Source organism: Lycium barbarum, chromosome 5 (assembly GCF_019175385.1).
Source record: "Lycium barbarum isolate Lr01 chromosome 5, ASM1917538v2, whole genome shotgun sequence".
NCBI classification, from domain to species: domain Eukaryota; kingdom Viridiplantae; phylum Streptophyta; class Magnoliopsida; order Solanales; family Solanaceae; genus Lycium; species Lycium barbarum.
Genome location: NC_083341.1, coordinates 127,873,781 through 127,945,869, shown reverse-complemented (window position 1 = coordinate 127,945,869; position 72,089 = coordinate 127,873,781). Strand labels below are relative to the sequence as shown.

The following is a 72,089-nucleotide window of genomic DNA, read 5'->3' as shown; positions in this document are numbered from 1 at the left end:
TAAAATTAAAGATAGAGTTTTGAAATAAAGCCGTTTGGCTTTTGAGGCGAGGCCATATTGAGCCAGATGATGCTTTTCGGTCGTGATAGACTTGACTGTTGATCTCGCGGTCTTTTAATTCCTGCACTCAAAGAAAAATTCTTAGTTTGGGAGGGGGGAAGTTGATTCGTGTTGACTCGAAGCTTGACGTGGTTGGCGCTCCATTCGTCTTGTTTGTTTGGATCTTGTGATCTCCGTTCAAGCCTCGGTAGGTGAACAGTAGTGAATCAATTGCAAGAAAGTATTTGATTTAAAAGGTAGATATGTAGGTATATGTATAAGGAAATGTGACTATATGTATATAGGTTGTGAAATATGTATATGTAAATGTATGTATGTAAGGAAAGATATATATGTAAACGTATACATATGTAAGTTGTAAAATATTCTGCCAACTTTAGATTGTGACGCTTCTAAAGTAATTGGTCTATAATACTTCCTGTCTGATAGCCTTAATCTTGTCGATGTCCAACCGTTCTTTCGTCTATATCTTTTCCAAAATATGCCCCAGTTTTGGGTTCAGAAGGGTGTGCTAAATTTATGTTGTGGTGTGACCGAACCTTATATAGGTTGCCTACGTATCCGCCAAGGAATCAGGTCAGAACGTAGTTCGTAAAATACATAAAGTGGTCTGAGTTTTCTAATAAAGGGACCGAACCCGATGTGGATTGCCTACGTATCCCCCCCCCCCCCAAGGGAATCAGGTTTGCGTAGTTCTGTTATATAAACGGTAAAGGGTTTGTTGAATTTTATCTAGGTGTGGCGGATCTGCATGTTGATAGTCTATGAATCCCACCGAAGGAATCAGGCCCTGTGTGGTTTTATTTGTGTAAGGATTTTTGGATTTTTTGTTGTTGTAAAGCAACCGAACCCTATGTGGGCTGCCTACGTATCCCACCACGGGAATCAGGTCGGAACGTAGTTCGTACCCTTTTTTTATTTTCTTTTCTTTTTTGATTTTTTTTAAATGCAACCGAACCCTATGTGGGCTGCCTACGTATCCCCCATGGGAATCAGGTCAGCGTAGTTCGTACGCATGCAAATGGGAAAATTCTAACCTAGTATGACCGAGTCCCTGTGTGGGCTGCCTACGTATCCTTCCACAGGAATCAGGTCAAGCGTAGTTCGTACCTGGTTGTTAAAGGAGAGGTTGCAAACTAGGTTGTCTTACCTAATGTCGTCCTTTGATGTCTTCTTGGATTGTTAGCTTTCAGGCTTATGTCATCACCTATCGGCTATTTCAATTATTTTCGAGTGGAATATTGTCTTGTCCTCTAGTTTCTTTGTTACTCTCTCGGGATGTATGTTGTCTATTCGTACATTTCATGTCACAATCGTAGAGTTGACAGTTTTGATAGATAAAGTAGAAAATAGATGATTAAGGAAAATCAGAAATGCATTCATAGTTTTTGCAATTCAAGCTTCCACAAGATGAAGCAAAACAAACAAAATTTTGGGTACGGTTCAAGCATCAATAAAAGAAAACAAGTTCACTACATGTTCATACTACCAAGGCTCCTGACGGATCGAGGACGGAGTACAAGTCCAATTCTTCGGAGTCTTTCCTGGTTAGGCGCCCCATATTGTCAATGCCTTGGTGTTGCGAGTAGTTGTATTGGATTGTTCCCACGAGAGCGAAAAAGTTGTTGATCTGAATCTTTCCGCACTGGACTCCTCTAAATCTTGGCATTTCCGTGAGCAGGCAAAGGACTATTGACCACATTGGGCTTAGCTTCAGCGAGCTGAATTACTCCTTCCTTAATCAGGGCTTCGATTTTGTTTTTAAGCCCATAGCAATCTTCAGTGGCGTGCCCAACAACTCCAGAGTGGTATGCGCAGCTTTTGGAACCATCAAACCATTTTGGGATAGGCTCGGGAATTTTTCCTTCAATCGGTTGTATTATGCCTGCTGCTTTCATTCTTTCGAACAATTGAGCCAAGGGTTCAGCGATCTGAGTGTAATTACGGGTGTTTTTGGTGTCAGGGTTTGGACGGGCTCTAGGCATAGTATGTGGTCGATTTTGGTAAGTTGGAGCTTGGTTGGGTTGATACGGGCGTGGGTTTTGATGCGGAGGCGCTCGGGGTTGGTAGTAGTTTGCTTGGGTGTTGTAAACGGGGTAAGGAGGTAGTGGAGCTTGGTAGGGTTCAGGGTAGTGGTAAGGGTGGAAAGTTTGTTGTGGGTGGTTAAAGTATGGAATGGCTTGGCTCGGCTCATGTCCTTGAGCGTTCATGACTGCAGCGACATCTTCCTTCTTCTTTTTAATCCCGTTGATAGAACCAGATTGTATAGCTTTGTTCATTGCTTGTAAAGCATTAAGATCCTGAATTTTCCCCGATTTGATTCCTTCTTCCAAGGCTTCTCCCATTCGAACAACTTCTGTGAATTTTTGTCCCATCATACCTATCATTTTCTCGTAAAATATGCCAGCCTGGCATTCAATGAAGGTAGCAGTCATTTCCCTATTATTCATCGGAGGTTGAACCCTGGCCGCTTCTGACCTCCAACGTAACGCATATTCGCGGAACGTCTCAGTTGACTTCCTGGTTAACTTAGTCATGTAAACTCTATCTGGTGTGATATCGGTGTTAAAACTGAACCTGTCCATAAAGTCTTGCGCCATGTCACTCCAACCACGCCATTTACGGACATCTTGTTGTGTATACCAAGTAAGTGCTTCGCCAGATAAGCTTCTTATGAAGAGCTTCATCCTTATGCTCTGGTCTCTGCCCACTCCAACCAGTTTGTCACAATAAGCCCTTAAGTGTGTATGAGGGTCGCCTGTTCCATTGAATGTATCAAATTTTGGCGGTTTGTAGCCTACGGGTAAATCGACGTCAGGTTGGACACAGAGATCCTCATATTCTACACTCTTAGTTCCTCTAGCGACTTGAAGGTTCCTCATTGCTTCTTTGAGACTGTGGATTTCTTTTAGCAGTATGTTATCTGCCCCTGCCTTTGCATCCCTTTCCATTTCTTCGTATTGATCTACCTCGGGTTGGAACCTGACCGTTACTGGGTTGGTAAAGGTTTGTGTTTCTGCGGCATATACCGGAGGAACATATTGTGCATTAGGGGTGACAAAGTGTGCCCCGTGTATATGCTGGGTCGGATAAGTTTGGACGACGGGGGTGTTTTGGACAAGAGGTGGTGCGTTATAATTGGTGTTTATAGGTGGTTGATTTGGTGGGTTTAGAGGAGTGGTTATGGGTAGTGGATTAGTGTTGGTGGGCAAAGGAACATAGGGAGTGTGAACTAGCGATTGATTTGGTGGGTTGACGGGTGGTGGATTATGAGTAGCATAGGTAGTGTAGGTGGGTGGTTGATTTTGTGGAGGAGTATAGCTAGTGTAAGTGGTTGGTTGACTTTGTGGGGGAGTATAGACGGATGTTGGATTTGGTGGATTTGCGGGGGTGATCGGAGGCAAGTTGTTGTTAGTAGGTGCATTGTTTTGGGGAGGAAAATGCTCAGGAACTGGGGATTCGAGTGATGGGAAACGAGGTGGTTCTGGTGCAGTATTGCTAGGTTCAGAAGGTGAATTTTGGAGTGTGATGGATAAATTGGTCAAGTCCCTAACCCGATTTAGTTCTCCACGTAGATTCTCAATTTCTTGAGTCAGGCGGGCGATATGTTCATCCCGTTGAATAGCAGTTCCATGTTCGGAAGTTTCAGGCGGATCGCTAGCGATCACGAGGTTTTCTACACCAGTTGGAACAGATGCGGCCGGATCAGACATAGTAATTTCATTTCCTTGGACAGCCCAACTACGTTCAGGTAACGATGACGTCTTTGACCTCGTGATGTAAGGATGGTCGGCCATCGAGCGTCAACACGAATCAACTCTCTGTTCGGGAATAAGATAAAATAGACATACAGTATAAACGATGTTAATCTCATGAACATATCTAGGTAAAGTCATGGTCACGTAAAGTCGAGTAAGGCATGTAGCGAATAATTTATCAAGTAGAGTCAAATAAGTTATCAAACAAATGTAAACGATTATATCAAAACAACTAGCACGTCCTAATATGCATGTGACCTCTTTGCGCCAGAGGTGGGCCTAACGTTGTTTAAAGGATAAAATGTGCCATAATATGTCATCCCGTTGCTTTGATTATTTAAACAAATTCTATTTCCCCAACAATAAAGTACAAAAGTAATGTAACGTTTATTACATGTCAAATGAATACAACATAAAGTGTTTCCTAATCTAAATGAAGTGAATACAATTTCCTATGTCTAAATCTCAGCCCCGTTTTTGTGATGTCATTGATCTTCGTCATTCATTGTACTCCAATGCAAATCCATACCTGTCATAGAAACGTTAATCATCCTTCCCTCCTAAAGTTTAATTAATTAAAGCAAATAGTCAATATTTAGGCACAGTTATCCTTCAAACATGCACATAAAGTATGATTGGTGTCACTTGGGGTTGTGAACCCGCTTGGACGTTTGGGTAAAGTCATCTAATGGATTTAATGCACCAAGGGTATTAAACCTCCTAGGTCATGAAATGTATGCTCTTAATAAAGGGTGTTGGTTTAGCTCTATCTTAGGCTGACTAAGAGTTGGCTTCCTATGACACAAGGTTCTCCCAAGCGGACAACTTGAGAGTGGAAAGTCCGTGGCCGTCGACTGCACCGCTGATCGACTAAATCCACAAGATCAATCCAACTAAAGGGGTAATTTAGTAGTGAACGGGCGCGAACCGCGAAGCCGTTTTAAGTGTGTGAATATGTGTGAGTTTTCCAGAAGTGGAGGAAATATGAACGGAATGACAGTTTATCAAAGCAGTAACACATAAACAGTTTATATCAAACAAACAGTTTATATCAAGCAAACAATTAATAGCATGTAAAAACAGTTAACAAACAAATAAAGTAATCAAAATAAGCACACAAAACCTATTTAAACTAAGTCCGTTATGGTTAGAACCTAAGTGATTCCCCAGCAGAGTCGCCAAGCTGTCACACCCTTTTTTTTAACCCGGTAGAGTTAAATTAGAAGTATGACGTATTGGAGATTCCCGTTTTTGTTGTTTTGTTTTAAGGAGTCGCCACCTAATTATTTATGGTGAATTAGGACACCTAAAGTTTATTAAAGTCATTTTCTAAAGTTAGCTCTGTTTAAGGTCTGCGAAATTTAAGATTCTAGGTAAGGGTTCAATTAGTCTAAAGGGAAGGTATTAGGCACCCTTTAAGACCCATTAACAATGGTTAACCGACCGGACTAAAATTTAATTAGGCTAAGCGTAAATGTGGTGTTTAAATGTTTAAGAGAATATCTTATAAGTATTCCTAAAGTTATTTAAAGTAAAAAACTTGTAGAAAATAATAGTTGCATAAAGAGTTTAGTTAAAATAAACTAAAAGTAATAAGATACATGATGTTTTATAGGTATTTGAAGAAAAAAGTGAGTTATGCCGACTCACAAATTAAAAGAGTTATTGTAAGACTAATGTTAAATAAATTTTAAAGGTTTCATATAAAGACTAATAGTTTAATATATATATATATATATATATATATATATATATATATATATATATATATTGTGCTAAAATTGTTTCGAACAAATATGTATTTCAAGTGTTGGAGAGGAATTAGAGTGAAAGGAGAAGCTATCCGTTAAAACTAATTAGCTTTTATTTCTTAGAATAGGCTAACGTTAGTGCAAGATTTATGACGTTTTAGACTTCTAAAATAGTAAGCATAAATTATGATTCCCTTAGCCGAAAGATGTAATTATGCTATTTTGAAAATTAATCATTCTAAAAAGTATATATATTATAGATATTATAAATAATTTTAAAAATAGAAGTGAATGTGATTTGTGGAATTAACTACCCATAACTAAACTCAAACCCTTAATGTTACTAAAGTTATCTAAATTAACAAACAAAATGTTAGTCATACAATACAAGTTAAATGTACGGAAGAAATAAAATGGAGAAGCGAGATGATTTAAATGGGCTCAGCCGTTTTAGGACTATCGATGTATGCTACTGTTGGGCTTCGGCCCAGTAGCCTTAATGGGTCGCTGCGAACTGTTCATCGCTTATTGGACTTCGGCCCAGATTTTGTTCTCTAATCTGGCTGCGAACAGGGCTGACTCGATAAAAATGTTTCGTTGGGCCTCAGCCCAACATCGAATGTGGAAGGACGACGAGTCCCAAATTGGGACTCCATTTGCTCCCCAAAATGTACCTTTTTTGTGCGCAATGAACTGAGGCGTCGAAGTCGTCGAATCTATGTTTTGAACAGGATGAACTCAAATTCTTTTGAGTTCTAAAACTCAACAAATCCGCAGAATAAAGTTTAAAAAAAAAAAGAAAATCAAATCGAATTTGTTGGAAACCCCTTTGTCGCGGCTAAAGTTCACCGGAAAAGGGAAAAATCAAGTGTGGAAGATGGTCCCGGTCTGTCAAAACAAAGAATCCCCATCATATTTATAGGGTTTCATTTGTGTTAAAATAAAGAGTGGAGCGTATGAGAGAGAGGAGCGGGGGGACAGGGGAGAGTGGAGACGACAGGGAATATGGAAGAGATAGGCGTGGGGGGACAAGGGAGAGTGGGAGAGAGCGTGAGACGAAGAAAGAGAGAGAGGTGGACGTGGAGGGGCGGCGGTTTTGAAGGAGAAAGAGAGGACGAAGGAGGCGGGTGAGGGAAAAAAGGGAAAAGGATAGGGTTTAGGTTAAAAGGGAAAGTTGGACCGGGTCGGGTCGGGTAATGGGCTGGTCCGTTTGGGCTGGCCTATTAATTTAAATATGGGCTGATAATGTGGGTTGAGTATTAAAATGTGGGCTAATTATTTGGGTATGAAAAAAATAATATTGTATTTGTATTTTGGGCCATTAATTTGGCTGAAAAATATTAGTCCTTCCTCTGTTATTTAATTATTTTTGGGCTTCTAATTTAATAACTGATACAACATGTACTATGTAAAGACAATAAATGATTAATATGTAAAAGAATAAATATTTTACAAAGTGTTGTCTTGTAATTAATTTAACGATTCCAAACCCGAAAACGAGACGATGACTAACCGTTTGAAATTTGTGATAAAGTAATGCTTATAATGTTTAAAAATAAAAGTTGTGATATTAATAGTAGTAGCAATAAAACATTGTGAAAAATAAAGTATTTAGCTCGTCAGTAAATTTAAAACCCAGGTAAATTAAATAAAAAAAAGGGACAAAATTGGGTGTCAACAATCGCCCTTAAAATTTTGTCCCAGTTTCTGGCATAGGAGGACATTGAGCTTTTACAAATGACGAAACCGAGCCTGACATAGGCTTATGCAGAACATCAAGAAGGCGGTGCTCAGCCTTTTGCGGAAATTACAAAGGGGCGGTGCACAGCCCATGCAACATATAAAAGGCGGTCAAGCCCAAAATGTCCTATTAAAGGCGGACGAGCCTAAAATGTCCTATTAAAGGCGGACGAGCCTAAATGTAGTGCTTGATTTATGTTTAATAAAATTAGTGCAGTGAGATGAGTTTGACGCAGTACGTAATTTGCAGCAGTAAATATTCATGATGTAGTGCCGAAGATTTGGGGACCTTCTACCCTGCCAAGATTTACATCTAAAAAGTTCCTGCACTCAAAGAAAATTTGTGAGTTTAATTAGTATTAAGTTGACTTTGCCCTTTGCTTTATCTGAATCTTGCAACTGCCGACTTGATACTGTGCGATATCCTTCAAGAATAGCTAAAATATGTCCCTGCGTTACTCAAAGAAAACTTGTTAGTGTAAAATAAAATGGTTGCCTTGCATTGAACACTAAAGCTTTGGCATTGAATCTGCATTTCTCGTGGTGCTGGCATTGTAACAATCTTGTGACGCTAATATATTGCTCGAGATTTCGATTCATGCTTTTGTTGAATAATGATAGGCCATTTGCAAGCTGCCCTAGTGTTGCTTTGTAGGAAAATGGAATTTTTAACTATATTAAGACCGAACCCCACATGGGCGCCTACGTATCCCGCTACTAACAGGAATCAGGTCGAACGTAGTTCGTACAAAGTTTTAGCAAAAATTACAAGAAGGAAAGATTATCATGAAGCAAGTGGGTGAAGAATCTTAGTGACAGTAGATCCTTTCAATCATCTTACTTAGTTCCGCGCTTCCTTTTCAAATGTCTCGGTGCCAATTTTGATGAATCACCGGTAACAATAATTGCATTTTCAACTGGAGGGCCATCATTGTTGCACAATTTATTTTGTTGCACGCTTATCTTATACCTTTCGATCATGTTCTGGATCTTATGCTTAAGTGCTGGGCAATTTTCTGTGTCATGACCTGGAATATTAGAGTGGTAAGCACAACTCTTGGACCAATCAAAATCTGGCGGTAGGCTTTTAGGGATCCATCCTTTCTTTGGCTTCAGGAGTCCCTTGGCTTCCATTCTCTCAAATATGCTAGTGAATGACTCTTCAAGAGGAGTAAAAGTGCGTAATTTTACGTGCTCTGACTGTCGTAAGCTAGACTGCGCTTGATCGGGTTGATATTGAAAGCCTTTTTGGTGAAGAGGTATATGATCACGCGAAACTTGATGGTTCTGTCGTGATTGCGGCTGATATGTAGACCTGGCAGCTGAGTCGGTTTCTCTTTTTTTTGCCTTGAAAGTTGTTGAATGTCTCAGCTTGAAAAGTTGTTTGTACTGATGAAGTGTCAACAATTCTTCCTGTTCGAACGCCAACTTCTATTTGCTTTCCAACTTGAATTAGATCGGAAAAATCACGTAACCGCGCACATAACAACTTTTCATAATATAAGCCCTTTTGCATTTGGATGAAAGTTGAAATCAACTCATTCTCGGGCAATGGAGGGCGTATTTTTGAAGCTTCCAATCTCCATCGGATGGCATATTCCTGAAAAGACTCATGTGGCATTCTTTCTATCTCACGCATATCATAAAGATTTGGACTAACCCCGATGTTAAACTTGAATTGTTCTACAAAGTCGCGGGCCATGTCATCCCATGTGTACCATTTGCGAAAATTTTGTTCTGTGTACCAATCTAATGCTAACCCTGATAGGCTCTGAATGAACAATTTCATTCGTATGGCTTCATTTTGTCCAATTCCCATTAATCTGCTACAATAGTCCTTCAAGTGCGTAACAGGATTTCCTCTGCCATTGAAGGTGTTGAATTTTGGCACTTTGAATCCTGGCGGCAACTCAACATTTGGAAGCATGCACAAGCTTTCATATCTTAAACTTTGGACATTTCTTGCCCGCATCTCTTCTTCGACAATTTTCCTTAAATTGTGAAGCTCTTTATCCGAGTCATCCCAATTGATTGCATTCGTTTCATTTCTCAATCTCTTGTATGGGCATACCGCTAGCTGATTTTGCTGGTTTTCTGTGAAGGGTGCTGCAAGTGCAGGCTTTTGGACATTAGGCATCAACGTGACTTGCAAAGCTTCTGGTTTAATAGAGTATCTTGGCGGTATATATGTAGGAGCTGGGTGAGGAGAAATAGTGACGGAAATGTTTTGGGTTGAGCTGGAAGCTAAACTTGTGTTAGGAAGAAGGCTGAAGGTATTTCCCAAATTGACCAACAAGCTTCTTTGTACTACATTCTTCTCGCTGTCCTCATTTTGCGCTTGCACCAATCCCACACCGATGTTGAATGATTCATATCTTTTTGTCATTGTATCTCGTCCTTAATGCAGATTCGCAGCCAATGCAGTGTTCAATGCTAGGCAACCTCTAAAGAATTAAAACTAAACAAGTAGAAAATAAATTCAAATAATTCCCTTAGCATCAAGTAATCGCAAATAAATTCAAGAGCGAGCATATCACAAATAAATTCAAATAAATCACTTAGCAAGTAAGCGAGCAAACAACTTACAAAGTTTATAACACAGACATTAATAACACGTCCTAAGATGCAGGGACCTCTTTATGCCAGAGGTAGGCCTAACGCCACATATTCGAAATTATGATAGAGGGATCCAAGCCATTTAATTGGGACACTTGAGTTTGGGAATAAAAAAGGCCAAGTTTCATAAAAATAACAAAAGCGAGTGCATTGATGAGACGGTAAAACTAAAAATACAAAAAAAAAAAGATGCTATAGTGTAAAACAATATTGGCCTAAATCTTTGCGCTTAGATCACGTTGACGGCGGAACTAAAGATGATGCTTCGTCATTACTAGGCCCTGCTCCCGTACTTCCCAAATATTGAATTATGTTCGCCATTTGATCTCACCTCTCGGGAGTGACAACCATGGTCCCAAAGCGAGAATGTCTTATCCGAATTGTCTTTCCATGACGACGTCCAAACGCAATAAACACTCTCAACCCAGGCGAAACTTAATTAAATTAGAATCCTAATAGAAAAATTCCACCCGTAAACCAAAAGAAGAAAAGATCGTGAGATCAACTCTTATATAAATTTGCCCCTCCTGCTACTACATGTACCAATATCAAAGAAAACTAGATGGTTTAAGGTATCATTTGATCCCCAGGTTAACACCAACACGACTTTAGCCTTAAGGAAACCAGTTGGTATCCTTTTCCTCCTTAGTTTTACAAAATACAGCCTTTAGCAATTGCAACTTAAATTAAACAAGTCTTTAGCCTTTAGCAATTAGCTTTAATTAAATTAAACAACTTAAATTATTGGTAGAAAGCAGGCCTAAACTCTACTATTGAAGACTTTGTCAAGTCTTTAGCTGTGATAAAGTACCAAAAATTGAAGTACAGCCTCTCCCGCAATATATAAAATAATGTTAATCTTCTTTGTAAAACAATACAAAGTGACAAAGTGGTAAATGCTGCAATGGGTTACACTTTAAATATTCCTTTAGCTAGTACTACTACTAGACAAGTTGAGTCATCTATTGTACCTTTACTTGTAATTGTTGTATATATGACTTCAGTTTTCCATTATTTTAACTCAAATAACGATTTTTTTTTATATTTTTTTATTTTTAATTTTTTTAATTTTTTGCGGTTGATAAGCAAGTTGGAGTTGAAAGCAACTCTACTTGAATTTGGGATACTGAAGGTTTCATTTGGACAATTTCGCATGGGAAAAGTATCTGAAAACGTTGCAGCAATATGAACCACTCTTAAAATACAAATTAATGTACTTGGATTTTCATAGATGAAAGAAAATTTGTTCAACATTTGCTTCTGCAGGATCTATACCAGATAATCAGAAAACACAAAAACCTAGAACCAATGATGAAACTTAGCGTGATAGCTATGTTAAACCACTTCTGTGACCCCTCCAAACCGTATCGCGCTAGCAACTGTTCACCATACTGATAAGTTGGTATTTTACCAACTTATTTCTTCTTTAATCTTAGATTGTTGCTATGTTTTGATTGAAAAAATAGTGCATTTAATGTCGTTTACTTCCATTTTATAGGTTTATGTGATTTAGAAGTGATCGGAAGAAACCAAGTCAAAAAGAGGCCAAATTGGACAAAAACTGCACAGTTTTGCAAAACTGTCAAAAGTGGACAGTTTTGCAAAAACGGGACAGAACTGCAAAAAACGGGCAGAACTGCAAAAACTGAAATTTGGGGCATATTTTGTCATTTTTGGAACTTGAAAAAATGAGGTAATTACAAAAGAAAGAGAAGGGAGCAATTTTATGCATCTTTTGCCATTTTGCAAGCTTGGAGGCTAGGGTTCATCTACACCACACTTTGGGGTTGAAGATTTGAAGATTTGGTTGAGCATTTCTTAAACCTTTAATTCATTTCTTCAATCTCTTGTTTTGTATTGTATATCTAAGTGTGTAGTATTTCATTTCAATACTTGAATCTTGTTTATGAAAATATTCTTGATTAAAGTTTGGATTGAACCTCTTGTTATGCTTATGTATTGAATGATTTTTATTTCTAATGAAGTGGGTTTATTGTTTTTCTATTAACTCTTCATGCTTAAATATCTCCTAATGGTTGCAAACATTATTTGTGCCTAAGTACTTTTACTTTGCTTGAGAAAGAAAGTGAAAGTTAGGAAAAGAGTTTGATAGCAAGGATTTGGGTCATTAAACCCATCTAATAACTTGAGCTAGAGATAGGATAGTTAACTTGAGGTTGAATTGATTGTGTTTAACATCACACTCTAAGGCTTGAGAAAGCTTAGAGTGAAATTCATTGATTTGGTTGAGAAACTTTCAATGAGATTTTAGAAATCATTATCTATTAACATAGACCCGCTCTTAGTTGTAATATCATAAAATATATTGGATCGTTACTTGAGTGTAATTTCCTTTGTATCCATGCTTGTGGCCATTGATCAATTTACTTGCTTTCTAGGTTAGTTTATATATTTTCGCATTAGTCATAAATTTCTCAAAAACCCAAAATATCATTTATCGTTTGGCAGAGCTTAGTTAGTAAAAATTCCTTACTTTCTTAATCGCCTAGCACATTGTTCCCTGTGGGATCGACCCCGACTCATAGTTGGGTAAATATATTGCATACGACCGTGTACACTTTCTCTTTGAGGAGTGTATTTGGACGTTATCAAAAATGGCGCCGTTGCCGGGGAACAATTTGGCGTATTTGAGTTAGTTTGGGATTTAAGCTAACTTGCTTTGGTTCAAACTTTCATTGCTTTAAAAAAAAAAAAAAAAAAAAAAAAAAAAAAAAACTGACCAGTTTTGCAGAATTGCAAAACTGTCCAGTTCTGAAAAACTGTCCAGTTTTTGCTTCTGCAGAAACTGTCCAGTTCTGAAAAACTGTCCAGTTTTTTATTTTTTTGCAAAAACTGTTCAGTTTAAAAAAAAAATGGCATCATATAATGATAATTGGTCGGATGGTAGTTATGCATACTTTGATGACCCTTGTCTTTATTGCGGAGGACCACACTCATGGCAAAATTGTTTGAATTCTTCCGGGGGCGGGTTGTGCGCACAATCCCAAACCTATGAGTGGAGTATATGTGATAGATGTGGTGGTCAAAATGGTCATTGGGATAATTGTGATTATTTGTCCTTCCCTTCCCCGAACCCCCACTATGACTATTCTAGTTGTGATTTTGATGATAGTAGGGATAAGGAAATGGAAGAAGCCTCAAATGCTCAAAATGAGAGGATAATGCTCATGTTAGAGACCATCCTTGAAAAAGTTGAAAAACAGGACTTAGCGGTTAAGGACTTGAGGCAACCACTTGATGACTTGAGGCAAGCAATTAATTGCAATGACAAAGCTATTCACATCTTGGAGGATCAAATGAAATTATTGGTTCAGATTCATAATGCTCAACAACTTGAGGATGTTGAAAGTAGGCAAGAAAGTGACCAAAACATGAATGTCTCCAAGAGTGAATTTCTACAAGCTTTGAATGACTCTCAACTTGAAGAAAGCCTTGACAAAGTGGAAATAGTGAGCCAAGATTGGCTTATGTCTCAAGCTCAACAACTTAGAGCCTATGGGGATCATCGAGAAGACATTTCGAGGATGGTGGAAGAATTTGTAAAAATCCATGTTGAGCAAAGGCAAGAGTTGAAGGAACTTGAAATTGCTATCCGTGACTTGAAAGCCGAATTGAATGCAAAAGTTGAGGTATGCAATACTCAACATCAAATAGTCATGGATAGTAGTTTTAAGTTAGTTTCCAATGAAAAAGTGGTCAACATTGATTTTCAAGAGCTAATGATAAATTGCCAACCGACCAATCCAAATATAATGCAAGATGCCGAAATTGAAGAAATGATACTAGAGTTGCATAAAAAAGTTCATATAATGGTTTTTGAAGACTCTAGTTCATTTTTGGGTGAGGATGTCAAAAATGAAGTGAATTTGAAAATGGAGCGCCTTAGACCACATTCCAACCATTTTTCAACATTGTGCTTGGTTGATGATATGGAAGTTGAACTAACCGAGCCTATGGAGAATTGTGAAAATGAAGAAGAAAGCGTTTTCATTTTGAAGTTTGCTATGCCAAGAAGACAAAATGGCATGCCTCACTTAAGGGCCAAGAAGTGCAAAATGCGATACCCGAAAGTTGGCCTCGTTTTTCTGCCACCGCCCCATGAGCGCCATCATGATCTTGATTCAAAGTTGGGGCGCAAATTCATATCTTCCAAATGGAAGGAAAAGTGGTAAAGGTAACCGTCGTGCCGCGACGTTAAATCAAGCGCTTGGTGGGAGGTAACCCATCGTTTTAAAAGTTTTAAATCGTTTTTGAAATTTTATTTTTTAGAATAGTTTAGTTTATGGTTTTTGACTAATCTACAAAGTTTCAGAATTTTTGGAGTTGTTTTGAGCATGTTGGATATCCGGACAGCCCCTAAAATCAGTTAAAAAAAAAAAAAAAAAAAAAAAAAAAAAAATCTGGTGGCATAACCTGCGAAACGTAGGTAATACCTGCGAAACGCAGGTCATACCTGCGAAATCGCAGGTCTGGTCGCATAGTGTGACAGAGACAAAAAAAAACAAAAAAAAAAAAAAAAAAAAAAAAATCTTTCGCAGGTCGTACCTGCGACTCGCAGGTCATACCTGCGAAATCGCAGGACGGGTCGCAGGTCGTGCCAGTGAGCAAAAAAAAGAAAAAAAAAAAAAAAAAAAAATTTTTTTTTTTTTTTTCTCTTTCCTTACTGTTTTATGTTTTGTCTGATTATGTGCAGTGAGGACACTACATTGTTTGTAGTTGGGGGTGACATGTGATAGCTAGCACATTATATTTTGGTTATGCTTTATTTGTAACCTTGTCGGGCTTGTTTTGTGACTGTCGTTGTGGCTGTGGATAGACGTTGTTACAAATGGAACTTGCTCAAATTTCTGAAAATGTCGTTCTTTTGGCATGTTGTGGATTAGTCACTTTACTTAATTTATTTTCATTCTTAGTTAGGTAGTTTAGGAGTAAAAATGGTATTGGGATGTGATTTTTTTTGCCTCTTGACTAACTTTTGGCTTACTTGGTACCAACATATTTAAATCTTGGCATATGAATTCTTGATTTTTGAAAAAGAAAAAAATGATTGAAGTAAGGGTTGTTGTTGTGACTTTTAGATTCAATTTTTGGCTCTTACTTTCACTAATTAGTCTCTTTTGGCTATGAGTGACTTTTTGAGTTCATTTGTTTCAATTTGTTCTTGGATACATATTCTACTTGAGTTTTCATGTGCCATGTGTGATGAGGTTTATTTGTGAGTTCTGTTGCATTATTTGTGGTCTAGAACTTGCCCGGAATGAGTTTCAAGGTGAAATCCTAGACTACACTTGGTTTGAAAAATGATGTTAGGCCTTCATTGAACCGCTTTTGTGCCTTAAATATCCTACCCTTGCATATTCTCCCTAGTCAACCCCTTTTGAGCCTTTAACCTTTTCTTTGGCAACCATGTTACAAACTTTAACCTTTTGTTCTTCATTGATCCATCTTTTGGTACCCTACCTCCTTAAGTGCGTTGAAAGTGCAAATATAGGCTAAAAGCCTAAGTTTGGGGGTGATGGTTGGAAAAAGTTGTTATGTGGGAGTTACTTTTAAGGCGAAGAGGTAAAAAAAAAAAAAAAAAAAAAAAAAAAAAAAAAAAAAAAAAAAAAAAAAAAGGGTGGAAAAATTTCAAAGGAAGTGTACTTTGATTGTTGAAAATTGTAGTGCTTAGGGAGGTTTTTGAGTCACCATTTCCAAATTATATCCCTACCTTAACCAAAAGCCTACATTACAACCCTTTAAGTCCTAATTGATTTTGAACCAAGTGTGTCTATATTAGCGGAGAAATACATGAAGGGCAAGCTTATGGTACTACTTGTGCAATTGAACATCTTTGTGAGAGAAGAGAGTTAATTCTTTCCATTTGATATCCCATTTGTGTTTCAAATTGCATTTTTTTGTGAGTTTGGGATTCTCTCTTGATTGTGAGGGCACATGAGAATTTATGTTGTGAATTTGTTCCATTTTCCAATTAAGATGAATGAACAAAAGAAAATTGTTTTGTGATAATGAGGCAAATTTTGAAGCTTTAGTGTCATGACGTGATTGCTACTTTGATTAACTTGGTGTTTGAGCACTTGAAATGAAAATTTAGTTTTTGAGAAGAAGTTGGTGATTCATATGTTTTGGATTAATTGTTGGTACCAATCAAAGTCATGTGTTTGTGCTTAAAGTAGACCTTTTTGACTTGGTATGATGTTGGTGCACTTTTGAATGGAGTCCTTTGAAGGAAATTATAATTTGATTTGCTTGAGGACAAGCAATAGTTTAAGTTTGGGGGTTTGATAAGTTGGTATTTTACCAACTTATTTCTTCTTTAATCTTAGATTGTTGCTATGTTTTGATTGAAAAAATAGTGCATTTAATGTCGTTTACTTCCATTTTATAGGTTTATGTGATTTAGAAGTGATCGGAAGAAACCAAGTCAAAAAGAGGCCAAATTGGACAAAAACTGCACAGTTTTGCAAAACTGTCAAAAGTGGACAGTTTTGCAAAAACGGGACAGAACTGCAAAAAACGGGCAGAACTGCAAAAACTGAAATTTGGGGCATATTTTGTCATTTTTGGAACTTGAAAAAATGAGGTAATTACAAAAGAAAGAGAAGGGAGCAATTTTATGCATCTTTTGCCATTTTGCAAGCTTGGAGGCTAGGGTTCATCTACACCACACTTTGGGGTTGAAGATTTGAAGATTTGGTTGAGCATTTCTTAAACCTTTAATTCATTTCTTCAATCTCTTGTTTTGTATTGTATATCTAAGTGTGTAGTATTTCATTTCAATACTTGAATCTTGTTTATGAAAATATTCTTGATTAAAGTTTGGATTGAACCTCTTGTTATGCTTATGTATTGAATGATTTTTATTTCTAATGAAGTGGGTTTATTGTTTTTCTATTAACTCTTCATGCTTAAATATCTCCTAATGGTTGCAAACATTATTTGTGCCTAAGCACTTTTACTTTGCTTGAGAAAGAAAGTGAAAGTTAGGAAAAGAGTTTGATAGCAAGGATTTGGGTCATTAAACCCATCTAATAACTTGAGCTAGAGATAGGATAGTTAACTTGAGGTTGAATTGATTGTGTTTAACATCACACTCTAAGGCTTGAGAAAGCTTAGAGTGAAATTCATTGATTTGGTTGAGAAACTTTCAATGAGATTTTAGAAATCATTATCTATTAACATAGACCCGCTCTTAGTTGTAATATCATAAAATATATTGGATCGTTACTTGAGTGTAATTTCCTTTGTATCCATGCTTGTGGCCATTGATCAATTTACTTGCTTTCTAGGTTAGTTTATATATTTTCGCATTAGTCATAAATTTCTCAAAAACCCAAAATATCATTTATCGTTTGGCAGAGCTTAGTTAGTAAAAATTCCTTACTTTCTTAATCGCCTAGCACATTGTTCCCTGTGGGATCGACCCCGACTCATAGTTGGGTAAATATATTGCATACGACCGTGTACACTTTCTCTTTGAGGAGTGTATTTGGACGTTATCACATACCTTAAGCATATTCCATCAACTTTTGTATGCACTTCGTTTTCCCAGTGTCTCCTCCATACTCATTAATCAAGAACATTCAAACGGATACTTAAACACACTCAGATAGTGCGCGAATAACCAGAACAAAGGGGGGATCGACTCCTTTGATATAAAGTACCCTGAACCTCAACAAAGCAGTAAAATGTAGTGACACTAGCAAACCAAAAACATGCGGTAGTTGCTGCATCTTAAACTGCAGCATTGGCAGCAACTTTTAGAACTCAAAAGCAATAACAGCTTCCTCTTGAAAGCAGTAACCATTCAGCCAAACAAGAAGCAAACAACCAGAGTTTGAGAGCAGTGGTAGTGTGCCTTTGAGGGCAGGAATAAGTAACCACAACAAGCCAGAAACATAGCAGCAAAGCAGTGTAATAAATGGCAGCAGTTTGTCCTTCTAAAAGGCATCGAGAGGTTTCGAAGACAGTACAACATTGTCCAAATAAAACAACCCAGATGGCAAATAGGCAGTAATGAGAATATTTCTATGTCAAAGGTGCCCTAGAATACAGATTTACACAATAGACCAAACCCTCAAAGGCATTAGCTATTCACAGCAATGTCTTGCTTCAAAAGGGTAATAATTTGTAGCAAAGTGCAGCCCAATTTATTTTCGTATTAAAGTAACCAGCAGCCACCACAAACAGCCTCCAAAAACAAACTTAATAACAGCCTTGAAAAGACAGATATCAGCCGCCCCAAAGGATAAGCATAACAGCATCACAATGCAGTGAGCAGGATAGCACATCAAGGTGTAAGTTGTGACAATGCTAAGCCAGATATAGCATCAGCTTTCAAAGTGTGGTCAACTATGTTCGTCAAGGAATAAGGAATAAGGAAACTTAGGGGGTTACTACCTTCATATTTTCGATGCCGCGCAAGATCAAAAGGTTTCTAGAACCCCAAGCATGGCAGGCTATCGAAAAAGGCTTAACCAATCCCATAAGTGTTCCCCGACTTTCATTTATGCTCTCAGATATAACACAACAGCAATTCTGAATAGCAACAGAATGTTTAGCTGCAATTTTCATATTCAGCCAGTAGCTTATCAAACAGTAACCAAGGGTATTGAGATGGAGCAGACTTTAAGAGCATTTGAGCATAACAACCACCATTTTCACTCAGTTTGCAGCAAAGCAACAAGTTCATCAAGTATAGCAATAACTCAAGTGTGCAGCAATGGTTTTGTCCAGAAGGCAACAAATGGTTAGTTTAAGTGCAACAGTAGAGACTTTAGAGGCAAAACAATGATGGCTTGATTTCACCAGTTTGTCTTAAGTTTAGCATTTCAAATCAGCAGTAAAATTTCAGCAAAACTCAGCTAAAAAGCTATAGCAGAGATCTCCTCAAATTGTAGAAAAAGCAGCAGCAGTTTTGTCAAGGCATCAGTAGCACAACTGAGTAAACATAGCAGCAACTTCTCAAGGTGTGGTCAAGCATACCAGCAGCCCACGCAGCTCAAGAACAATTAGGAGTTAAAACTCCACAAGTCATGCAAAGAGAAAGATGGGTGAAGGAGGAGTAACCAGAAACAATCTCCAACAAAACAATACTCAAATAGGTTGAAAGGGGATCTTCACTTGATTATACGACTATAAAAACTTAGTCTTAAGCTAGACAATGGTTAAGGTGACAGAACAGTCAAGTTCACAACTTTAGGGTTAGATTATACCATCAAACAGGTTTGCAATATGACCAAAGTCTGCAGAAATTAGAAACTCCTAACAGGTAAGACTTGACTTTTAAAATTGTGTGATTATTCTCTAGCAAAGTAGGTTTGTTAAGCCAGGTTTTATTGAACTATAACAGGAGAAAACAAGCATTCAAACTAGACTTCTTCAATCAGCAGTTAGGACTGAGTAAGAATGAATTGCAGCTCTTAAATTGGAAGAAAAACATGTTTAAACAAACTTCATTTTGTGGCAGATCCATACACAATATGTATGGACAAACTATATTTAAATGCAATTAGCAGATTCTTATCTGGACCTGATTAATGGCAGACCAAACAGAAAACTTGCAAAATGAGACAAGCAAAGGGGGTTACCACCATCCATGTTTCCAATGCCACACAAGATCCAAAGGTCTCTATAACCTCGGCACGGTGGGCTATTGGGGGAAGCTAAACCAGACCCAAAGCTTGCCTTGACCTTTCAGACAGTATTACAACATGATGATGAAGATTCAAGCAATAAAATAACTTAAGGGAAGTCTTAAACATACTGAAACTACACTCCAGAACCCAAAATATTTTATAGACACCCCTATAGGCATAGACCTTATTTATCAAATGGACAACAACAAAAGGCATCCTCAAATAGTGAGATAACTAAACACAGAACTTTCCTTTCAAAAGCTTGAACTCAATATGTACATCTAGGACTGCCAAATGTACCCATATTACAAAATGATATTCCAGCCTCCTAATCTAATCACTTTGACTTATCTTAATCATCTTCTGGTTCTTGAGCTAAACAAATTGATTCTGAAACTACACAACTTGTACTTCTGATTATGAACATAAACCTATATCATCAGTGATCTCTTCCCTTTAATTAAATTATTATGTAATATACCCCTTCTTTCCCATTAGTAGAACATGAGAGATTTAATGAGAGAAAGAATGGAACCCATCACCTCTTGAACAGCAGACAACATAGCACATAAAAGGGGGCAGAAATATAATCTATGGCGGAATAGCAAGGGACAGGCTTTAAGATCATGCAATTCAACTCAAACAGAAGCAAACCAGGGTGTCTAACATATTATGATCATGCAATTGAACTGCCTCATTTTCCTTAACAACACACAAGTAATCAAGTACAGAAAAAGAGATAAATAGGGCTCATTAAGTAGGAACATGATCATGTAAGGCTCAAATTCAAATCTCTTCTGGTTTTCTTTAAGGAAGATTGAAATCACATTCACTTTCTTTTACCTTCCCCTTCATTAATGAATCAAAGAGGAAATTGTAATCACACCTATCATAACACAGTGTTGGTCTACCTTGAGATATTTGTCAATGCTATCTATGCAAAGGTTAAGAACTTTTCAGTGTGGTTTCACAGGATGATTTCAGGAGAAAACACATCAGGTATATTTTCAGTTCATCATTCTTTCATATTTAAGAAAAAATATTACTGAGTACAGTCAGTAGCTTGTAGTCCCACTCAACTAAAGCTATGTATGAACGTCTTTTGGTCTTACACAAATCACAGGTTCATGCTTCATGTTAAGACAAGAGGGAATACTCATGTTCCATGCTGAGACAGATTCTGGAAAATCAGTTAACACCTCAGATTTACCAGAAATGATAAAAAGGGTGAACCAAATCAAACGGAGATTTCTACTTAAACAGTTTGAACCACAAATATGCATATCTATGAGTGCAAGACATTCAAATGCACTTCTATAGGAAATCTAGAAAAAATAGCATTTAATCTTATTGGCTCAAATTTTACTCCTGTCTTAACTTAGATCAAGAAACATATAAAGAAATTATCCTGAGCTACATTAGAATCCCATTCTATTACTTGTCCTTAAAGGGTTTCAATGACAACAGACTTAAAGTTCAAGCTTGTCATTCTTTCTACTGACTTAAATCAGTGCTTATCAACAGCTGCAAGTAATATTCATGTCATGACACTAATCTTTGCAAATCAAATTTCCTTTTAAGCTAATCACCATGGCAGAAAGTAGGAACTGAACTATGATGTAGCAACTAACCGAATCAAGCATACAAATTAACCTAGGTGTTGCTAATCTGTCAAGTTTAAACCAAAACAATCATCAAGATTTGAAGTTGTTATACATAATTAAATCTACATAAGTCTAAAACACATTGAACAGAACACACATAACATTATCCTATCACAGAATTGAAGGAAAAGGGAATTAAAAGAGGGATTTTAGGAATTACCCTTTTGTCGAGCAGCGACAAGGGCGACGAGAGTCGAGTAGATTATTTTTCACCAACGACGACAACTAACTCGAACTCAAAAATATTTACTTGTTCCGATAAATCAAGGACTCGATTTACAAGATTTTTTTTATTTTTATTTTTTTTGTTATAAGCGACGTAATTGAAAAGTGCAGGACTTGGGGATGTTAAACTTCCTACAAAAAGAAATGACTCCCAAACTCGACATGTCGTGGTTAGGCTTGGATCCTTCTATCATTATCACGTTACACATAGTATGCTTGTTGGTCGTTGGGTTATGAAACCCGTCGACAATTTGGTAGGTTTCCTAATTGTGGAGTCGATACCAGGGACCGACCCACCTAAGGCTTATGCATGCATGACTTAATAAAATTGGTGGCGAAGCTCTATCTTAAGGTTTTCTGAGACTTGGCTTACTAGACACAGGGTTCCCGAGCGGACTACTCGAGTGAGAAGGCTACGCGGTCCCCGTTATTCGGGCACCCCGCGCATACGCCAACTCTCCTAAAATTTGGATTCTACGGAAAAAAAAAAATGCGGGTGCGCAAAACACACCTCGCGTGTACGTGTGATAGTGTGAGTTTTCCAGAAGTGGAGGAAATATGACCGGAATGCCAATTTAAGGAAAGCAGTAACATATTATTACATAGAAAATTTCACATAATAAAGCAATCACTTAAAAGAACATAAAAGAAACAAACAAGGCAACAATAAAAGCAAACATAAAGAAAAGAACCAAATCATCCAACAAATTAATTATCAACCTAAGTTTGTTATGGTTAGAACCTAGAGTCCCCAGCGGAGTCGCTAAGCTGTTATACCCCATTTTAACCGGGTTGAATTAGAGTACAACATATTGGTGATTCCTATATTGCTTTGTTTTAAGGAGTCGCCACCTAATTGATTTTAAGGTGAATTAGGGCACCTAATTATTAACTAAGGTAAAGCTAATTATACCTCCGTTAATAGCCTGCTTAACCAGTGTGATTCTAGGTAAGGGTTCTATATTATCCTAAAGGGAAGGGGTTAGGCATCCTTTAGAATCCGTTAACTTACGGTTATCCGACCAAACTTAGGTTAATTAAATAATATTTAAAATTTAAGAAAATAGCCTTGAAAGAAAAAGAAAAAAAAAGATGACTTATAATGAACAAAGTTTGAAATATTATTGTGTGAATGAGGCGCTCTATGGTGAAAAGCAGGTATTTAACGTTCAGAGCGGTAATCCTAAATGAGAAAATCTACCCATTCTAATCCTACGTGAATCATAAGTTACACACATACTTTCAAACCACAGACAAATTAGCAATCATAAAGATGGATGAGAAGAAATGAACGATAAGAAAAAAAAGAGTAAAATGTTGCAGGGGATCTCTAATGAGTTTCGCCTGCCCGAGATGATTTAAGAATTGCGACACGAGAGGACCACGTGGAGGGATGTGCCAAGTCTTATCTTGAGACTTTGTTTCGATAAAGTCCCGAACTAAGACTCTGTTTGCTCCGATGTGTACATGTAAAAGAAAGGGAAATAAGATCAGTATCTGAATCGAGACCATTTAAACTAGTCATTTCTCAATCAAAGTTAATGAGAGAGCGGCAAAAGAAAGGGTCAAAAATACCACATTTAGTGGGCAGCAACATGACACTAGAAAATACTTCAAACAGAATATATCCGATATTGCTAAACCACTACAACAAGGACTTTAACCGAAACAGACATATGAGAGCATGCTTTATATCGTATTGGATTCAACTACTTCAACAAAATCATAACTAAGCTAGCAAATAATTCAAGGACTTCAAGGGAGATACATACAGCATGTATTCATAAAATTTGACCAAAATAGGACCTCAAACGGGTATCACAAGTTTCCCAGAATATTAGATGGATTCATAGATGCTACAAGTTGCAATTTAACAGTCTTTCTATGCATACTCTGCGACTTTGGAATACCGAATCAATCGACTTAGACTCATATCATGGATATAGACTTAACAAGAACTACAATAAGACTATACACTGAATAGACGAAAGACCAGAAACTTGAACTACTCTATCATTTAACAACCAGGTTTGAAGCTACACCCAGAGGTTATTGAAAGATGGGTGTTCAACTGCCTCTTAACAAAGTAAGCATATATTCATGACCACAACACACATTTGACATAAATTTTGCAATGACACAGACTTACAGGAATATGCTTGATCGCACAAGTTGAATCAAAGGTAAAATCATGGTTGTCTAGGACTGCTTCAAGCTATAATAGCACATAAGACGTGACTAAACTAATTAAAGCAGGAGTATGCATAATGCTACTAAGCTAAATTAAACTGAGACTAAACCCGCCGAGACCACAAACAGGTATAAACACATGAACACATTTTGATTAGATTAATAGCTTCTTCATTATACCAATCAGTTACAGGGCTAAGATCTAAGGAGACATCCAATTAGCAGGACTACAAATCATACATTTAAAGAGGGAATGCAAACTAATTGCATGCTAATCGTACAGGCACCAACAACAGAGCTCTAAAACTGGCAGTATTAGCTAAAACACACGATGCCAAAACTAGCATATAATCAAGCCACATATTTAACTAAAATCTAAAACATGTTGATTACTCGAACTAAACATATAATTAACAGTTTAGATAACACAAAAGCTACAGAAAATACCTTCTTCGGGTGCAGCGAAGTGGGTACGGGGTTTCGATATCCGCTCGAACACTTTTAAAACTCAATATCCAGAAGTAAACAAGACTGCTAAAATTAAAATTTTTGCTTAAGGGATTTTTAGCGACAAAACGAAAGCTTTCAATTTCTATGGAATTTGAAAGGATAAAAGACTCAAAAACAAATTTTAAGGGATTTTGTGCGGCTGAGAACTTAGTTTCTTGGGGAATTTCATGAATCAAAAAAAAATCTCCAGATTCTTGGGGGGTTTTCACTGATTCCAAAACCTAGTTCTTGGGGAATTTCATGACTAAAAAAAACCTCGTTTCAGAAACTTAATTTCAGGGGGGATTTTGCGATTCACACTCTGGTTTTGTCAGGATTTTTTGCGATTCCCCCCTTTAATGGATTAACATGAACGAATATTTATAGGGGGAAATCTAGGGTTTGCTTTTGAGAGGAGCGGGGACAAAGGGAAGTGGAGGAGGCAGAGGCGTGGGGGACAGGGGAAATGGAAGAGACAGAGGAGACAAGAGAAGATGGGGGAGATGAGGGAGAGAGAGAGAACAGCGAGCGGAAGGGGGAGGCGGCGTGGTGGATGAAAATCAGGAAAAGGAACCCTAATGGTTCCTTGTTAAGTGGAAGGCGGGTCGGGTATAATTTAGGATGGGCTGGATCAGTTTATTTTGGACTGGGTATTAAATCAATGGGCTAGCGCAATAAAACATGGACTGGTCTAAAAATGTTTATGAGTTGATTGGGCTACTACATTTAAATAAAAGACCAATTTAAATTACTTAATATAAAATGTGCAATTACTAATACTCGGATAATAAATTATATGCCGTCATAATAGCAATGCAATAATATTTGAAATTCAACAGTGAGTAAATGCTGTCATTTAATTATGCGAAGATAAATGCGATGCGTGTGCGTAAGACGGTAAAAAATGCTGAAATGATAATTTTGATAATACTAGTAATAATAAAAATAGTAACAAAATAATAATAATAATAATAATAATAATAATAATAATAATAATAATAGTAATAATAATAATGGTAGTAATGACGGTAGTAAAAGATAATGACAGCATAATGAAATGCCGGTATTAATAAAAGCTAATTATAGTAAAAATGCAAATAATTATTTTTTAAAGTTGCCAAAATATGAGAAGTGAAAAATAGGTATTTTGGAGGAAAGGTGGGACACAATTGGGTGTCAACAGGCGTAACACGGCATTTGGTGCCTAACTGCATGTGACCGAGCGAACCCATAGGCTAGCTAAATCAACATGTGATATCAAAACATGCAATAATAAGGAATAAGACTAACACATGCTGATCTACTAAAAGTCTGACTGAAAATATATTAAAAATGCGGAATTACTGTTTAAGTCTAAAACATCTGAAATCAATGCCAACAAGGCTAACACATCACAGTTTGCTACTATCTGACTGACTAATCTATGTCTATGAAGCCTCTAAAGAATACTGAAAGCTACTGTCTAAAACTGGAAAGACTGAAAGCAGGATAACGTCCCGGAGGAACTGGGGATCAGCAAGCAGATGATACGAGTAGTCCTAGCTAGCTGGATCGTCAATCTGTATATCGTTGCCTCCATCGCGAGTTGCAAGGCCCCCAAGCAATAAAAAAGGACATCAGCATATTTGAATTGTACTGGTATGTAAAGCAACTGAAATAAGATATGTAAGTACTGAAACTGAAACTGAACTATACGGGAAAGTAAGAATCTGAAGTACTCCCCGTTCTGAATGAAGAATCACATGTATAACTGTAATTATAGATTGTGGCCTAGGGCCCAAATAATGTGCAAAAAACTGTGGCCTCAGGCCCAAGCAATATGTATGCATAAAATGTGTCCTAGGGCGTAAAAATACAGATGCAGGTGTTCAACATTAAACAATTTACAAGACTGAGACTGCCTATAGCTGATAGCGTGATAACTGTTTCTGATTATGGAACTTAAGCCAATAACTGATTATACACTGACTGAAACTCATGGGGTGTCAATACACGAGTCTATAATGATTACATATTGAATTCATGATATTCAAAATGATCACCGTGAATGAATTATGAAACTATAACCCTAGAAGATAGCAGTTCTACAACTATTCAATAAACTAGGGCTAAATTGCATTCTGAGTTAATTTACTGATAAGTATGAAGAACGAGGCGTAGGGAGAATCATAAACATTCTCTAACGTAGATAGTTAGCCTCACACACCTATATATGCTCTAAAATTTGCAAGAAAAGTCTGGTATTTGAGAAGAATCCCAAAAGCTTAAGTCTTGAACCCTTATATGGGTTTTCTTGAAAACCCTAGGTTAAGAACAATGAATTCTTGCTTAATGTTCATAAATATATGTTAGAATCCACTTGGAATGGGATAGGATTGCTTACTTCTTGGTGATGGAGGAAGAGGGCAGGTCATTCAAGGGTTCAGGAATTTGAAAAATAATAAAATAAGGCTGAGTCTGAGTATTTATATTGTTCACTAAAGCGAACGAAGTACGGACACCAAGTATGTCCCTTACTTTGAAGTACGATGTCACGCCCCGAACCATGGCCTAGGCGTAACACGGCACTCGGGCCTTGCTTGCATGTGTCCGAGCGAACCTCATGGCTTGCTTGTCAACATGGGCATCAAAACAATATAATCTATATGATGCAGTTTAAATGAATCATGAAAATGTAATTTACCGAATAAAGTCTTGAAATTTTCTCGTAGCATGAAATATCATGAAAACATAACAGTCTGCAAACATGAAAGCATAACTGACTTTGTGGACTAACATCTGTCTATGAAACCTCTAAAACATGTCTGAATACTAACTACCAGGACATGGCCCTGGACTACCATAAACTGAATACTAATGCAGACTTCGTGTTGAACCCCGAGAGGAGTGGGGCTCACCAATAAGCTGATAAGTGAAGTGATCCTACTGCGCAGGTGTATACTCATGAAAACCGATATCTGCACCGTGAAGTGCAGGCCCCGGGCAAAAGGGATGTTAGTACATGGTGAATAGTACTAGTATGTAAAACCTGCTAAAATGAATAACATGGCACAACATAGTTATAGGACATGAACTGAAACTGAATGTAACTTGAACATGAGCATGAAACGTGAGTAAAGCCTGAAAACAGTAAATCAATAGAAATACATGTATGTAAAACTGCTTGTAACATGGGGAACGCTATAGTATAACCGACAACATGATCTGGTACTTGCGTCCTACCAGGAGAACACTACACCTTGCCGGGGATATGAGATTTAAGTGATAATAAGCATGTAAGGATCTAAACTGCATAATGAAGGTGTTGCCTCCTTGCTGACAACCCTTATCCTACGGTGGCAACGTAGTTTCAGGCTATCTGAGCCTTCTCGGTTAACTAAGAAATTCCCAAAAACATGAACATGATATAGTTGGCTAAGAAGCCCATGATTTTCGTGAAATAACTTGTAAATAACTTGTAATCATGATTTCACGAAATAACTTGTAACATGGTTTCATGAAATATCTTGTAATATGGTTTCATGAGATAACTTGTCATAGTCTTGCAAACATGTTCTTGATTCATGAGTAATAACAATAGTTCATAATTATATATATATATATATATATATATAATTGACTTGAAAACATGCTTGTAACTTGCTACATAAAATCATAAAGTTTCATATAAACATAATGAGAACACATGAGGAAGAATTCATGATTCATGGATTAAGCTAGGGTTCCTAATAACCGTAATGGAAGATTAGGAATACAATAACAAGTATAGATAAAAAATTCATGTACATAAATACATAAATACGGGCTACCAATATGTTGGGTTTAATGCCCTAGGAGTTGAACTTCATGGATATCAAGAAAACGGAGCATGGGGAAGAACGTAGAGATTCCCACATGTGGATGGAAGTTCTACATACCTTAATTGCTCCAAAACTTGAATTAAAGACTTGAGCTTTGAAGAAGATTTCCAAAATCTTGAATTCTTGAACCTTGAGATGGGTTTTCTTGAAAACCCTGGTTTTGGAATGATGATTTCTTGTTTAGATTACAAGGATATGTATTAGAATTGACTTGGAATAATTAGAGTAGGCTTACCTTGGTGTTCTTGATGATGGAAGAGGGTAGGAGGTCGTTCTAGGGCTTGAAGGAATGAAAAATAATGATTTGAACTGATATGGATGAATATATACTGTTCTAGAAAAATGGATTTTCGGCCCGGTTAAATACTGGCCGTATTTTGAAAACGGTCCGTATTTTGAAATACTGACTGCACTGCGTCTCTTCGGTAAAATGGTAATAACTCTTTGTACAGATGTCCGTTTGACCCCCATAATATACTGTTGGAAAGGTATTTTAAAGCTCTACAACTTTCATCAAGGACGTTTTCCCAAATTCCAAATATGTTTTGAAATACGGTCTGTATTTAACCATATGACATCCAAATGTCAAATTCCAGAATGCTCAGAAATTCTTGGTACCAGTTTACGACTTGAATTACGGCCAGTATACTGAAATACGGTCACTGTTCATGGGCGTAAACCCCCATCTTACAACTGAACAGGGAAATTCCAATTCCCTCATTCTTTATCTGATTTTCTAAATCTAGGATCATGGTCAAAGCTTAGGTTAAAGGTACGGGGTGTTACCATACCTAGAATGTGAAATTTCAGTAAGTAGCTAATTTCCCTTGCGAAGTGTGGGCACTAAGTACGTCCCTTACTTTGAAGTACGAGCTGCACCTTGTGGCCCGTGCCTAGAATGTCAAATTCTAGTGAGTAACTATTTTTCAGAATGGGACAGGAATACGTCCCGTCCTTCCAAGTACGTCCCGCACTTGGATCCCGTATTTGAAGTACAACTTGTACTTGACCTGAAATCTCCAGTTTCCAGCTCTAACACTTCTATCTGATTTTCTAAGTCTAGAATCCTGGTCAAAGCTTAGTTGAAGGTTTGAGGTGTTACAACTTAATACAAGTTGAGGTGCCTACTTGTGCACACCTAAAGTTGGAGGGCATACTTGTCAGCTGATGCCAAGTTTGAGAGTCTGTTTATGTATTATGCTTTTATATTGCTATGTGAACTTTTTGTTTTTTATCCTGAATTCAATGTATTTAGCAAATAACTCGTATTATGGTATCGCTTATTTAATGTGATTTGCTCTATAGTTGAAAATTTTGTAAAGATTTTTTTATTCGTTCTTTCATCAGTGCAACAGTAAAAAATAATACCGTTTTTTGATATCTCAAAACTAAATAAATAAACTATTTAATCAACGGATTTTATATCCTAAGTATTTACACTTGGTACCGAGTCAAGACATATTTTCCTGAAAGGTTTAAAATGATTTATTTTGATGGTTACTCTTATTCATTTTAATTTCTTACGTAACTTGGATAATTTGTAGAGTTAATTACTCAATATAATTTTTTTAATTGAGTACACAGATTGGGAAAATTTATTTGGATACCAGTCTATACTCTAGTAATAGGGTACAATAAAAGGCAATACCATATTTGTTTTTTTTTTTTTAATAAATCGACGAATTGATCTATTGCACCTAGATCTAGCCTTAGCCATCTAAAAAACTAAGAAAGAACATAAAAATAAAAACAAAATGAGAATTTTTGTCCCTAAGATGTAATGAGTCATGCTACAGAAATCAAATCGATATTGTTCAAGCTATTTGGAAGGAGAGACGACATTTTTCATATTTCCATCTATTTAAAATAAAAGTTCACAAAAACACCAAAGGAGAATTTAATCTATAATAGACATGATTGACTCAAATTTGTTACATTTTCCAAGCATTCACCTATTTCACATCATCAAATATAGAAAATAGAAAATAGAAACATTACATAATCAAAAGAGAGAGAGAGAAAAATACAAGTAGCCTTAGATATATTGAGTAATTCTACAAAATGAAATTCCAAAGATTTAAATAAAAAAATTAAAAAAACCCTTACGTACCTCGGCTCCACCAGATACTAGGTTGAGTTTGGAAGAAAATCAGTATTCTGCAGATAATAAAAACTGTAAATAACATTGAAGTTGAGAAATGAGGAAAATGTATGTAACACCAACATTGTTTATAGTGCGGCATAATACATAAACATGCCCTCAAACTTGACTTAGCTAGCATGTATGCCCTCCAACTTTGGGTGTGCACAAGTAAGCACCTCAACTTGTATAAAGTTGAACACGTAAACACAAATGTTGATATGGTACTGATGTGGCACCTCCAAAATTTGTGTGCCACGTCAGCATTATCTTTACGTGTTCAACTTAATACAAGTTGAAGTGCCTACTTGTGCACTTCCAATGTTGGAGGGCATACTTGCCAGCTGATGCCAAGTTTGAGTGTCTGTTTATGTATTATGCCTTTATATTGCTATGTGAACTTTTTGTTTTTGATCCTGAATTCAGTGTATTTAGCAAATAAATCAGACTATGGTAACCGCTAATTCAATGTGATTTCCTCTACATTGAAAATTTTGTAATGATTTTTTTATTAGTTCTTTCATCAGTGCAACAGTACAAATAATACCATTTTTGGATATCTCAAAACTAAATAAATACACTATCTAATTAATGAATTTTATACCCTAAAGTATTTACACATGGCACCGAGTCAAGACCTAATTTCCTGAAAGGTTTTAAATGATTTATTTTAATGGTTACACTTGTTCATTTTAATTTCTTATGTTACTTGGATAATTTGTAGAGTTCATAACTCAATATGATTATTTTAATTGAGAAGACAGAATGGTTTACACTAACGTGCGAAGTGACTTGCCTAGGGCTAAGGAAGGTTTAGGAAATACTTTGAGTCCCCACTTAGTCTAGTACTACATATCCTAGGCTGCTAGGTTTCATTTCCATGTGGTTGCAATATCATGGGAACTTTTTTGATCCCTGAAAGGGTAAAAGAGAAAAATTGCAAATAAATGGTCCATAAATAGAGTTAGGTGGCTTGTTTTGTGGAACAATGAACCTGTCTATGCATATTTTACTTGTTTGACTAGATGTGTTGTTTTTTTGGCTGGTTTCTGAATCACTTTATGTAGGAATCTAGAGGATTTATGGTATTATGCATTTCTACATGATGATTTAGGTTCAAAAGTTCCTTTTACCTTGTTGTGCTTCTATCTAGAACTACCTGCGTATTTCTCTAGGATTTAAAGTGTCTTAAATATGAAAGCTGGCATGATTATCCTTTTACCCTCCTCCCATCTCTTGTCTACACATTAAAATATGTTAAAAACCATATTAGTTCAACCCTAGAAAGAAGAATTTTTGTTTATAAATATGTTATTGCTAACATGGATATCCTCACCCCAATTCCCGTCTAGCCCAACTCTTCTATGTGGTTTTTCCCTTTTGTGATAATGATTCCAGCATGAACACTTTGAACTTGCATAAATATGACTCTCATATATGGGTGAGTACGCATGTGTGCTTAAGGCAATTTGAAAGAGTCCCATTCATGACCATCTCCCTTTCCGTTTCTGCCTTTGTCTCCATGTCTGTAAATGCTAAATGGCGTGCCAGAAGGTTAGACTTGGAGGGAATTCCCCTTTAATCATATCAATACCTATCCAAGCAATTTCAGCAACAAGTCGACGCATTGATCTGTACTCTGCCTCGGCAGATGAAAGTGCCACCACAGGTTGTTTCTTGGACTTCCATGAGATAGGAGAACCTCCTAAGCTAAGAAAGAAACCACTTACCGATCTCCTAGAATCAGAACAGGCCGCCCAATCAGAATCGCAATAAGCCAGAAGTTGAAATGAAGGGTCTGGTGTCATGTACAACCCAAGTCCAGGATCTTTTCCAATGTAACGAAGTGTATGTAAAGCAGCCTGATAGTGGCCAGAGCAGGGCAATTGCATCTACTGACTTAAAGTTTGGACGGCAAATGATAACTCATGGCGCGTGTTGGTTAAGAAATTGAGTTTACCAATCAAGCGGCGGTATATAGTGGGATCTAGTAACAAAGTACCACAATCAGAGGTGAGCTTCAATGAAGGATCAAGAGGAGATGAAGCAAATCTAGAATTAAGACAATCAAACTCAGCAAGGAGATCCAAAGCAAATTTTCGTTGTGTTATAATCAAACCAGCCTGTTCTCGAATGAGTTCTAGACCCAAAAAATAATGTGCCAATCCCAGATCCTTTATTTTGAATTCAGTATGAAGGAATGCCTTAATCTCAAAGATATCAATGTCATGGTTTCCAGTAATAATGATGTCATCCACGTACACCGCAATTATTGTGATGAAAGAGCCAGAAGATTTGAAGAACAATGAATAATTGTTGAGAGATGAGACGAATCCCCATGTACCTAAGAAAGAAGACAGTCGTGCATACCACTGTCGTGAATCCTGCTTAAGACCATACAGAGATTTACGAAGACGACAAATAAGAGTGGCAGATGGTGGATCCAAACCTGGTGGAAATCCCATATAAACCTCTTCATCCAATTCACCATGTAAAAAAGCGTTATTGACGTCCAATTGATACAAGTTCCAGCCTTTTTTTCACAGCAATGGTAAGAATACATCTTATGGTTGTATGTTTAATTACCGAAGAAAATGTTTCAGTATAATCCAGACCTTCCCTTTGTGTGTCACCACGAATCACTAGTCGTGTTTTCAGTCGTTCTAATGATCCATCTGACTTTAACTTAACCTTGTATACCCACTTGCAGGCTAAGGCTTTCTTCCCCTTTGGCAAAGGAACAACATCCCATGTACGGTTGCATTCCAATGCATCAAATTCCTGCTGCATAGCAGCTTGCCAACCTGGATGTTACACTGCTTGATGGTAAGAAACTGGTTCTGTGATTTGACAAATAGAGTTTACCATTCTCTGATTGTCTAGTGTTGGAGTAGAAAAGGAAAAAGAATGCAAAGGTACACAAGGAGGATTAGGAGAAAAATCAGAAAATGAAGCATTACATATATAGTCTGACAAAAACCTTGGTCTGTGATGTTCCCTTTTTGATTGCCTCTGAACTGGCCTTGGTGTTGAGGGATCATCTTCACATAAAATTGGGGAAATAGGTTGACCTGAAGAAGGAGAGGTATCAGAAAAAGTATGGTATGGTGAGAAAGTAGGAGAATGACTAGATAAGGGTCTAATAACCGTAGAAGGTGAAACAAGAATAGTAGGTGAAGGTTGAATTGGTAAAGTAGGTGTAGGGGTATCAGGAGGAGGAGAACTGGAATTCTCTGAGTTGAAATGTGAGTAAAGTGTGGAAGATGAATCAAAAACAGGAGGAGATTTAGTTGGAAACAGCTTAGCCAAAGGTGTAGCATAGGAAAATGGGAAAACGTCTTCAATAAACTTTACATCCCTAGAAATGAGGATCTGTTGATTTAACAAATTCAAAATTTTGTAACCTTTTTTTACCAAAAGGACAGCCAAGAAAAATCCCAGGCACTGCCCTTGGATCTAATTTATCCCTCTGTCTTGCTAGTGTAGAACTAAAACATAAGCAACCAGAAGTTTTTAAAGAATTATAATCAGGTTCCTTGTCAAAAAGAACTTGATAAGGTGATTTATTATGTAGAACCTTGGATGGAAACCGGTTTATCAAGTAGGTTGCAGTTAAAAGTGAATCACCCAATATTGAGAATGAAATAAAAGAGCTCTACATGTTTCTAAAAGATGCCTATGCTTACGCTCTACAACTCCATTTTGTTGTGGACTTGCCACACAAGTGGTTTGATGAATTATTCCATGAGATAAGAAAAATTCCTTTGGGAAAACCCCTGTTCCCAACTCAAAAGCATTATCAGACCTCACAATTTTGACTTTGGTAGAGAATTGTCTTTCCACAAAAACCAGAAATGACTTCAAAATGGGGAATGCACTTGACTTAGTGCTAAGAAGATAAGTCCAAGTGCTTCTTGAAAAATCATCTACTATGGTGAGAAAGTGTTTTTCTCCCTTGTAGGTAGGTGTTTTACATGGCCCCCCAAGTATCTATATGGATTAATTCGAAACAATGTTTAGTGGTGATGGAACTTATAGGAAAGGGTATCTTGGTTTGTCTTGCTAGAGGGCAAATGGTGCAGGGAAAATCCTTCTTGTTTGTGATTTTAATAGGCAGTCCTTTAGTGTATTTCATAGCATAAAAAGGCACATGTCCCAAACGACCATGCCACAAATTTTCCAAAGCAAAAACATTGCAAACAGAAGCATTTTCATTAATTTTGGAATCTTTAAAACAAACAGGACTCTTAACACTGGAGCTTGAAGCTCTTGGACAAACTGAAATAGGAAAAGGACTCTTAACACTGGAGCTTGAGGCTCTTGGACGAACTGAAATAGGAAAAGGAACAGAAACTAGACTATTTGACTGACATAATTGACTAGAAAAAGATAAAGGGGCAATAGACTTGGCAGGACTGTCTTCCAGTGAAAATAAAGTTCCCTGTGATACGCTCAAATTACACCTATTAATGGCGTAAAGCGGACGTTGTCAAATATAGTAACCCAAACAAGGTTGGGGTCGAATCTCACAGGGAATATGGAGAGAAAAGGGTACTAATTGTATGCGATACTAGTCTTTAAAGGCTTTAATCCTATTCCGGACAGTTTGAAATAATTGTTGAGTAATGTAATTGAATACTTTTACTTGAATTGTACTTTATGCGAGAGAGAGACCAAGGTTGTGTTCCCCATTTTGATTAGATATTATACTTCAGGTTTCAATGTGATATATTTTTAATGGTTGTTCTAAGAATATGCACTTGATCTCTTAAGGACTTCCTAATGTTTCCCAACAGTTAGGCCGTATTTCCTCTTTATGATTTTTCCAAATGTAAAAGAGTTGAAATCGAAGAGCGACCAATAATGTCAATTTAGACTTGTTCTTATCCCTAAGTTAGTCTATTAAACGAGGGTTAACGTCCCGATTCATTGTTATTCAATCTTACCAATACTGACTCTCTTTCCCAAGAAAAGTTAGTATAATGGCTTAGGCTAATGCCTGCAATCATTACCCATCGCTAACGCACAAAGATAGAATAAATACTAACAACCATTATGCATATATCAATAGTAGAAATCCATTCACATAATACCCATCATGGGATCCACAACCTTAGTATTAAAATTAGCTACTCATCATTTTGGTTAACAAAGAAAGCTTAAAAGTTAACATAATATACTTACAATGCTAATACAATATGGAATGGAAGTGAAGTTGGTGCTTTAAATGCTCCAACCACTTCAAATATTTCAAGACTAAAGTTAATGCTCCCAAGAAAATCAGAATTATTAATTAAAACCCTAACTTTAAGTATTTATAGGGCCAAAAATCGCGCCAAGTTTCTGGACAAAAACACCCTTACGCGGCATCGTTACGGACCGTAACACAGGTTACGGTCCGTCCTTCGATTTCGTCCTTTGTCAGCTTGATGTCATGGCTTCTTGCGACGGACCGTAACACGGTTACGGTCCGTATCTTCCAGCGGATCATGGCCTCAGTCTTCCGTGGCCAATGCGTTACGCCATGACGTTATGCCCCGTAACCTAAGTTACGGACCGTCCTTCTGGGCGTAACCTGTGACACTACTTAGGCAACTTTCTGGAAATTGTCCTCCGCTTACGGTACACGTTACGGCCCGTAACTCGTCCTTTAGCTCCAAGTTTTCTTTTTTCAGCATTTCTTATCATTTCCGATCCTTAGTCAACCAACCCTATAAAACACAAAAATAACATAAGAAACGATGTAAAAACACTTAAAAATAAGCAACACTTCTAGTTACAAAGGCATAAAATGTGCCGAAATTCACGACACATCACCCTGCAGCAGATATAGACCAGTGGAGGCATCACCAAAAACTTGACCCTTCTTCTGGGAAGGGACCTGTAGAGCACACCCAAATTTGGTAAATGTCAGACTACAATCAAATTGCTCACATATTTTCTTAACTGAAAGAAGATTATGCTTGAAGGTAGGGACAAGAAGAACATTATGAAGAACAATATTGGATGCTAAATGCATTTTTCCTATACAAGTAACAGGAACTTTGTGTGAATAAGGTAAATGAACCATTATAGGAGATCTAAGAACTATTATGTCATGTAACAGGGATTCATCAAAGGTCATATGTTGTGTTTCTCCTGAGTCAATGATCCAAGACTTATTAGGAGACTTTGAAGAAAAAATATGACAAGCAGAGTGCATACCAGCCATGTTTGCAGCTGCATTCAGCTCAGAATTTGAAGCATTAGAGTTGCCTCCCTGCGCATTTTTAAACAAGTAAGTTATCTGCTTATATTGTTCTTTAGAGTACCCCTGATTTGCCAGCAGATTTGATATATTATTTGCCTCCTTCCATGTGTTGACAAGATCATTAGCCTCTGCCATGTTTGCCTGCTGGTTTCCATAATTTCCCTGCTGATTTCCATAGTTTCCTTGCTGATAATTATTTCTTCCCTGTTTATTAACTTTGTAGTGTTGTGGATAGCCTACTAATTTGTAACACTGGTCCTTTTCATACCCTATCTTTTTGCAATATCTAAAATACAATTCTCCTTTCTTCGGTTGGTATTGGTTCGCTCCTGTGTTTTCCATGGGTCTCCTTGGTGGATTCCATCTCTGTCCAGCCATAAAAGCTGAAGAATCAGTAGAAGTGTTATGAGTAGAATGTACCTCTCTTTGTCTCTTGATGTAGGATATTACTTTACTTTACTACTATATTAGAAGCACCGGTTGGGGTGGTTTTCGTCGGCCGTTGTTGGGCCCTCCATGAAAAAAAAAAAAATTGGACCCCATATTAAACAGCCCATAACAAAAAAAGAAATTGTAAAAAAAAAAAAGTAAATTGTGGGCCTCATTTATATTAAATAACTACTAATATTAAAAAAAAAAAAAAGTGGGCCCCATATTAAACACCAACCAGTATTAATAAAAAAAAAAATTGAAACCCACCACATCCAAACTCATGGGAAAAAAATAAACCTCATATTAACAAAATTAAGCAATATTAAAAAAAAAGTGAATCTCATATTAAAAAAATAAACAATGTTAAAAAAAAAATCATGGGCCCCATATTAAACACCATGCGTATTCGTAACAAACACTAATATAAGAAAGTTTTAAATACGGAGCACAAACTATAATATTATATTAATCGTATTTTGAATATAATTTCTCATATTGACAAAATGCAGATACTCGCATAATAACAAGTACTCCCGTTGTCTCAATTTATGCCGCACTTTTCGCTTCAAATTTCAACCATCATTTTAAAATTTATTTTTTCATCAAATTAATATGAAAAATTATAATTTTCAAATATATAAATTTTAATGTTAAAATATCGAGTTAATTTAATTCAATTTAATTTAAAATTTAATCAAATTGACTCTAAAAAAAATGAAAAGTACCACATGGAGGGACTACTAGATTGCTGTTATAATCTATTCCAATTTCCTGGCAATATTCATTATTTGTTCTCTATGTTTAAGCAGAACATAGAAATAAAAGAGAAAGAAAGGGTAACATAAAAAGATTTGAACAGATCGGAGAATGGCACCAGAAATACTACTAGTACATTTTTTCACATGTAAAGGAAAATACATTGAACAGGTAATAGCCAAACAGAAAGACGACTCCAAAACGAAAAAAAACTTCTACGACACAATCCATAGATTACTTCGTATCTACACATCAATATACAAATAATATATATATATATATATACTTTCAGCCAAATCGTCTAACCAGAGATCTCAATGGACTTAACATCAGGCTTCTTCACTTCTTCCTTAGGAACAGTAACAGTAAGCACTCCATTCTCCATATTAGCCTTAACTTGCTCCATCTTAGCATTCTCTGGAAGTCTAAATCTTCTCATAAATTTACCACTGCTGCGTTCCACACGGTGCCACGTATCATTCTTATCTTCTTTCTCAACATTCCTCTCTCCGCTAATCTGAAGAACCCTATCGTCTTCAATCTCCACTTTCACTTCTTCCTTCTTGAGCCCTGGAAGATCGGCTTTAAACACATGAGCTTCTGGAGTTTCCTTCCAGTCGATACGTGTGGTAGCAAAAGCAGAGGTCTCTCGTGAATTGGAACCGGGAAAGCCTAATTCCCTGAAAGGATCAAACACGTCCATTGAGAATGGATCCAACATGCTGCTGCTTCGTCGATCGCCGAAGATTCTTGGAATTAGCGACATTTTCAGTGAGCTTTTGAGAATTTTCTGTGTTTGCTTGGATGATTGAATTTGAATATCTGTTTGCTTTCAATTTTGATGGTTCAAGGAGGAGGACCGGGTAGGTATTTATAGCTTCTTAGAGGAGTGTTTAGAAAATTCTCGATACTTCTGTCTGAGATTATTTCTAACGCATGTAGATATTCCAGAAGCAGATGTTGAGAACTTTCTGGACAAATCCCGTTAGGTCCATTAGTGAACTATTGAAATTGGCCTCTCTCTTGTTACAGTAGCTTTCTTTTGCCAATTTTTTGCGCGGATTGTCCTTCAAAGGCAATGGTCTTTAATTTTTGTTCCTCAAATTATTGTGTCTTTAATTTTTGTCCTGTGCTAAAAAATATTCTGATGTTTTGGGTTCAAATTTTCATTCAATAAAAAAAAAAATCGCAAGGCAAGACTTTGAAAAAGTCTGTCTTATGCAGTAGAATTTGTCTTAAGTCATAACTAAATTTTGCCTTATGCAGCAGATGTTGCCTTAAGGCATAACGAAAAATCTGTCTTATAAGATAAAGTCTGTCGTATCTGGCATGCCTTAAATGCGGCACACTTTTAGTTATGCCTTAAATGCGGTAAACTTTTTGGGAAGCTTTGCCTTGCGATTTTTATTTTTTATTTTTATGACTAAGCCGGAGTTCAAATTCAAAACCTCAGAATATTTTAAGCGAAGAACAACAATTAAAGACCAGCAATTTGAGGGACAAAAATTAACGACCACCCCAAAAGAAGGATAATCGTGCAAATTGTCCTTTTGCGGCCCAATTTTTTACAACGGCCCATCACTTTTGTTGGCTATCTGAGGAAGGTGAGATGTTATTCAAGTAACCCGACCATCAGATATATCTACGGAAGTTATTAGTCTTCCAGCATGGTACTTCTTCCTTTTCAAGTTGATTATCTAATTTTGACTTGGCTATAGAGTTTTAAAAATATAAAGAGTTTTGAATCTTAAGGTTTTAAATTAAAGATATGTAGAATATATCAAAATATTTTTTAATATTGGATCTTAAATATGTTATGCGTAAAGTTTAAATTAAAAAGTTGTCAAAAAATAAAAAGAGACATTTTTTTTAAAATGAACTAAAAATGAAAGTAAGACAAACAAATTGAACCGGTGAGAGTAATCATTAATGAACAAATTAACATCCGGAGTTTTAAAATTCTTGAGAATGTTAAAATGTTATGCATACCATAGTCAACTAATTAAAAAAAAATGTTATAAAATGAATAGAGCATATCAAAAAGTCATTTAACTTTAGTTTGTAACATAAAATCACCCCACTAATGATAATTGTTTCAAAAAGTCACTCAACTTTATTTTGTAACAAAAATATCGCTTAACTATTGTCATTTCACCTACGAAAGTCACTCAACTATTGTCATTTCACCTACAAAGTTACTTACCCTCTGTTTGGATGGTTGTTTCCCGTGGTTCATTAATGTACAGTATGGTATGGTACAGTATGGTGTTGTATTGTATTGTATTGTACTGTATTAATGAACACAATGTTTGGATAGACTGTATTGTTTGTTGTGGTTTAATAACATTTGTATTGTTTGGTTTGACTGTATAATAACTTGTAAGTTTACTAAAATCCCCTTAACTCTTAATTAGAAATTAATTTATATATATTAATAAAACTCAGGTAAAGAATAAAATAGGAACTTTAAAAAATAAGTAGTGGGTAGGGGTGGTGGAGGGGTGGACGGTGTAAAGTGGGTGATTGTGGGATGAGGGTGGGGGTAGTGGGTGGTAGGGTGGGGGGTGAGTGGTTGTGGAAGTGGGGTTGGGTGGTGGTGAGGGGTAGTGGGTGGGGGGTGGTGGAGGGGTGGGTGGTGTGAGGTGGCTGGTTGTGGGATGAGGGTGGGGGTGAGTTGTTGTGGGGTGGGTTGGGTGGTGGTGAGGGGTAGTGGGTGGTGGTTGGGGTGGTGGGATGGGTGGCACAGGAGTGGGGTAGTTGGGCGTGGGGGTCGATGGTAGGGCAGGGTAGGGGTGAGTGGCGGGGGTGGGGCAGGGGTGGGGTGCAGGTGAGTGGTAGGGTGAGGAATAATGGAGAAATGAAATACATAACCATGGAAAAACCACCAAATCCGTGGTTACAAAAATTGAAACTTTTCATGGTTATATAACCATAGAATTAACCACGGATTTACAACACCATACCACATAATTTTAAGAACAATGGAAACAAACATGGTTTCATAGAAAACCATACCTTAATGAACCACGGGAAACCACCATCCAAACAGGGGGTTAACCAATTTAAGCGATATTTCCGGTAGATATTGCTGATGTGGAGATATTTTTAACCCAAATTCTTAAAACATAAAAAGTTACCCCCTCCGTCCTAATTTATATGAGGTTTTACTATTTGGCAAGGCAAACAACTCTTTGTTCGACCACGATTTTCTCCAACTCTTTTCACATATTGTGAATTATTAATTATGCAGAATTATAGTACATTTTATGTAGTTTCCAAATAGACTTATATTTTTATTATAAAATACTGAAAGAATCTATGTTTAAAATTGAGTAAGAGATTAATTGCTTTGACCCTCATACTCCGATCACCCCATATAAATTAGGACAGAGGGAGTATTTATTTTAATTAATCATTAAATTGACCCGCTTTTTATTATATTGGAATGATTCGCTTTAATGTTTTTAAAGTTTGGCTTACAAAAAATTCACGTTAGCAGTATTTACTGAAAATATCGCTTGGATTAGTTGAGTGACTTTGTAGGTGAAAAGACAATAGTAAAGTGACTTTATAGGTGAAAAGGACAATGTTTGAGTGATTTTTTCTATTACAAAATAAACTTGAGTGATTTTCTAAGATAATTACCGTTAATTGTTCTTACAAAATCAAATTTGACTTACCAATTGTTCTTCCTATGTTCAACAGACTCAATTGCCGAAGACTAAGTGCCTGGACTTGATCCACTCAGGTTCAAGGATCTTCCTATATTCAATTTCCCACATGTTAATGATCTGTTACACTTAATTACTACTACTGCAGACATCAGAACATCTTCAGCCAGTATTTGGAACACAACAGAGTACCTTGAACAACCAATCCTGCAAAAACTCAAACAACATTACCAGATCCCATGTTTTTAAATAGGTCCAACGAACAAATTTATTAAGACTAATATTAGCACTTCCTGTAACATATTGACAGAAGACCGAAATTGCATAATGTGGCTAGATAAGCAAGAGGCAAATTCAGTCCTCTATGTGAGCATTGGAAGTTTGGCTTCAACTACTGAAAGAGAAGTAACAGAAATAGCTTGGTGATTAGTGAACAGTAAGCAGCCTTTTTTGTGGGTAATTCGACCTGATTCAATTACTGGAAGTGAAATTAAATTAGAATTCCCTGAGAATTTGACAGAAGCTATCGATGAAAGAGTATGGAACGGGCACCACAAAAGGAAGTATTGGGACATTCTGCAATTGGAGGTTTTTGGTGTCATTGTGGATGGAATTCGGTGCTTTTCGTCGTCCGTTGTGGCCCCCATAAAAAAAAATTATGGACCCCATATTAAAGCCCGTAACAAAAAAAAATCAACCGTAAAAAAAAAGTAAATTGTGAGCTCCATATATATTAAACAACTATTAATATTAAAAAAAAAATTGTGGGCCCCATATTAAACACCAACCAGTATTAATTAAAAAAAAAAAATTGAAACCCACCACATCCAAACTCACAAGAAAAAAAAAGTGGACCCCATATTAACAAAATTAAGTCATATTAAAAAAAAGTGAATCACATATTAAAAAAACAAACAATGTTAAAAAAAATATGGGCCCCATATTAAACACCATGCGTATTCGTAGCAAACACTAATATAATAAAGTTTTAAATACGGAGCACAAACTACAATGTTATATTAATCATGTTTTGAACATAGTTTCTCATATTGACAAAATCAAGCAATATATATATATATAAAAAAAATGAATCTCATATTAAAAAGATAAACAATGTCAAAAACAAAAAAGTGCGGACTTTGTATTCTTAGCAAACACTAATATAATAAAGCTTTAGATACGGAGCACAAATTACAATGTTATATCAATCGTGTTTTGAATATAGTATATATATATATATATATATATATATATATATATATATATATATATATGCATAAAAATAGTGCAAACTATTACTACTATATTAGAAGCACCGGTTGGGGTGCTGTCGTCCGTTATGGGGCCCCCCATGAAAAAAAAAAAAATTGGGCCCCATATTAAACAGGCCCATAAAAAAAAAATTGTAAAAAAAAAGTAAATTGTGAGCCCCATATATATTAAACAACTATTAATATTAAAAAAAATTGTGGGCCCCATATTAAACACCAACTAGTATTAATAAAAAATAAAAAATAAAAAACTGAAACCCATCACATCCAAACTCACGGGAAAAAAAAAGTGAACCCCATATTAATAAAATTAAGCAATATTAAAAAAAAAAAAAGGTGAATCTCATATTAAAAAAACAAACAATGTTAAAAAAAATGTGGGCCCCATATTAAACATCATGCGTATTCGTAGCAAACACTAATATAATAAAGTTTTAAATACGGAACACAAACTACAATATTATATTAATCGTGTTTTAAACATAGTTTCTCATATTGACAAAATCAAGCAATATATATATAAAAAAAAAATGAATCCCATATTAAAAAGATAAACAATGTCAAAAACAAAAAAGTGCAGACTTTGTATTCTTAGCAAACACTAATATAATAAAATTTTAGATACGGAGCACAAATTACAATGTTATATCAATCGTGTTTTGACTATATATATATATATATATATATATATATATATATTATATGCATAAAAATAATGCAAACTAATAATGTCCAAAAGGATGGGCCCATACTAAACAACACTAAGCAATAGAAAAAAAAAACTATATAAAGCATGGGTTTAGACCCATGCTTCATCGTCCGTTGTCCCTTAAAAAAAAGCATGGGTTTAGACACTATATAAAGCATGAGTTTAGACACTATATTTTTTGTATATATATATATATGCATAAAAATAGTGCAAATTAATAATGTCAAAAAAAAAAGTACACCCCCTATTAAAAAATCAAACAATATTCATGTAATTTCCAATGTATCTTATTAAGTCAATAATGATAAATTCATTACCACGTGCGTGTCAATCCATGAAATTGCTTTTCTTCAAAAGGTTAAGTAGTCAAACCATACAATGTTCTTTCTGTTTTTTATATTAGCCTGAGATCTAATCTAGATATTAAACTGTTGTATTTGTTATTCCGTCATTTCATCTATTTGTTATGTTTACTAAAATAAATATACTTAAAATATTTATATTTTAAAATAAGATAGAATTTAATTATTTTTTTATTTTTATTCTTACTCTAATAAATGTGAAAAGATATTAATGTCGTAAAAAAATATCAAATGCAGATCAAATAATGAATAAGGTAAATTAGTCAAATTATAATTCTAATCGACGTTTTTCTAAAAAATCAAGCAAAAGATAACATGACAAATAAAATGAGCTAAACCGAGAATATTTACTAAAAATTAAAAAATAGTATTTTTTTTCTTTTAAATAAAAAATTAATTTCTACTTTATTTTGTTTTAAACATGTAAAATTAATTTAATAATTTGAATTAAAATTGTCCAAATCAAAATTTGATAAAAAATAATAAGTATTTTACACCTTTAAATTAATCGAATTAATATTAAAAGTATCAACTGATACTTAAATATTTCTATTATTTTATTTCAAAGAGAAGAAAATAATTTCTTTTTAAACAAGTCTTCTCTTTTAAAAAATATTAATAAATTTGTCGATTTTGTGTTCATAACAAACATTAATATAATAAAATTTTAGATACGGAACACAAACTACAATATTATATTAATCATGTTTTGAACATAATATATACTTTTTATATATATATATATAAAGTATATATTATCACTATTTAAAAATAACTACATACACATAAATGCATTATAATATAAATTGTTGGGGCGTGGGGAACGCACATAGGCCGTCTAGTAATAGAATAAGCTTGAGAAGCAGTTGGTAATGGATTCATCATCGGGACATTTGCTCTCACTGCACCATATGCTTCATTCAATCCCATTAAAAATTGAATCAAACCTTTGATCTTCAACCATTTTGTGATTATGTTCCTTAGCTTCACAAGTACAAGCACATGAACAAGTTGTAAAAGTGTTTAGCTCTCTTAATTGGTCCCAGATCCTTTTTATTTTAGTGAAATAAGATGCCACATCATTGGATCCCTGATTAATCAGGTTGAGCTCTCTTTGAAGTTGGTATAGTTTTGTACCATCAGATTAGCCATATCTTTCTTCAACCTCTTTCCATAAATCTGCAGCAGTCTGTGAGTAAATAACACTCTCAGCAATTTCTTTATTTAAGGAGTTTAAAAGCCATGAAAGAACCATATCATTACAACGTGTCCACTGTATTATGAGATTTGATTCCTTTTCTGGTATTTTGTAGGTACCATTTATAAATCCTAACTTGTTTTTGGCTGACAAGGAGATGAGAATTCCTCTTTTCCAATTTCTATAACTTGATCCATCGAAAATGGTATTGATAAGACTCATTCCCGGTGAATCAGATGGAGAAAGGATGTAGGGATGTGAAATATCAATTTTGGTAGCATCATCTTTCGAAGGAACAATTTCACCCATTTTGCAGGTGTTTTAGAAACAGAAAAACTACAAGAAAAATATGTAAAATAGTCAGCTAATTCTTAGAGACAAAAAAAAAAACTTCAAGAAAAATAAGTAAAGCAGTGAGCTAATGCTACTGATACCATGATAAAATAAAGAGAATATTGTGGAAATTTTCTTTTTATTACTTAATTGATATTTTGTACAGTGTATTGCCTTCTATATATACACGAAGAAACTTTGATAGAATGAAAATAAAGTAAATGAAAATGAAAACAATCTACACGGTATTATCTAATAGACTATTCTAGAAGGGGACAGTTGGTCACTAGTTTTATATACAGGTGTCTTAGTGAATTTAGACACAAAAGGAAAATGCCAGCTAAGTCTCTTACTTTGTATTCAAACAAAATTGGTATTAAGTCACACCTTCTTCTTCATCTTCTCTTCCCTGTGCATGGTGGACCATCGGAGCTACTGCCGGAAAAATGAGAGGAATGAAATATGCACCACGCTTTTCTCCCCTTTCCCCCTTAAATGATTTAGACTGCTATGCACCAGACCCTCATTTCTAGGTATTATAGTTGTTATAAAGAATGGATATATTGAGAATACAAGTGTATATATGCAGCATGTGTGTGACTAGGTGCGTTTGTGACTGTTTTGAAGAGAATGACATACTATGTAGTATGTATGCCCGATTTATTTCTTCTTCTTCCCTTCTTTATTATTTGATATTATTGGAGACAAATATACCAAGTATACAAGGTATATGTTTTGGATATATCCCTGGGCATATCAGAGTTATATATCATGTATACCCTCGTGTATCATGCCTTTGTTTGTAGATTAGGGTGGTTTGGGCCTTTTTCTTTTAAGTATTGCTGTCATCAGTAGCTAATATGGGCTTTGGTTTCATATGTATTTACTTTCATTTGGGCCATGTACTCATTTTTTTTTTTTAATAGTTATGTAGGCTTTCAACATGTTCTTCCTGAAAACTGTTTAGGCCTGTCTCGACAGTATACATTCAGATACACTTAGATATACAACTGAAATATAATTGTTGTTTACATGGTTATGTATGAATGATTTATTCTCTTCTTGTGTAAATTTGTTAAGTATAGATGCCTTCTAATGGGTATTTTCCTTTTCCCTCCCTTTTTTGCATGACTCCATTGCGATGTGGGCCATTTGGGCCGAATGCATTCTTCCTCTCTTTCATCGAGTCTGAACTGATTTGAAGGCCCAAACATGAGTGAAAATGGCTAATTGGTGGGCTCGGTAGGCCCACCGGCCTAACTCCCTCTTTTATTTACATACTAGGTATGTTTGGAATGGTTTGAAATACTTGTCAAACTGCACTATATCAACATTCCAAATGATGGCTTGAATTTGATTTTCCTACAATCAAATAAGACAAAAAATTGTTATTAAATTGTGGAAACATATCTAGTTCGTAGAGTATAAAAGCGGTAAAGTCACCTCTTCATCTTGCAAAACCATCAGTTGGTATTTTTCACTTTTGTCTTTCTTGTTCTGGGAGGATATTTGTCTACTACTTGAATTTTGCATATCCAATCCTCAGTTTTTGGAGTGATTGACTTGATAGTAGATTTAATTGCCATATCGATCTAATCTGCAATTATGTAACAAACAAACATCTATACAATATATATTAACAATGATAATAGTGACAATGTTGTATATTATACATTAAGAAAAGGTAGAGAACAATGCGGTCGTTTATGTGCTGTACCAAAGGATAGCCTCAATCCACGGAAAAAACCTTTTCAATGACTTCATCATACACTATATTATAGGTAGAGTGATCGTCGTTGTCCTCAGTTGTAGATGGTCTAATTAATACCTTTACGTAGTTAGAACTTTTGGCTCGTGATAAAGCGACATATAATTGACCATGGGAAAATGTTGGCTCATGTAGGTAAATACCAACAAAATTTAACGTTTGACCTTGTGCTTTATTTATAGTCATGGCGTAACATAATCATATTGGAAATTGTGTTCTTTTAAACTGAAGAGGTAATTTTTCATCCTGCGATGTTAGGAGAGGGATTCGTGGAATGAATACATGTTTGTTTTTAAAATCCCCACTTGATATTGTTGCACTGATTATATGACTTTTGAAATCATTACATATTAATCTAGTTTCATTACATAGACCGTCACAAGGATTTAGATTACGTAATAACATAATCGGACAGTTTTTTTGTAATGTCAACTTGTACGGAGGTAAACTTGCAGGATTTAAACTGTGCATGAAATCTTCATATTCGCTTTGATCTTTTGGATCAATTGTTTCATCAATAGCCAAGTAAATTTTCGAAGGGGTTGGGTATTGTGTTATTAGCATATTATTAATTTCATCAACAAAGTCATTTTTTGTAGTTAAAACAGCGCGAGAAGTAATAAATGAAGCATCCGAATGATGAACATGTAAATTGGGATAAGTAACTCTAAATAGAAGTTGCAGGGATTCTTGTTCGAAAGTAAATGGAATAATTAAAGAATGAGGAATGGTAATTTTTCCTTGTGTATTTTTCTTTTCACTGTCATTACCAATTCGCATTAAGTATTCGCAGAAAGCAAGATCTGTTTTTGCACGCATATTTTCTGTCAATTGCAATTTTTCAAGTTGATTCCAAATATCAGAGCATAATAAACTCTCATGAATAAAATCTTCTTTTTTTCCACTACGTACAACGGGAAAAGTTTGTCTAAAATCACCGCTGAAAACAACAACTTTTCCACCAAATAGTATATTGGTCTCCATTAAATCTTTTAAAAGTAAATCTAAAGCCTCAACCATTTTCTTTTTTGCCATTGAGATTTCATCCCATACAATTAATCTAGCATCTCGAATCAAAGAAGCTAATGAACTTTGTTTGCTTATATTACAACTAAAATTTTCTTCAATGTCAATAAGTATTTTGAAGCGTGAGTGAGCAGTTCGGCCTCCGGGAAAGAGTGAAGCTGCAACACCTGAGCTTGCTGTAGCTAAAGCTATGAACCCACTATGTCTAACAGTTGCTAATAAGGCACGGTATAAGAAGATTTAGCCAGTTCCACCAGAGCCGTCAATAAAGAAAGCGCCTGATTTGTTTGAAAATATTCTTTCAATTATGATATGGTAAGCTCTTTTTTGTTCGATATTTTTTTTTTTCTAATAATAAATCTTGTTCACTAACTCTAATACGTATTTCGAAATGAACATCTTTAGCTTCTTTTTCTATCTCAGGAGGTTTTATCATTTCTGGTATCAGCTGGAATTCGTTGATATCACGACCCATTGAATGTAAAATATCATTAATATGATTTAATACTCTATAACGTATATCTCGTGTGCCTAAGTTGGTAAATTTCTTAAAATCGTCAGACGATGGTTTTTCAAAATTTTCCCACAATTCTTTTGGATCAGTAGGATTGCAATAAATTAATAATGTAGCAAATAAATGCCTTAAACTATATGGCATTTGGTAACTTATGGTAACTTATAGCTTCAGACATACATTCTATCAAGGTCAAATCCATCGACAGACACCTGTGGTCGTCCACTTCTTTCACTTGAGCATCTAAAGTGACCCTTGTTCCATTTAGACACTTCAGGTGGGTCATTCTTATTTCACTTAGACACTTTTTGCACCGTTATCGGAGCAAAACCAGCACCAAAGGGGGCGCCACCTCATTGCACATCCAACCAGCCCAAAAGCCCCAATTTTTAATGGTCAAAACTCCACGAATTTACAAATTAGTGAATTTACAATTAAAATGAGTTGGTACAATTTAATTGAGTTGGCGCAATTTAAATGAGCTGACACAATTTAATTGGCCACTTAATCCACGTAGGAGACGACTGGTGTTGATTTTGCTCCGATAACGGTGCAAAAAGTGTCTAAGTGGAATAAGAATGCCCCACCTGAAGTGTCTACATGGAACAAGGGCCACTTTAGGTGCTCAAGTGAAAGAAGTGGACGACCACAGCTGTCTGTCAATGGTTTGGCCTTCTATCAAATTGTTATCGCAAAGTAACAATCCTCTCTTTTCAGCTGATTCTCTAAATGTATTGTATTGTATTCTATTTACAGTCCGCAAATCCTGATAAGATTTTGGTGCTCTTACATTCATTAGTAGAAGTCTAAGATAATATCTTTCTCCTTCTGTTGAATGGCATGTTACAACACGACCAATAACTTTTCCTTGTTTGCGATGGGACCATGTTTTATTTGTTGACCATACAAAGTATTCTGGAAATTCTCGATATAGCAAATTAAGGTTTTTAGCATCTTCATCTTCAGCATTCATCAAGAAAAATTCTGTCAACATTGTTTTTCCAATCGTAGGATTATTTAGAATCTTAGTAATATTATCAGTACTTTTGAAGGAAACAAATTGTTGTCCTTCTAGATGTAGTTGAAGGTGATATACACTTGGAATCATTTCGCTGATATGAAAAGCAAATATACGCCATGTAGCTTCTGGTGGTAATACCCATCTAGCAGATTGATATTCTTTTATTTCATCTATTTCTATATTTGTATCATTTGAATGTAAATGAAACGCAATTTTATGATGTCCTTTGCAAATATACTTGTAAATGTATTTAATAACTTTTTTATCTGAACAAATCTCTATATTTATATGACAGCTAAATTTACAAAGTAAATATGAATTATAAGGAACAACCCATGAATTATCAATTAGATGTTCTCTAATTTTTACACTTTTTCCAGTGTTTCGTCTTCTATAAATTGGATATGAATTTTTTCCCTTACTTGTTTGTTCAGCAAACTCTTTTGGATACTTAAACTTACAGTAACCTTTTTTTCTAGTACACATACTTGCTGGATTTAACGCACCACAAGGATCATGAATCCTATGTTTTGTAACAAGGGTATATAATTCAGCGTTGATATCAGGATCTGGTAATTCAGCACAAACATATTTGTCATATGCTTCAGGAGTCAATAACTTGTATTTCTCCTCTAATATAATGAGAAAATGAGCATGTGGAAGTCCTCTTTTTTGGAATTCTACAGTATACATAAATGCCGCAACTTTACCAAATATATTTCTCGTTAAGATGTCTTTTTTTAACTCTTCTAACTTTGCATGAAATATTCGGCTGACTAAATCCAGTCTATTTTGTACTTCATCTGTTCGTAGGATATTAGCTTTTATTTCAGGCCATGTAGGATTACATGTCATAGTTAAGAATATATCAGGTTTTCCAAAACGCTGCGCCAATGCAATAGCATCCATATATCGGCAGCACATGCCTCGTGGACCTCCTGTAAAGCTGTGAGGAAGATATCTATTTCTACCTATTTTCGAAGCTTCTCTTTCTCCACGACGTAACATATCTATTCTAAATAAATCTTGATTAAGCGAAGAAAAATCTAATCGTTGACTTTCAATTTTAATCCATTCATCCACTGTATATTGTTCAAATAATCTTCCAGAATGCAAAATTATATTTTCATCATCTCTTATTTGTAGTTTGTAACAATAATACTCACGGCAAGAAACAGTATTTCTTTTGCGTTTTCCTTTTTGCATGTTTTCAGCTTCCAGATCAAGAAAACCATCTATTGAACACATATTTCTTACACTGGGCAATTCTTCGTGTTCACAATACATTAGGTTATTGGGTCTGATAATTGAAGGTTTTATTTTTTTAATACCACAATGCCATCCATTTTGACCATAAGGCAATAGTAATGGATATTGTAATGAATCATAACAACCATAATAGTAATTTACTATTTGACTTCTATTACTTTCTGTATATATACGAATATGTGGCGTGGACACACAATTATTATTATCATCTTCTACGCATATAGCAACAACTTCTGAAACTGTTGGTAAGTTGTAGATTCGTTGATCTAGACCAGCATCACATCTAAGGGCAATATAGAAATCAGACAATTGGGAAATGTTTATTAAAGACTTCAAAAATTTAGAGTAGGAATTGTAAGATTTTAAGATGTCTATCAAATATTTCACAATTTTTTCATTAAGCTTGTTTGAGCATGCCATTCGATTTTGCAATTCGTTTTCACTGTCAAAGAAATACAATTGTAAGTTCTTAGCTTTTTAATTAGTTGGAACCAAATCATTTATAAAATGGTACATTTGTCCTTGAACTTTAAAGGTATAAACTCCATTGCTTCGTTTTGCCAAATTTTTATCATAAGTTACTCCGAGTGATGTGAAGGCGAATGTGTTATTGTATGTTCTAATGTAAGTTCGAAATTCCTTTGATTCCTTAGTGTTTTCCAAATATAAATTTCTTAACTCTTGTGGCATTTGATGTGAAATTAAGTGAATCGAACCATTACTACAACAAACTGCAAGTGGTTCATATTCAAACTTTTTGGCTCTGCAAAATTCACAATTCGGAACATCTTTCAAGCTAATATAACTGGTTTTTGCTTCTGCACTATATGAGGTACCAACTTGTATGAAATCTCTTCCTGCATATTGAACTTAACATAAGCATGAAGTAATAGGCAATCTAGGAAATGTGTGGCGATTATTATTTTTAGTGAAACGGTTGGAACCAACCTTGATTTGTAGTCATCATCGACTTTTTACCATGATGTGTAGGTTTTGTGCCTGACAACGATCCTGTTTATTGAATAAACAAAACTTTTTAACTTAAGTTATCTTTTAGGCAAATTTGTAAGTCGTAGAAAAATTGCCTAACCTGTTTCACCAAGAAGTAGTGACCGTCTTACAACGGAGGAAGCTTGCTCTGCGAAAGAACGGCTAACTTAAAAAGATGATGGATTAACTGAATTAGCTACAACTGAATTGTCATTCAGACAATGCTTTTTTGTTTTAGCTTTGTTTCTTCGTTGTCGAGATAAACATGCCTCCTTTTTTTCAGGTGCCATTAGCTTATATAGCTCCCGTCGTCGAGCTAAACATGCTTCCTTTTTTTCAGGTGCCATTTGCTTATATAACTCCCGTCGTCGAGCTAAACATGCCTCTTTTTTTTTTTTTTTTCAGGTGCCATTAGCTTATATAACTCCAGTTGCCTAGCTCCTTTCTTAGCATTTATGGTTTTAGAGGTTTGATCTTTTTTGCATTTATCGTCTGACATTGCTGCAACATGGAACCTCCCCTCTTCGGCCTTCAAAGTTCTCATTTGAATATTTGCTACTACCACCAAGATCTGCACCGACGGCCGCTTCGCCCAGGCTCACGCCCAAGGTTTTGCAGCGACCGCCGCGCCCTCCTACTCATCGGGGCCTGGCACTTGCCCCGACGGCCGGGTGTAGGTCGCGCGCTTAAGCGCCATCCATTTTCGGGGCTAGTTGATTCGGCAGGTGAGTTGTTACACACTCCTTAGCGGATTTCGACTTCCATGATTTTTGTAATATTTTTTCTAAAGAGACTTTAATAAGTGTCATATATTCAGTTTGATTGTATAATTTTAAGAAAACAACTCAAACAAATGTAGAATACATATTTTCTATACTCAAACTAATAAACAACAAATAAAGAGACAGGCAAATCCCATAACAACAAAATAAATTGAAGAAGCAATTTGACGATAATTTAACAATGCAGAAGAATGACACTTACTTAAATCAAAGAGCTTGAACACACATATGTACACAATTACCACAACACAAAATCAAACCTGCAACAAATAAGATCAAACATAACATAGCAACCCATCTATTAGTTATATAAAACTTATTGTTATTTTCTAAACTTAAGGAATTAAATGGAAAATTTAGTTCAAATCGAACCAACAAATTTCATTAACAGATTCGGCCAACTTTCTTAATAAACATAAGCATTTGTAACTGAAAGTTCCAACTTTATAGTAATGGCAGAAATCAGACAACATTAACACTATTATGTACTTTAGACAACATCAACAATTGAATCAAATCGTCTTTAAATTTAGGAATAGCCAAACGGTGATACAAAAGGCAATGCAATATTATGACGCAACAACTACACAAAAAATTGTTTAACAGGTTAAAGTTCTTATTAGGATTAAGTTAAGTCATGTTAGACAAATTGATGGTTGAATGCACCTGTCATAATAATAGGCAACTACATTTAAATTATAAAAAAAAAACTATAAATGAAGGGGTGCAAGAATACAGCAAGACCAAGCAGTTTATGTGTTCTTTTTAATCCGGAAAACAAATCTGTTTACACAGGCTAGACTATGTAAAATCTTAAACTCTTGGTTTTTTTTTACAATCTAATAACCAACCTCAAGAACCAAACTGCTACATATGAGCTTGATGTATTTAAACTCAGATGTCTACAAATACTATCTATTAGTTACTACTGAGCAAGCATCTTCTATGAAAACTTTGAAAAGACAGAAAAATGGATCAAACAGAACATAAAGAGATAATTTAATTGGAGCAACTTTAAGTACAGTTTACGGATTTAACCATTAATTAAAGCCGCAACATATTTCAAATGTCAAGAACTTAACTCAAAGTGACACAATTAAAAGAACTTCATTAGTTGCTCACTCAAATACAAAAATAGGAAGATAAATCACAAACAGGTACATGGTGAAGAATGCAAAGAATGAACACTAAAATAAAGTAGCTTATACTGAAATTTGACAAAAAGCTCAAACCTAAATCAAAATAATGCATTTTAACACATATGCCAAAGAATGAACATAAAAGTAAAGAAGGATATTCTGAAATTTGAGATAAAAAAATCTGAAACACAAAATAAAATAATGCACTATAAGGCACATATCAAAGAAAGAACGTGATTTTACAACTGGAAAAATTGAATCTTGAGACCGCAAAGCTCATACCCAGATTAAATAAATGGGTTCTTAAGCAAACATCAAAGAACAAACACGCATTTACAGTAGGATATATTGAAATTTGAGACCATAAGTTTAAAAACCCAATAACAACGTGAATAGTCATTCAGATAGAACCTACAGAAGGGAAGGAAAAAGGAAGTGAAATGCTAAATTATTTGCTGGCTTGTTGAAAAAATAATTACCCCCACAACAGTTTGAGTGCAAGGTATCACGGTAAACAGTCAAAGCAACTCATAGGTCAATTTTGACCAAAATTGAAATTTAATGAAGTTAAGGATTTCTGACTTAGAAAGGAAAGCTACCATTTTTATGGTACATAGCCTCATTTAATCTTGGTAAAATCAATTAAACAGTACCTGATCTAAAGGTGGTTGTTCTAACTCTGCCGAATAAATCAAGCCTAAGGTATAAGGAAGCAAAATGCTCGAAGAAGAAGAAGAAGCAGGCATCGATAGAAATAGAATTACAACAATAATTTGTTTCACCTAAAGTTTATTAATCTTTCCTTCAAAAGCCACGAAATTCAGACACGAAAAATGTGAAATTGAAGAGAACATGAAGAGTAAAAAAAAAAATAAAAAAAAATATTGTACCCACTTGTTTTGGTGCTCAAACAGGTTGATAAAGATTTGTTGATAGAGGTAGCTTGTTGATTTTGATGATAGAGATTTGCTGATAGAGATTTTTGATGATATAGATTTGCTGGTAGAGATGGATTTTGTGAGAAGCCTCTGGACAATATTAAAATGGGCAGGTGAAGAAGATTGGAGCCTTCTGGATTTGGCAAATAAAATAAAATAAAGTATATAGATGTAAAATGTCATAATTATCCTCAAGACTGACGACGATCCCAACTTCTTGCACTCATGCTTCTATAAAAGTAGAAATATGTGTTGTATAAATGTATTTGTAAAGGATACTTATAAATATTGAAATCCCTATGATTACGAACTTAGATCATTAGGCAAAACGATGCATATATCGTTTAGAATGAATAGGAACCTTCAACTGATTTTCAAATTAAGACCCAACAAAGATGAATAATCACACTTTCAAGACTTGGGAAAAAATGAGTTTGTGAACTATGATTCAAAACTGGAAACTTTAGACAGTTCCGTATTTAAAAATAAGTCAACATTTCAACAAAGACGATTTTTCAGTAGAAAAACAAAAGCATGTTAAGTCGTTTTGAGATAAATTTGTAGTATTTTTGGACTTAAAGTTGCTGAAAACTGATTTATGAAAAAATCACAAAGTGTTGTATAAATAAAATGTTTTTTTTTAAACTGAAAAATAACTTAATGATTTTTTAAATCTTTTTTGGGCCAAGCCCAACCTTGAGTTAAATAAATAGAGGAATTTTTGCGCGGATTGCCCTTCTTTTGGGGTGGTCTTTAAATTTTGCCCCTCATATTTGTGGTCTTTAAATTATGCCCCTCATAGTGCTGGTCTTTAATTTTTGCCCTTCGCATTGCAACACTGAGCGTTCACGTAGAAATCATGAGGTTCTGAGTTCGAACCCCCGCTCAAGCATAAATTAAAAAAGAAAACTGCAAGGCAAGGTTTGGGTCGCGTGTATGCCGGACCCGGCATAAACTTATGAAGGAATTACCAAAATTATGCCGGACCCGGCATACTCATGCCTTATGGGCAGACTTGGCATAAGTATGCCGGGTCTGGCATAACTTTGGTAATTCCTTCATAAGTTTATGCCGGGTCCGGCATAACTTTGAGATCTCATGTCAACTTTTTATAGATTTTTAGTGACATCAAAATGCTCTATTAAAATTCAAGTGGTTTTTGTGTCAATGTGGCCTAAAGACTTTCTTTGTTACATTTCCTGTATTGGATATATTATAACTGCTCTTGTTAATATATTATGGGGTAGTGTTAGAAAAGAGTAGTTGTCGTGATTGTGTTCCATTATATCTAAGCCTAGTTTTTCATGAGTATTAACACTATGATAATTGTTGACAACATTTGCATAACGATGAGTGGAAGAGGCCACTCACAAAGTTTTTACCATGAAGCCTTTTAGTTCTGTAATAATATTGGAAGGAGGACAATGAAATTCTTCCTAGGTACCCTCATCCGGTGGGGGCATACTTTTAATGGGCAAACTTTGATGTCGGACCCGGCATAAACTTGTGAAGGAATTACCAAAGTTATGTCGGCCCCGGCATACTTATGCCAAGTCTGCCCATAAGGCATAAGTATGCCGGGACCGACATAAGTTTGGTAATTCCTTAACAAGTTTATGTCGTTGGGGGCATACTTTTAATGGGCAAACTTTTATGCCGGATCCGGCATAAACTTGTGAAAGAATTACCAAAGTTATGCCGGACCCGGCATACTTATGCCAAGTCTGCCCATAAGGCATAAGTATGCCGGGTCCAGCATAACTTTGGTAATTCTTTCACAAGTGTATGCCGGTGGGGGCATAGCGAATTTAAACTCTGCCTTGCGATTTTTTTTAAAAAAATTTGACTGTGTGGGGGTTCGAACCTGGAACCCATAGGGTTTAGCCGAAGGGTAAAACTTAAAGATTTCAACTATGAGGGGCAAAATTTAAAGACCACCCCAAAAGAAGGGCAATTCTGCGAATTGCCCAAGACACTTAAACTTCAGGGCCCGTTTGGCCATAAGAATTATTCACTTTTTTTCAGAATTTTTTTCACTTTTTTCCGGAATCAGCGTTTGGCCATAAAAATGCCAAATACAACTTGAAGTTGTATCCGGAATTTGAAAAATAAGAAAAACTTGTTTTTCAAGTTTTTCACTTTTTTCACAACCAAAACAACTACATTTCAACAAAAAATACAATTTAAAAAACTATGGTCAAACACAACTACAACTCCAACTCCAAAATTTCAAAAAAAGTGAAAACATTTTTGGTTTCTATGGCCAAGCACCTACTTAGTTTGAGGAAAGGTTTGAAAGTAGGATATGGTTGACCTTAAAAATGACTAAAGTGGACAAATACATTTTCTTTTTTAAAAAAAATATTTTTATACTTGTATAAACCCGTGGTATACTTACAAAGGAGATATACTCAAAACTTTTTTCAATAAAATCTATAAGGACTGAAAGGCATTACATTGGACCAAGTTAGTTGAACTCTATTTAAGAGAAATTTTAAGTGTGTTTGGTCCGGAAATGAAATGACTTTTAAAACCTTATACACAATTCCAAAGAAAATTCAACTCGTTTCATCCTCAAATAATGAATTTTGCCAAAATATTCTATGATATTCCATGACAAGTTATACAAGAAAGAAAATCATTTTAGCAAATAATTACAATAAATCACACACTGAAGCTCAAAGGTCAACCGCATTCTACGGATCCTTAATACTAGGGTGCTTAAAACCTTCCCTAGGGGATCACTAGAACCCTTACCTCAAACTCTAGTTTAAAAAGGATTTACCTATTGTTTGACTAAACCCTTTTACTTGGTTTTCCTAATTTCCCATATAAATTAGGTGGCGACTCTAAAAAATACAAAAATCCAATAGAGTCCACAATCTCAAAGAAACTTTTATGCCTCGCGTAAAAGTGAACCGTAACACCGTGGTCAACTCCAAGTCATCTCAAAAGCTAATTTCTCAACCAACCACCTAAATCACACCCGAACCTCTCGGGAACCGAACCAGCTACTCGATTAAGTCATAAATCACATTCCGAACCTAATGGAATCGACGAAACTTTGAAAAAGACTCATTTACCCCGATGTTGACTTTGGTCAAACTTCTCTATTTCTTAACTTAGGAATTTCCAAAATATCATTCTTCTTACCCAAAACTCATCCGAAAGCCTCGAGAATCACGTCACTCATCCCTGCAAGTCATAAACATCAATACGAAGCTAACAGAACTAACAAATTTTAAATACGGATCTTCTTGCTTTCTTGACCATCTTTTCACCATAAATAGGCATATTAAATACCAAAGCGGACTTAATTGTCAAAAAAACAACCAAGCGAACTTTAAAATTAGCTCCGTCAATTTCTACAGGTCACAAATAATATTACAAATATAATGAAATCTTTATATCGCCAACCAGAGAACGTGTTCCCCAAACGATCATTTAATCCAAATAATTAAATACCAAAATGTTCAAAATGAAACCTTCTCCCAAAGTGAACCAAATGATATCTGTTTGACTTCAAATTTTGTAAGCAAGTCAAAATAATTATTACGAAACTTCTATAACAGATGACACGTAAAATAGAGCATCGGTTCTCAAAACGATAAATCGGGTTTTTACACGATTGCTCCAAAACAAGAGAAAATGGGTCAATTTTGCCCTTGAACTATTCTAAAATAGGGCAGTTTTTGCTGTCAATCTATATTCGAAAAATAATCTAAAACAGAATCAGAAAAGAGAAGAAACAATCTAAAACATAATATGGAAAGAACGGAAAAATAAATTTGAGCCCACTAAATTCATAATGTGTCCTTAAGGAAATTATTCCCCTCAAATACCCGAGGTTATGGAATATATCCTCCCAGGATAGAACGAATTAACTCACCAGCGTAGAGGTACCTTAAAACCCAGTGAATGGCGAATGTAAAAGACGGCAGAAATCATACACAGAAAAATATTGAAGTACAAAAAAGAAAGTAGAAGATGATCAGAATTTTCATTTTGTCATTAGGAAAATCTGATGGAAATGAAGTATTTATAGCCAACAAAGTAAAGGAATGAAAAGGTGTGAAGCCTTTTCCATGAAAAGGTGCAAAGGACCATTTCCCATTCACACCTATTCATTAAATCCTAACAATCCCCCACATGAATGGGGAATGGCTCTATGATAAAGAAATGCATGGACAAGTGTATGATTTGCAAGTAAAGATTAATTTCATCTGGATAAGTAGGTTTCCCTTTGAACTTTCCGTAGTGAACATCTGTCGGATATACTCGGCCAATCGGTAGATTTGATATCTTTGAATCGTCGAGATTTGGTGTATACCTAGACAACCATATTTCACACAATTAACCCTTAACCGTCTTTGGTTCTCACTATTGTGTTCGTTTCAGCCATGATCACCGCCTGGTTTCATGAGTGCGTAGAGCATGGGCCTTTACCTAACGTACTCCTTGAAGCAGCTTACACTTCACACTCACATAGGTAATTCCTAAGCGTGTCATCCCGTAGATACACTATTTTGTCATACCTGCCAAACTTAGAAACCATTAAAAAAACTTAAGCTTTATTAACTTGTTAAAAAGCCTTAATGCTTTATCCTTGTTTCTGAACATTGTCTTCATCATGAGAATAGGTTGAGTTATTTGACAATGTTGAACCGTCATTCATAACATTGTTTGATCTCTTTGAACCTAGCTCTTGGGATCTCCAGTATACTAGGTAGAGTTACTACCATGATGACTTGTCCTAGGCCTTAACCCCATTCCCCTCGATGATCTTTCAACCACCTCTCTAGTTAGGCCTTTTGTATGTGGATCTGACACGTTTTCTCTTGACTTTACATAGTCAATTGTAATAACACCACGAGAGAGTTGTTGTTGAATGGTATTGTGTCTCCATCGTATGTGACGAGATTTCCTCTCTGCCCTTCTTATTGTTGTTTGGCTATTGCAATGTATGCATATTAGTGCCAATGATTTGGGCCAAAATGGAATATCTTCTAAGAAATTCGGAAGCCATTCAACTTCTTCACTGATCATGTCTAAAACTATGAACTTAGACTACATTATGGAGTGGGCGATACAAGTTTGTTCGGACGATTTACAAGACACTGCTCCTCCACCAATGGTAACAACATATCCACTTGTGGATTTTATAGCGGTTGACCCGGTGATCCGATTTTCAGCATTATACCCCTCAATAACCATGAGATTTATTATAATGCAAAACAGAGCTTATACAATAGGATATATTGCAGACTGCTGACTACACTTAAAGTGACATCATGATACTCGCGGATGGTTGACATCAGTTGTGGCCAAAACCTTTTAAAAATATATATATATATATATATATTTCTCAACCATTCCACTTCTTATAAGTCTACTTCTTCAAATATCTAACTTATAGCACATTCATCGATGTGAAAAAACAAGCTATTGTTGATTTTTATCATTATCATCAATTGGTTCTTCGATTTATAAACCAATGAATTTATACATTCAATGAATTGTCTTGTCTTTTCAAAGAATTGTCTTTCAACAGATGCATTTTATCATGAAAAGTCACGACCTTTCAAGTGACATCCGTTCACGAAATTAATGAACATGACTTATAATGAAAAACATATGATCAACCTCAACAAATTAGTAGTTCAATCAACTAGTCCTTACCAAGACGGAATGAGTTATGTGAATATTTCACTAACTACCATATCAATATCAGCAAGGGCATACCATGTCAATACCACCAAGGACATAAATCGTGGGGTTGACATAATAGAATAATGTCAATAAGTTAACATTTTCTGATTCTATCGAATATTTTGATTTGTGAACCAGAATAATGACGGCAAGAGACTAGCTATGAAACAGTGAGAGTCTTTTATGAAGACTCCATGTTGCTCCGGAAGTGTACATCCAAAAGAAGAGGAAATAAAGATTAGCGGGACAACCTCATAAGGGTATTTAAATAAAACACTCAAAGCCAAACATGAGGAAAATTTGCAACCGATGTTCCTAACGATAGCGAACCATTTAAAAGTACAACAAACCAAGTGGTTTCATTCATCATCCAGTAAATAAAGCAAAGCTTTGCACACAAAAGGTCGAGAGAAGATCTATAATAGACTAGAAGAAAAACAAACTGTATCTATTTCCTATAGCAACGCTATTTTTGTATTAACAAAGAGAAGCTTATTAAAACATGGTTTCTAAACATTTAACAAAAAAAAGCTTAGTTATACTTATACATAGTCCAAATAGTGTATCATATTTAACAGTAAAGAAAAATCAAGGAAGAGATTTAGGCTTTTAATAGACTGGCTTTCCATTTTCATGTCTAACTCTTGCACTAAATGATTGTAACTTAATTAAAAAAAAAATCCTAAGCGTACCATCTGAACGATAATGAATAATGAAACTATATCAATACATTAAAAGGGGGATAAATTTAAAAAGTCAAAGCTTGCACATAAATGGGGTGAACAACCTCTGTTCATAGTTGAGAAAAAAGACAAAATTTAGCCAAAATGGATATGAAGGCTGCATATTTGGACTGATTTTTCAAGAGATGCTCAGATGAGCCATTTATTCAGTTGAATTGGAGACAGATTTTGTGAAGGCATTTGAGCTTAATTCAAGAATACTTTGAGATTCCTGTCTTACAACTTGGACTGAGATAAAATTATTTTCAACATGTATAAATGCCGTATATATATGAAAATAAAAGGACTAACTATTAATAACTTAATATCAAGATTTTGAAGAGATACTAATAAGTTATTAGTATTTTTAAAAATGGTCGACAAAACTCGGCATGATATAGTTTTTTTAAAAAAAAAAAAAAATTATCGATGACAAAAAGCTCAAAGAAATTAAATGGAAGAAATGAGGGTTAAAATTAGGTGTCAACTGTAACATCCCGCACCTTTAACTTAAGCTTTGACCATGATCCTAGACTTAGAAAACCAAATAGAGAATGTGGGAAATGGAAATTTCGCTTCAGTTGTCAGATGGGGATTTAAGCCCCACAAGACGGACCCGTATTTCAATATACGGCCCGTCTTTCAAATCGTAAGTTGACATCTAAAACCACTAAGATTCTGGAAATTGGTATACGGACCGTATTTTGAAATACGGCCCGTATCTCAGCATGTAAATTATCATCAAGTTCACTGTGCATTCTGGAATGAGGCTTGGAGAATTATATTGTTAAATACGTACCCTATTTTGAAATATGGCCCGTATATAGTGATCGTATTTGGGCAGGAGGTACTACAGTGTTTCTGTTTTGGAATATGCTTAAATACGGTCCAGGTTTACGGACAGTAAATTATAATACGGACCGTATTTTGGTCCGTATTTCACCCGTCGCGCCAGAAACTATAAATACCTAATTTCAGTTCTAGTTCTTATTTTTACAAGTCTCTAAACCCTAGAACGACCTGTTCCTCTCCTCCATCACCAAGAACACCAAGGTAAGTCTATTCCAACCATTCCAAGTGAATTCTAGCATGTGTTCTCATAATCTAACAATGAAATCATTGTTCTTAACATAAGGTTTTCAACAAAACCCATTTAAAGGAGTCAAGACTTAGACTTTGGAATTCTTCTTCCAAGTTCAGATTTTTAATACAAGTTTGGAGCATTACCAGCTATGTAGGATTGCTATCTACATGTAGGAACATCATTGTTCTTCCCCACGCCTCTTAATTCATAGAGTATGAATCCTTACGAAAACTAGGGTTTCTTCTATACCATACTCGTGACAACTCTAGGTCAATATTATGTATGAATTGTTATTATTCTATCACTAGTAAACATAGCCGCGCTTCGCGCAGTTTATTAAAAAATTGAATTTAGGAACTAATTTTTCTCTAATATTTAACATTAAGTAGTAATAAATATAAACATGAAAATCTCATTGAAATTCACGAACTAATCTTCTCCTAATATTTAAATACTAAAAATTATTAACATTTTAAAAAGGGAAAAAAACCACAATAAGAAAATGACTTGGAAGAAAATTAATAGAAAAAAACTTTTTTTTTTTAATTCATCCCACTCTCAGTCCTTAGGGATCATTTGGTAGGAGCGATAATGTTACATCCGACATTTTTGTTCATTCGGAAAATTCAAGATAAAATGACTTGTGATGAATAAGGCCACTATTGGACCTTACTTGGTATGCATGTGTAGGTTATGAATACAATGATGTGGAATTACGAAAGGTGGCCAAGGGCAATAATTGGAATTTTGGAAACTTGTTCCATGAATTACCAAAATTAGCCACCACTTTTGGGCCAAAAAAATAATAATAATAACAACAAAACAAAGGCCCAACTTAAGGGGGCCCAACCGGCCACCATAGGTCCAAGCCCATGGAATAATTAAATTCCATGGGAAATTATATATTGGATAAGTGTGAGGAATATTCAAGAAGCAAGAACAAATCAAGAAAGAAAAAAAAGAAGAGAGAGGGTTCGGGTTTGGAGAGAAAAAAGGAAAGAAAAGAAAGAAAAAATTTTGGAGCCAATCCCTTGGTTTAAAGAGTTCATCTCTTGAGAGATTATTGCTAAGCACAAGATTCTCTACAAGTTGATATAAAGATTGTGGCAAGAAAACAATTTCATCCTCCAAGTGAAGAACTTGAAGAAAGGTAAGGATTTCATGCTTTTGTTGTGTTAAAAATGATGTATGTATGTTGTGGTATGTGTGAATGAATGAAAAATATGGAAATTTCGTGTGTTGGAATTTTTGGGTGTGTGGCCGAATGCATATATGTGTATTGCATGATTTTAATGGTTTGAATTCTTGTGTAACTTAGTTGTAGTATGGTGGAAATTGTATTAGAAAGGAAAGTGGGATGAATTAGTGAGAATTGGAAAAATATTGGAGTTGGCCGTGTGGTACTATGTTGACTATGGGACGTGAATTTGATTTTTGTTTGTATGCTAATCGTGTTATGGCTTTGTGAAGTAGATTGAAGGATAATGGTTAAGCTAAAACGAAGAATTGTTGGTTAAGTTGTTGTCGGAAAGTATGTCGCTTTAGCCTAAGGTCTTGAAATTGTGATTGATGATAATGAACTTGGAATATGAAAATGTGTTTATGAACTCGTATGTTGAAAGTTAGGAAAAGATTGGAAAAGTAGTGATTTGATAGAAAGTTGAACGTTTGCGTATCTTGTGAACATTATGTGAACATGGTATGGATGCCTCCGATGTGTGTCGTAATGATTTTGACAGATAATGGATATGAAAATAATAAGTTTTGGTTGGAAATGTAAGTTTGAAGCGAAAGATGATTCGTCGTGTCGAAAGGTGGCTAATAATGCCATAGCGTATGATTTAGTGTTTATTGATGTTTGTTGTTGTTTGGATGTCTCCTCTGGGTTGTTGTGTTGCTAAATTGAGCCGAGCTAAGTCTCGGGGATGTCGTATATACAGAGGAAATGCTGCCGAAATTTCGGTAGGCAATTATGTGTAAAGTTAGAGTATTGAAAGAATGAAACTAACCAAATGGTAAACTTGACCATTTCCAGATTTTGGACGAAATTTGGAGTGACGCCAAGCGAGCATAAGGCGCCATCAAGGTATGTGAAGCACTTCTCTACGTTCCTAGGCATGTTATGGATGTGGTAGGCTCGGCCGCGAGCCTTAAGTCCGACTCTGTTCCCCGGAATTCGAGACGGAAAACCGCTCCAATTCCTTCAATTCAATTGAACCTATTTTCTTACAAATTGCCCTTAAAGTGAGATTTTGTACAAAATTTCCCCAAACGGAGTCGGAACACTTCCGAACGAGTATGGGTGACCTCATAAGGTCAATTATCAATAATTTACATATGTAGCCTCGGGTTGGTCCGAGGTGGGCCCACAAGGCCCGATACTCCCGGTACGATTTTAAATACTTCCATTTTGGGTCCGATTTTCTTTAAAAACTTCTGAACTATTATTTTGTGTATATTATGGCTATTTTGGTGCAATTTATACAACATGATTTCTGAATATCTGAGAATCCCATCCTGATAATAATCTGTCGTGCCTTCCCAACTAGGATATAGGCGCGTACTGTGCATATTATCTGGATATTCTGATTTTGGCTCGCCGTTTGGCACCCCTTCAGTTTGATCGAGTCTGTATGTTGAGTCTGTAGGTAGGTGGTTTCTCATTTATCGATTCGTGTCTGTCTCAATGCATTCCTTCACTGCGACCCGGGCCAGGTTCTGTTATCGTGCATATTTCTCTGCATTGTTCACCGCGTCCCTCGGCGTACGGGCCGGGATCTGTATGTCTGTATGATCTGTGTATGGGGATGGCGGCCAGGATGGCATATGATCTGATATGATTCTGTCTGTCCACCGCGTCCCGTACTAAGAGGGCCGGGTTCTGTTACCGCGCCCCCAGACAGGGCCGGGATCTGTATGAATATATGCGTGTGCCATCTGTATTTATAAAGCACACGCCTCTGTATGATTTTGTATGATTCTGTGCTACTCCGCATGCATAATTCTGTCCGTCATACTACGGTCTGTCCGTCTGTGTTACGACTATTTCTGTATGTCCGTATGGCTTCTGCTTCTGTATGTCCGTATGGATCCAGATTCTGCTCGTCTGTCCGTATTATGATTCCGTTTATCTGTCCGAACTGTAATTCTGTTCATTTGTGTGTAACACGATTCTGTATGTCTGTCTGGATCATAACTCTGTCCGTCAGTTTGATTTATGATTTTGCCCGTTATATTTCTGTGACTCTAGTTCGGACTATGTTTATATCTGTTACGTTTCTGCTTTACATACTCGGTACATTTTCCGTACTGACCCCCGTTCTTCGGGGGCTGCGCTACATGCCCGCAGGTACAGACGCACCAGGTGATACGCCGCCCGCGTAGGTTTCCGACTCTGCTTTTTGAAGAGCTCCTTTGACTTGGAGCATATCTTTTGGTATATATCTTCTGTCTTCTGTGTACTCCGTATGTTTGTATATTCTGGGTACGGCGGGGCCCTGTCCCGTCATATGACTCTGTATGTCTGTAGAGGCCTGTAGATAGATGTGTGGGTTACGGGTTTCGTCTGTATGTTAGCCTTATCGGCTTACTTGTAAATGTCTGTATGTTCAGGTATATATGTATATATACGTATGGTTGCGCGCGTGCCGTATTTGTATCGGCCTATTTCCGTACTTCTGTTTTGAAACGAAAAAAAAAAATCTGTATGATTCGAATTCGATCAGATAGGTACGTATGGGTATCCAGTTAGGGTACCAGTCGCGGCCCACGGGGTTTGGGTCGTGACAGATAAGTTATCCATATAAACGGGATTGGATGGGATAGGATGGGATAACCTATCACACCTTTTATCCCATATAGATGGGATTGGGTGAGATACCAAAAGAATTTTCCCACCAACCAAACATGGGATAATTTCAATTCCATGAGACCAATAGTCCCATCCTTCCTACCAAACAAACCTTTAGTGTTCTATTTTGTAACTATAATTCCTCAAATGTATTCAACCATTTGATACTGGGAAAGCGCACATATAGCCAATTCTGGAAACCTTATTTAAGCTACAGTCTTAGGTTGTAATTTCTTTTAAGTTTCACCATTTTGGAAATAACTTTCGACATACACAATTGAAGTTGCAAAAATTTGCATTTGAAATCATAAATTTGCCTCAAAATTGACATTTCTTGTGCCAACAAACTTCCAATATACGAAGTTTGGCCTTGCAAGCCAAACCTCAGTAATTATATTGAGGCTAATTATAACTAAAAATATATTCTAAAAACATAAATCTCGAATCATGTTGCAATTTATAGTTACAAATAGATCAAATTAAAAAGAGGAAATTAGATTGAGCAGCGAGAGTCCGACTGCTATATCTCTACCAGTTATGCATGCATTATTGTTTTTGGAGCGAATCTTCCTTTTGAAACTTGAGAGTTATAAATTTCTCTAGTGTCCTATCTTCTCTAATTTTTGTGGTTCCTTAAGTAACTCTTTCTTTCATTTCTATACTTACCCTTAGAAAAGACAACTTTATGTAAACTCAGTAGAATACTGTCTTGTCTGAGTAAAAGACATTCCTCGTAACCATGAGTACAAAAACTAACATTGAATGAGTGAATATAACAATTGTACTAAAGATCTGTATTTAAAAAATTAACATAATATCATTGAGGAAAAATTTAAATTGACTCTAACCCTAGGGATAATCAGCAGTAAGAGTAAACAAATCAATAACACCTATTCCTCCCCATCATAAAAGTAAAAGTACTTATAATATTTTGAAAAATTACATGAGAAATCTACTCTACGTATCCAATAAAAAGAAAAAAAATAAAAACACCCAAAAACATGAAATAATGCTTTCATTAGTAACCGTGAGACTGAGAAGAAGGAACATGCTCAGCAATGATTTACCAATTTATATCCATTAAGCCTTCAACACAAAGCTTTACAGAGAGATTCTTGTCAACTTGTTGAAGATCCTTTTCGGTTAGCATCCTCAAATGAGTAACATTTTTATGCTAGCTTTGCCATGGCAGGTGAAGAGTCTTCCGCTTGAATTTTCTATACAATAACTAAGACATATCTATTTCTACAATAATTAAGACATCTATTCTTGAAACTTTTTTTAAAAAAAAAAAAGGAGAATTGGCGTGAATTCAAAATCCTAAGGATACAAAAAACGCACCAATTTTAAAGCAAATTAAATACAAACTTGCAGCAAACTATAGATTTTAAGCGACAAATTGTAAATTTTGGACCTTGGTTAGTAGTTAGCATACTTCCAACAAAATCACAAATGACTAATTTGAGCCCAAACAAAAATACAGACTTGAAACAATTAGAAACTCATTTATAGAAAACTAAATTGAAGAGGTCTCACAAAGAAAACAAACGAAAAAAGTAAACATGAAAAAAAGTACAACAAACACATCCTCCTAATTAGGAGCCTAGGACCTTAATCGTAAGAAAATAGATGGCAAAAGAAATACATAATAATCAGTGCATAATCTTTCAACTTTGGTCGACGTCCCTTCTCGCAAACCGATCAACATTCAAGAGCGTTCTTCACCAAGCCAAACTAAAGCATGGATCTAATTTACAGTGATGATATAAGGGCATTGCTACTTCAAATATGGAATGAAAAGCATAACATTAGGTAGGGGACTCATAAAATAAAAATTATGAATTTATATAGATAAAATGGAGGAATATCATAAGGTATCTTAAACTTTTGCACTAAATATTTAGGGGTTATGAATATAAAAAGCATGTGAGTTATGAATATAATTAAGAGTAGAAATTGAATAAGTAATTAAATATGAGTTATGGAGGTGAAAATTTTAAAGCAAATAAAGAAGAGGAAAAAAATACTCCTACGTGGGGTTTAAGAAACGTACCCCCATTTACTTTCAGACTTTATTGGCTATTTGGACTTTGGTAGGCAAAGCGAAATTCTCAGACACTTCATTTTCTTTGACGATGGAGAAAAAAAACTTTCTTTTTCTTTGACATTCCATTGTGTTAAATAAATTGAAGGAGCAAAATGAAAAAAGAAAATTAAAAGAAAAAGGAGGTAAAGGAAAAATGACTTGCTGGCCATAATTAAGATAATTAAAAGTATTTTTTTTTATAGTTTTTTAACATATATAGCATATTTAATGTAATTAAGAGAGTTAAAGGAGTGACTTTTAAGTTTTTTTAACATAGCACATAAATGAGGCAAAAAATAAAAAAAAAGGAAAAAAAGGAAAAAAAAAAAGATAATTGTGTTTCTAAGTCATAAAGAGGTGTCACAACACCTTGTCTATGCATAGCTTTACTAGGCATAGACAAGGTGATGTGGCACCTCTCTATGGCCACCATTTCTATTTATCTTTTATCTCCTTTTTTTGAAATTTTCTCTATTTTTTCTTATTTTTTAGTTAAGGAATTAACCACATTCTAACCTATTTATTGAGTTTCATTAAATTATGTAATAACCACACCAATTCATTGTATCTAAGTTACTGTATTAATTATTAATTATTGTATATGCTAATGGAGAACTGAAAAGCCCCATCAGCTTTCAAGTTCTTCCAACGAGCCTCTCCCCTCCGATCCCTCACCTTCCACAAGTTAAAAGAGTCATATATATATGCCATTACAAGAAGAAACGGATATGGTATAGGCCTTACATGCTGATCTCTTTGGTCTCTAAGATTAGTAAGGTAAGATATATTTACACAAAATTTTCGCATATTTCGGTTAAGCTTGTACACATATTTTAGTACGATCTTCTTATTTTTTTTATGTCCTTCAATTTCTTTTTATATGTTTCTACTTAATTTTCTCTAATAGGAAAAATATATATGAAAATAATTTAGAGATGTGGTCCTAGGGATCTGATTTTAATCAGAATTATGGTGTCATATTTAGCGCTGCAAATTTTCATGTACTAATCGATCTAAGAGAAAAATAACTTACACTGTATGAATATAGTTGGTTTATGCCACCTTGAAAGCATACTCTAAAATAATTTGTTATCAGAGGTATCTTCTTTCCTTGACCCTTGAACGAGGTCCGTTCATATGGTTAAGATTGGCCTCAATCTGTTATTTATTTAACTATATATTATTTAATTGTTTGGATATATTTTCACCTCATCAATTCTCTTAGAGAAATGTAAGGGTATCTTAAAAGAAAGTATCCTCATTGATTAGGAAGAACGTAACTTTCCTTTTTATTTTATAATGAATCATCCTTTATTCGGCTCGTAAAGAGTTAATAAAAGAGAGGGGGTTCGTGCACGTGAAAAACAGGCCTGAAGATAAAAGAAGTGGATTTACCCCCGGCGCGCGAGATATAATGATCATCAAGTCAGAATCATCATTATCGTTACTCTGTAATGCTCTATTATTTATTAAGTGTAGCATTTCATTTTCTGTAACATTCTAAATCTCACCTATATATACTCGGAATCCTTGCTATGAGGAGCACTGAAAGATATGTCTACACCAGGTGAATTATTTTTAAGAAGAGTATCACTAACGACACATCTCAAGCTAATATATTTCTGTGATCATACTACAACAAATTCTTGCATTTAACTATGTTAAATTAATTGGTGTGATTTAATATAGACACTCTGGAATTTTTTTATCTTTTATGTCAACGTCAAATGTAGAGTTGAAATTACAGGTTCATTGTGATGCAGCAAATTTGACTAAAAAAAACTGAATAAACGTAAATAATTGACTTCGAAATTAACAAATTAAATGTAATTAATATGATAAAATCCCGAACTCGAACACATAAAATTCTAAATTCCAATCTGCTTCTGTTTTGTGTATTGTGCATTTGTGCACTATCAACATTCAATGGAGAGAATCTAGTATTTTATACCTTAATATATTGAGTTGCCATTGATACTATTTTATGTGTACCAAACGACGTATATAGTCATCACCAATTCAATAATTCTTCAGCAGTATCTTCACAGGCAAATGACAAATAATACTAATTTTTTGGTCGGGTGGTCAAGGAGAATAAGCAAACATTGTTTCACTATTTTCTCTGAGGGGAACAAAATATGGACAATCAATTCTCTTCCAAAAAAAATTTTAAAAAATAAATAAAGGAATGCTTCTGACTGGTGATGCAGAGATTAATGCAATGAATTGTTCCATAAAAATCAAGCTAAAGAAGATGAGTGCAATATCTTGAACTATAGGAAAATATACTAATATACATATTACAAATACAAATAACTAGCTAGGGAGGTTTTATGAAATGCTCTAAAATAAACTATGGGTTCAGAATATATATACACCTTCTTTTAAGTTTTTCAAATTTCAAGCCATTAATTATGACCTCATGCGTCATATCAAGTACTCCCTCCGTCCCGTTTGAACATAACAACTTATATCAAAATTAATGATTCGACGAAACGAGTATGAAGATGATACAATGATGACATGGGGCTCAGTTTATTGCCTTTAGCATGCCAAAGGTAGCTTAGAGACGCACACGAACAAGAAAAAGCTAGTTCTTGATTTCAATGGCCATAAATGTTCAGCTATGCGGGTGACAAACAGTTAATCTCAGAAATTGACATCTCGATCGTGGCCTATGCCACGGGAATCTAGGCCTATGCCACGGGAATCTTAGTTCGAGGGAAGATCGTGTCATGGTGATAGGCCACTTAGCTAAAGGAAGATATTGTTGAATGTGCCAACAAAATCCCATAGTAGTAGTTAAAAAAATGTGAAGTTATATATAAGGTGCAGGGATATAAGGTCTCTTGGGGAAAACAACGCAGGTTTGATCCAAAACAAATAATTGAAAAGTTACACATTTGGCCGGTTGTCTAAAAATAATTACATTCGCTAGCTAAATATATAAAAAGATATAGACTACTTTGTATAACAAAATATATATTTTATAAAAATTATACATTTACTCGATATTATATTGGTGTACAACTATTTATGTTAGTTTCTCTAAAACATAGTAAGAGTAGATTTAGGCTAGCCTTAGCTCAATATTTCTATTAAAAAAATCAAAGAAATAATTTAGTGTGTAATTAAAAACTGTCATATAAAATGAAAGGGATGGTGTATTGACTAATGGTAGGACAGGTAGATAAGATTTTAACTTCAAATTTTTCAGAGCCCATTTTGCTAGCTGACATACAAAAGCATCAAATCAAAGGAAAAATCAAGAACCAATGTCAAAGGCCATATATTTATTTTTCTTGGCATTCAGCTGAATTCAACTTCAGAAAGCTGAACCCATCACTTATGAGAAGTGTCTCCTAGCTTTTGTATTTACTAATTAATTACAAAATTCAAGTTGAAGTGTGTCTGTTTGTTTTTGGTAGCTTCTATGATTTCAAGATGCTCTTGAGAGTTGAGAGAGTAGAAGATGTAACTCTATATTTAAATAAACATTTAAACTATATATACAGACTCTAATTTTTTTTTACTACACCAATATCATAGATTGCTACTAAAAAGGGGAATTTACTACTGACATTTTTGTCAAAATTTTGATTTTTTTTAATGGAAAGTCCGTTGGAAACATTTCCGACTAGTAAACTTTCGTCAAAATTTTCATTTTTTAGTAGTGGAGATTAACCTATTATAAAATACTAATTATCATTTTTGTAGGTTATCAATTAATGATTTTATAGAAATTCATTTGTAGTTACCTTGTAAGTAACTTAATCGGACAATTACATTTGTAGAACTTAAACTCATTTTCTATGCGTTTTTTTATATTTTTGGGACTTAGCGAGATAATTACTTAGCTATATCGGATGTTTACATCAATCTAATTTAATTTATTATGAGTCATTATTAAAAACAGAAGTTTTTTTTCCACCGACATTCAGTAGGAAATTTGTGTTATAAAACCTTAATTTCTCACTTCATTTTCACCGAACCAGTTCTCTAGAAAAACGCATGATGTCGGAAACATGTTCCCATTAAAACGCTGAAAAACTTTCTA

The 72,089-nt window shown here is 35.4% G+C and overlaps 4 protein-coding genes, 1 long non-coding RNA gene and 1 pseudogene across 5 annotated transcripts; 1 reads left to right on the top strand and 5 right to left on the bottom strand.

Moving 5' to 3' along the window:
* Positions 1 to 35,219: 35,219 nt before the first annotated feature.
* On the bottom strand, positions 35,220 to 37,550 carry LOC132641501 (uncharacterized). The gene is made up of 2 exons (XM_060358526.1): positions 36,357 to 37,550; positions 35,220 to 36,033 (listed from the first exon to the last, which is right to left on the bottom strand). The coding sequence occupies exons 1-2, from the start codon at positions 36,778 to 36,780 to the stop codon at positions 35,999 to 36,001; spliced, it is 459 nt and encodes a 152-aa protein (XP_060214509.1). The 5' UTR covers positions 36,781 to 37,550; the 3' UTR covers positions 35,220 to 35,998.
* A 152-nt stretch (positions 37,551 to 37,702) lies between these two features.
* Positions 37,703 to 38,467, bottom strand: LOC132641500 (17.7 kDa class I heat shock protein-like). The gene has a single exon (XM_060358525.1). The coding sequence runs from the start codon at positions 38,354 to 38,356 to the stop codon at positions 37,892 to 37,894; it is 465 nt and encodes a 154-aa protein (XP_060214508.1). The 5' UTR covers positions 38,357 to 38,467; the 3' UTR covers positions 37,703 to 37,891.
* Positions 38,468 to 40,363: 1,896 nt separating this feature from the next.
* Positions 40,364 to 44,732, top strand: LOC132639778 (UDP-glucose iridoid glucosyltransferase-like; annotated as a pseudogene).
* A 1,994-nt stretch (positions 44,733 to 46,726) lies between these two features.
* LOC132639777 (uncharacterized) lies at positions 46,727 to 48,403 on the bottom strand. Its single transcript, XM_060356200.1, has 3 exons — positions 48,310 to 48,403; positions 47,352 to 48,143; positions 46,727 to 46,731 (listed from the first exon to the last, which is right to left on the bottom strand). Exons 1-3 carry the CDS (start codon positions 48,401 to 48,403, stop codon positions 46,727 to 46,729), a joined length of 891 nt encoding a protein of 296 aa, XP_060212183.1.
* A 664-nt stretch (positions 48,404 to 49,067) lies between these two features.
* On the bottom strand, positions 49,068 to 50,711 carry LOC132639776 (uncharacterized). The gene has a single exon (XM_060356199.1). The coding sequence runs from the start codon at positions 50,709 to 50,711 to the stop codon at positions 49,068 to 49,070; it is 1,644 nt and encodes a 547-aa protein (XP_060212182.1).
* Positions 50,712 to 51,728: 1,017 nt separating this feature from the next.
* LOC132642709 (uncharacterized) lies at positions 51,729 to 54,670 on the bottom strand. Its single transcript, XR_009583309.1, has 3 exons — positions 54,538 to 54,670; positions 51,823 to 52,764; positions 51,729 to 51,743 (listed from the first exon to the last, which is right to left on the bottom strand). It is a non-coding gene; the product is annotated as an uncharacterized LOC132642709 (long non-coding RNA).
* Positions 54,671 to 72,089: the final 17,419 nt, after the last annotated feature.

What these genes read in the sequence shown, in the direction of transcription:
- LOC132639777 (XM_060356200.1), bottom strand. Translation starts at nt 48,403, where the DNA reads ATGGGTCGTGATATCAACGAATTCCAGCTGATACCAGAAATGATAAAA. An exon ending in AGATGTTCATTTCGAAATAC is followed by an intron (nt 48,144 to 48,309) that starts GTATTAGAGTTA and finishes GTGCCTTATTAG; the next exon opens with CAACTGTTAGACATAGTGGG.
- LOC132641500 (XM_060358525.1), bottom strand. Translation starts at nt 38,356, where the DNA reads ATGTCGCTAATTCCAAGAATCTTCGGCGATCGACGAAGCAGCAGCATG.
- LOC132639776 (XM_060356199.1), bottom strand. Translation starts at nt 50,711, where the DNA reads ATGTGTTCAATAGATGGTTTTCTTGATCTGGAAGCTGAAAACATGCAA.
- LOC132641501 (XM_060358526.1), bottom strand. Translation starts at nt 36,780, where the DNA reads ATGGCTGGACAGAGATGGAATCCACCAAGGAGACCCATGGAAAACACA. An exon ending in TGCAGCTGCAAACATGGCTG is followed by an intron (nt 36,034 to 36,356) that starts GTATGCACTCTG and finishes TGTGCTCTACAG; the next exon opens with GTCCCTTCCCAGAAGAAGGG.